The 72089-nt window shown below is 44.1% G+C and overlaps 1 protein-coding gene across 4 annotated transcripts; it reads left to right on the top strand.

The window, feature by feature from the left end:
* The first annotated feature begins 13030 nt into the window (after positions 1 to 13030).
* On the top strand, positions 13031 to 66665 carry GUCY2F (guanylate cyclase 2F, retinal). Of its 4 annotated transcripts, XM_037378141.1 has the most exons (20): positions 13031 to 13497; positions 14435 to 15237; positions 16974 to 17275; positions 18804 to 19158; positions 23717 to 23801; positions 27881 to 27977; positions 28775 to 28909; positions 30386 to 30466; positions 31494 to 31670; positions 32589 to 32745; positions 34101 to 34250; positions 36409 to 36557; positions 37793 to 37956; positions 38249 to 38441; positions 38582 to 38756; positions 43671 to 43769; positions 46091 to 46185; positions 47237 to 47322; positions 56852 to 56943; positions 62224 to 62336. In XM_037378141.1, exons 2-19 carry the CDS (start codon positions 14499 to 14501, stop codon positions 56934 to 56936), a joined length of 3324 nt encoding a protein of 1107 aa, XP_037234038.1. In that variant the 5' UTR covers positions 13031 to 13497; positions 14435 to 14498; the 3' UTR covers positions 56937 to 56943; positions 62224 to 62336. The 4 variants fall into 4 exon arrangements, with proteins under 4 accessions (XP_037234038.1, XP_037234036.1, XP_037234037.1 ...); XM_037378139.1 differs by lacking the exon at positions 56852 to 56943 and having other exon boundaries at positions 14438 to 15237; positions 62224 to 66665; XM_037378140.1 differs by lacking the exon at positions 56852 to 56943 and having other exon boundaries at positions 36409 to 36545; positions 62224 to 66665.
* Positions 66666 to 72089: the final 5424 nt, after the last annotated feature.

Genomic DNA, 72089 nt, shown 5'->3' with positions numbered 1-72089 from the left:
TGAGAACGCCAGTGAATAAGGATGTACATATAAACAGAGAGTAGGAGACACAAATGCATTTCCATTATCATTTTGATTTGACTCCATCCACCTATAATTCAATGGCTCCTGTTGCCATAGCAATGGAGTGCCTCACCATTTTAATGTTTTTTTCTTCACAACACCCCTGTGAGTGGAGGAGGTATTGTCTACACGTTACAGATGGAGACACAAGGCACAAGTGTTTTGACCCCCATTTCTTTGGTCACTGATTTGAAGTGGTGAGCTCATTTTGACACCCCGGCTCATGGCAAGGAGGGAGCCAGACACCAGCACCCCATCCCTAACATGTCCTAGTGTTCCCTGCTTGGGAGGAGGGGGAATTGCATATGTAAGGTGTTTTACCAGTTAAAGGGAGTCTAAGTACAGTGCTGAGAGACAACAAAGCTTGGCCAGAGGATGCTAGGAGGTCTCTGGAAGATCACAAATCTGAATACTGATCCAAAGCAATCCCTCTTGCCACATTCCCAATTGCTCAGAGACAGTGTTACCCACATGCCTGTGTACGCTTGGACCTGGAGGCACCGTCTCAGGGGGATTAACTTCTGGTGACATCCTCCTGTTAGCTCCCATCCACTCAAGCTGGGGTGTGGTGGGAGCTTCCTTTATAACCCTCTCTTTCTGTGCTATCCCATCTCAGCCTCTTGCCGTAGAGCAGTAACAACGCCCATTACCTTGCACACACAGGGCTCTTGGCTTTGAAAGGAGAAGATAAGCACTGTACAAGCAGGAAATCAAACTGATTTCCTCAGTGTCCAACCCCGTGTCATCCCAAACACAGCAATTAGCTTTATCCACCTTCACACACGCCACCACCCCCCCAGCCCAAAGTCATTTTGATAAAATCTGAAGATGATCCCTCTGAAACATAGCCTGGGTTTTGTGGATGTAATTTGTGGAAGGAACCTCTCATTTATACCCCTGGTCCTGGGAATTTAGATTTTATGTTGGGGTATGAGGACTGTGGCTGGCCACTCTCCCTGGCAGGATGGCAGGCTGAACATCTCAAGGATAGGGACCCCCAGGCTTTGCTACATCCCATCTGCACTATGGCCACAGCGCAGGGAGTACCATCCAAGGCGGAGCCACCTCTCTCTGTTTTCCACCTTTGAGGTCTTGTCTGCCCCCTTCTTGCGTCTTCATGCTTGTTTTCTGCATTTGACCACACTGCTTCTAGGTGGTTTTCCTCTCTGACCAGTTTCTCTCCCATCACATCCTTCCCAGTCCCAGTCCACATGGGTGCTCTTTGGTCACTGCTGTGTTGCTGGTGCATGCAAAACAGAGCAATGGTAGCAGGCAGCCTTTGGTTGGGCAGATCAGTGCTCCCTGCCCTCCTACCAACCGGGACCAGTGACGGGATAAAATGCCTGTTCCCCCCTTCCTGCCCTAACTAATGAAGAGTGGCAAGCAGACAGCTCATCTCTGCAGTCTGCTCGGCAGTTTCCTGGGGATGCCAATTACAATGCTAACGACGTGGACATCTGTCCACTGGCAGTTTGGTGGAGACCACCAGTCTGGTCTGCAGAGGCTGTCATCTGCTGGTGCTGTTTATTTCACACTGAGCTGATGTGCCACTTGACCATAAGTTCACAGGCCACAGGGCACTTCCAGGCTCCCAAGAGGTGTAGGCATCTTAGCCATTGGCCTGGATCTTGCCTCTTAACAAGTCTGGAAGAGGGGAAGGAGCACATCTGGGTTCCGACCAGCCATCCATGCAGGGACACTTTTTTCAACTTGAGATGCCCTGGAGTATCTGAGATGTTTGCATGGTGCTGACGTCAGGTATGACACAACCTATGGGAGACCATTGCATTTTTTGAAAAGTCAATAGGAGACTGGTGAGACACTTTGGGGACCTTGGAGGGGGAATTAGGGAACCAGGTAGGGTTGATCTGTGTGACCACACTCGGGTATTTCGTGGAACAGGAGATGGCCTAGGGCATTGTGGCTCCAACAAAACATGCAACTCCTACCTGAGGCATGTCTGACACCACACGGATGTGTTGGACCCAGAGGATACCACATATGCCACTATATACCTGGGGGTGCAGCTGAATGGAGCTATTCAGCTGCTCCAATGCTTTAGGGGAAGCTGAGTTACTTTCCAGGCTCCCTGATGGCTCCAATAACACTATCCGCCATGGGAGATCAGGGACCCTTGCAGGCATGGAAACATATCCTGGTATCAGCTGGAGGGCTCAAACCCACACCAGTGCTGCTGCAGGGATGCACTTCCCACAAGGCACAGCTGGGAAGGGATTTCTTACAGCTGAAGGGCTGTGCTGGGAGGCAAGAAAGTTTCAAAGGGTGTCAGGAAAGGAGGGACAAACTCAACATCCAAGGCATTTTTGGAGGACCCAGCTTCTCAACTGATGTTCATTGCTGTTCCTCCAAAGAGACCGTTCCCTGGGCCAGCCCCAGTCCTACTGCTAGGGTATTGAGCCGCTCAGTTCCCCCAGTTTTAAAGCAGGAGCTTCCCCTTGCCATCTGAAGTGCCTTGGGCCCCTTGCTCTGGAGAGGACAGCCTTTCTTCCCCTCTCCCGGTGCAGCAGGATGGTGGATCAGCCACAGGCTCCACTGCTGTCCAACACAGAGCAATGTGTGAGGGACGCAGCACACCAGGCAGGCAACACCATCCTCCCCCCAGCCACTGGGTTTGAGCATCACTTTAATCATGGCTGAGGGCATTCCTGTTCCCTGGAGGAATGAGCTGGGTGTTTTTCAGGCATCACGCTTCATTAAGTGTTTTTATAGCACTACTTTGCAGCTGCAGGGTGCGGTAAGTGTGGGGCTGCAGCTCTGACTCTCTGATTAGCGCGAGGACTCTTACACACATGGCTTGATGAGACCTAGTGATCATCTGAACAGGAAAAAAACTCGGCATAACGTAAATTCAGGAGTGGTTATAAGTCTGGCATTTGGGGAGTCCTCTGAACTGCCTGTCATCCTCAGACAGTCACTACGAGGGAAACTTAATTAAAATGAGGCGTTGAGAGAGGTTTGCCACTCTTCTTTCCAGAGCAGCTCACTGCTTAATTGGAGAAACAAACTGTGCTCAGTGGCTTAGTGGAACAACCGAGGCTTTTTTGGTCCCTGAATAGGAAAAGAAAGGCTGAGGGCAGTGATATATATTTTGCCTGCACTGATTCCAGCTTGCTCTAAGGATAAAAATCCTGCTGATGACAGTTTAGTCCGGATGATGAACTGGCAAATCACACCTGCCCTTGGCAGGACGTGTGTGGCTGGGAGAACAGAAACCCCTTCCATTGTTGAGCTCTCGTGCTTGCAAGCACTTGTGCCCTGCAGAAATCTCTTTCCGGGAAAAAAACCACCCTCTGACAGACCAGATGCTGATACATCATGTCTGATTCCCAGGGAGCTGACTTTGGTGGGATTTGGGTGTGAGTGGGGGATTAGAGAGCAGCCCAGGGACCAAGCTACCCCAGCTGAGTTGCTTTCCAGCCTAACCAGTTGGAAAAATGTGCAGTCCACCAGCGAGGGAGTGCTTTCTCGTGGGCTGTGGGGGGCATAAGCAGAGCCTGAGTCAGCGACATCAGCTCAGAGGTGCTTAACAAAGAAAATAAAGACTGTGGAAGAAAGAATTGACATAAGCCAGCACGCCAGTAAAGTGCAGCCAGATGTCAGGTTGTTTTTGATCTTCTCCTTGAAGAACCAAGGAAGAGGGAAGGCAAATAAGCCACCCCCACCCCCCCACCCCCCCCCCCCCGCCCCGGTGTCACAGCCACTTTTGGCACCCGCTGTGCTGCTCAAGGCCGGCTGAGATGAAACGTCCAACATGTCACATCCCCCTGGCTGGGGGCTGCGAGCTGCAGAAGCCTGTAGGACAGTTCACTGCAAGGCATACTCGTGCTGGGTTTGCTCTAACTTCCCCTGTGTCAGGGCTTTGGCAAAGCAGCCAGCACCTGAGGATGGCAGCAGGGCCAGGAAATGTTGGGTGGGTGTTCTGCTCACAGTGGTGAGAAGGTGGTGAACAGAAGGAAGAAGAAATGAAGATGATGGATGGGAAGAAGAACCAGTTAATTGGTACAGGATGGTTTGCTCAAGGCTGACTCATATGTCTCCTTTTAAAGCCTTGCAGCCAGGCTTCTTATCTTTGCTGTGTGGGTGAAATGATTTGCCTCTGGTCTTACATAAAAGCCTGTGACAAAGCAGGAAACCCTGAAACTGGTTCTCCTACCTCCTGGAGTACCCTCCACCTCTTTGGACCTGCCTTAGTACACTGTGAAGAACATGCAAATTGCTCCTCTCTCATCGCACCTACATACCCATCTCTGTGGCTTCTCATGGCACAGGAGCTTTCAGAAACTACCAGAAAACCCTCGGGAGACAGCTGGAGCCTTTTCCAGCATGGATCCAACACATGGACCTCAGCTAATGTGTGGAATGTTGATTCTTACAGACTGAGGCACGGACTTTGCAAGGGTAGTGAAGCAAAGACATTTATTGTTAGTTAGTTACAGCTTTTATAAGTTTATACTTTGTACGTGCGCTGCTAAAAGCTTTATTATTGGCCAAAGTCTACTGTCCACGCACCCAGCCGCTGTTCACATAGGCTATTCTCAGCTGTTCATGCTGTCTCCTTATCTTCCAGAGGTGAGATCATATTCCTCCTTTGTTTCTGTTCCCTCCGACTTTCTTCTCACAGTCCTTCAAAGTTATTTACTTCTTTGCTGCAGGATAATAGCTGCACATCATTAAAGCAAGGTCACGGCTGCACATTATCAACGTCAAAACTACTGTCTCCATACTCTATAAAGCATATCCTTATGAACTTTACTGAGGTTCCTCCCAGCCAGGACAACTCCACTTTGGCCTTTCCACTCCAAGGATAATGCTTGGAGTTCGGGATAGGACTAGAACTAGAGTTTGATACTGCTGTGGATGAGCATCTTCACTCCATCAGCTGAATACCTGATGGTATATTCAAACTGCTCCTTGAGATTCTCCCTGCCAGTCAGCCAGATATGAATTCTTTTGGCAGATCCTTACATAAACAGTCTAGTGCTCAGGAAAAACAGCACAAATTGTTCAATATGAGGTAAAACATGGCTTGCACATGTGTCTACGGTCATAGGGAAGAAGCAGAAGTGACAGCTCTTTGCTGCACCTGCTGCATTATCTACTCGTTATCGCAGCCATTCACAGTGATGCTGATCCAGATTGCAGGCTTGGAAGCACTTTGTGCTCTTTAAAAGACAAGAAAAGGTAATCCAGGGTGCAGCGTCTTCTTGTATAAGACTACGTGGTCTGCTCTAGAGACAGCTGCAGAAGGTAAAGTGATAGAAGAAAGAAGGCAATGACTGTGCCCCATCTTCACAGTATGAAGCTGGCAGTGCTAGTAGTGAAAGGCAAGCTGCCCTCCCCGTTGCCTTTTCTCTACTAAATCCACCTGAGGAAAAAGTCCTAGAACCTGGGGAAGTGTTTTCACACAAGACTGCTCTCTTTGGCTCACCTTTGAGCATTGCAAGCCCCACAGAGACACTCTGAGATCGATTTGAAAGGTCAAATGAGAACTGGCCCAGCCAGGGTTGGAGTCTGGGCTCAGAACAGATGTGGAACTTGTTGGTGTCTGATGAGGAGCTGGAACTATGGAAAGAGAGGACCAGCCCATCAGAGCCAAGGACAGTTTAGGAAGGGGCTTTCCTGACCCACCCCTGATAAATCACCCTGCAGCCCTCTCTACAGATCTCTACAGACACTCATGGACCCAGCCTGGCCATAGACAAGCCAGGTGGTTCCTAGGGCAGCAGGTTCACTGCTTCCCCAGACATGGATATTGCTCTTGCCTGTGTCTCCCATGGTTCTGAGCACCCAAGATTCCCATTCTGGCTTGCAGAGCTCTCAGCAGCGACTACCTGTGCCTTGTGCCTGCTGCCCATCCACAGCAGTGCTGCAAGTACCAGAGCAACACGCAGTCAGCCTGAGAGGCTTATCATTATCAGCTTAGGAGATGTAGGTCTTTAGGGAATTTTAATCAGCAGAGACATTTTCACACCCAAAGAGACAGAGATATTGTCAATTCCCTTAAATGGGCACCAGTAGAGCTGAGCTACAGCTCTTGGGACTCTTCCTCTGTTCATCCCAGCTGAAATAAGCTGCCCCATGAACTGCAGTGATGCCGTGCTGATTCCCAGCTGCCAATGCTCCGGCTTTTCAGCCACAGTTGCTCTTTGAAAGTTAAATTTCTCTGAAGGATTTGCTTTTCCATGAAGAGCATGCTGTTTATTTCTTTCACTGCTCTGGAAGGGACCCTTCGTGATGGCCACCCTGAAAAAAAGCTGTACCAGGACACAGCAGGCTGCTGCTATATAAAAATGCCTGGCTGTATTCTGGGTCAGTGCTTATTTTCACCAGTAGTTTTGATCTGTTTTTTCTCTCCCTCTCTCTGAGGGCATGCAGCACTTGCCCTGCTGTAACGTACCATGCTGTGCAGCAACAGATAATGGGGACTTAGCGAGGTGTTAGCCTGGGTGTGCGTGTTTCAGATGAAGGGATTAATATCTGGGGGCTTGTTTGGGACTCCTGCAGACTCCAGGTTTGAAATACGGCAATGATTGCACTGGGTTTTATCCTTTGTCTTGTTTCTGTCAACATCTTCATTACATTGTAATTCCTTAAAAAAAAATAATACAAATCATATGGTTGGCATGAAGATAGATAAGAGCAATTGATTATTTTACACACACCCACCCCTTCTGTGGTTATTTAATTGCAGGTATTGCTGGTTATTTGATGGCTGGGTGGCAGTTAAGACTGACTGTTTCTATACCCCCAGGAGGCAAAGAAAAAGAGACATTGAGGGTGTTTTTCTCTGTTATCTCTGGTCTTAGCTTTACTGAAGAGTTAAAGCATGTGTTTAGCAGATGTTTCACTCTAGCTGAGTTAACTGAATTTGAGCGGCACTACAAAACAACCATCTGCAACAGTCCGTGTGCTTCGAATGTCCCTTGGAAACAGTCATCTCAAGGGTTGTCTTTATGAATGACAATTAAAGAGCACTAAAAAGTAGGTGTGCTCTGAAACTGGGGACAGTGATGCTCGTTAAGTTTTGTGCAGGCTCTGGAAATGCAGTGAAATCAAATTATTTCCTTCAGAGAGGGTCCTCAGAAAGGCTTTAAATGCTAACAGATGAGCCTTTCTGCCAGGCTGAAATAGGGAAATAGGGCCAGTTACTTTCCAGTGAATTGAGCAGGCACTTGCCCATTGCTGTGGGGACAGAGAGGATTAGTGGGAAGCTTGGGCAGACCATGGGCTTTCCATGGGAGAGGGCTTTGCAGGGAGTCAGCGGAGCCAGACTGCAGCCAGGCGGTGACTCCCCTGCTATGCTGCAATGCAAAGCAGCTGCCAGACATCGCCAGAGAAAAAAAAATATATAAACACTGACTATATATATACATATATAAATATGCATGTTTGTAACTGAAGCAGGAGAGATGAAGCCATCAAGTTGCTGGAGGCTGCTGCTTGCTAAGAACTTCCACCTACCCAGGAAAGTTCATCCCTAACTCATGCTTCATATTAATTAATTAGTTAATTAATTTATTTGTTTTCTGTAACTCCTCATTATGGGTGAAGTGGTGTTAGAAAATAGGGATATAAGAAATTATTTCTTATGCTGCTGATAAATTAATAAAGTGTGTTGCGGCAGGAGAGCTCTTCTGCAGTAGAAGCTGGGTGTCAGGGAGCTGAGATGCTCTCAGAGAAGTGATTTAGGGCTGCATGGACATGCAGCTCAGCTTGGGGTGGCTTCTTTCTCTGCTCCTGTATGGTCTTCTGTGTAACATCTGGCAGGTCGTGCAGAGACTTTGTCTTGAAAATGCTGGCCTAAGTCCTACATGGTACAGTAGTCTACAGTTACAACAGAGGCAACATACTTCTTGGGTCTTGTTTCATGCCACACTAAAAAGAACATAAAGCTTTGGGTCTAGTATATGCATTTCCTATGCAGCTTGGGCTAGACAGCTAAACTTTTTATGTCCTCAGTTTCTAAACCTTTAAATGATGCTAATGATGCTGTTCTACCACCAAATACTGTCTAGAAGTTTGGGTAGCCTAATAATGGGGCACAAAGGTATATACTGTGATAGGCAAGGTGAGAGCTAGAGGAAGACAGAACGCCAGCACTGTATGGACTGTGCTGTGGCTCAGTATCCAAGTTAAAGTCCCTCCAGTATACGTTTGAAGGCTCAGACATTTAGATAAGGTTGTAAAACTGGCTATTTTCTTCAAGCTGCCAAAGATGCCAGAGGCTAGGAGAGACCTACTGGGACAGAAGATGTTCTGGGATTATTTCCTCCATGGGGGTTGTAAAGCCTTGGTGTAAAGAAAATGCAACTCAGTGGCATGTTCAAGCTTTATTTTAGGGATAAACACCATTTATCAGATCTGGCAGGATCGGATGAATGCTCTAGCGAGGTTATGTGGTTGCGGGAAAGTTTGCAACATAGCACAGGGTAAGACATCATGCAAGACGTCAGCCAGCCATTCATGAGTCCACTGACGCATTTGGAAGCCTTGTTACCATTCACTGTGAACAGAGTTGGCCAGATCCCATCATTCTTTGTCTGCCAGAAGATTTACTGCGATATTTTATTTTATTTTTGGGGTTTTTTTTTTCGCCATCCTGCGATGAAGTGATTTATTTTTTAACTGTCCAAGGAGCTACAAGCTTCCTGAACTTTACAAGTGCTGGGTGGGTTTGCTATTCCCCTCAGGTTTTCTGTTAAGGCCATCAATGAAATCGTCATTGTCACTGAGCTGCTGTGGCTGGTTTCCAGGCTTTTCTATGCGGGCCAGGCTTGCAAAGCATGTATCAAACACTCATCCACTTTCGGCTTCCCTGCCTATGAGACAGACCTTCTTGATAGCTTTATTCCCCGATAAGACACCTGGAAATTTCTAAGGTCTCCAGACATAGATCCAGATATGTCTGAGAGTTTTTTGAATCTGACATATTTCAAGAAAAACATTTTAGGCACGTTGGGCAAATGCTTTTTCGGTTAACACCACGAGACACGCCATCTCCTTCAGCACCTGGCTTTAACTTGCTCATTAAAAGTCCAGCCTTTCTAAGCCTCATGTAAAGAGAATGATGAACAGTAGCAACTTCTTAGGTTGAATCATAGCTGGATTGTAAGAGGTCTGGAAATGTCCCCTGGAGGAGGGCCATTTCTCTATGTATTGCTATATAACGAGCTTACAGAGACAAGGCTGTCAAATTAAACAGTCAGGTTTTGATGCCTAAATAAATACATGTATAAAAACCTCATCCAGTGCTATGAAACTATTTCCTGCCAGCTCTAATATTGACTATCCAAACTACCTGCAATGTCATATATGACGCTAATGCCAGGGCCAGAGACTTCAGATCTCATAGGCTACAACATCAGCTTCCAAGAAAATCAAATAAATCTTGCCATTTTGGGAAAGAAGTGGACTTACTTGAACTTGACTCTACAGGACTCTTCAGGGCTGACATAGAGCTGCTCTGATGCAAACCAGATAAACTGGAGAAAAACAGATTTCACAGGCCAAACGGCAACTTGAAAACAGGGCAATAAGATGCAGCAGGAGACTCCCTCCCCCAAAAACAGCCCCACCAAAACCATGGAACATCACACCCTTCCTATGCTGCATGGCCAAGAAGCTGACGCCAGATTGGATTGACATCAAGCCAACTCAAAGTCATGGAAAGGACAAAATGAAGAGGAACTTGTAAAGAATTAAAGGATAGAGGTTCAATAATGTCAGGCAGTGAGGCTGGAACAATAATAGATCTTGTCAGTCTGACTTTACATAATTTTTGTGATTGAGTCAAGTCTGGCATGTAAATTCAAGTGGTGATGTTGTTTTCTTAAATGCCGATGAGTTGTCATCCTGCTGAAAAGTGATACTGAGAGAGAAAATTAGTGCTACATAGTCAGTGTGTCCATGTCATAAAGAAAATAAAAAATTATTAATTGGTATTTTGAAATAAAATAGTAGATGAGGAGCCTCCTTTGGTAGTGTTTTCTAATGGACCCTCTGGGATCTCATTTTTTTCTGGTGTGGTTCAATAACTATGTTATATTATCTGGAAGAAACAGTAAAATCATTATTCATAAAACTTGCGTATTGGTCTGGACGTCTCATTAAATGGATGTACTTGAAAAGTATCCACTAAACTAAAACCAGACGGGTTTGTACACAGCTGGGGACAAAGAATTCACACCACACTTCCAAGACAGATACTTGCATTAAAGAAAGCAGAGATGGGCCTGAAAACAGTGATGCTGCAACTGTGATCATCTAAGCTATAGAATTAAAGTGTAGAAAAATCAAATAGGTGATAGAAGATGCCATCACCTCTATATTCAGCATTAAGGAGTAAGGCTCACTAATGGGTACTCTTTTAAATTTAGCAAAAAGAAGGAAAACTAAAAATGAATGTCAAGAGCGTTGCAAGGATAAAATCCTGAAAGCATGCTCTATGGCAAAAGCCTTAAGGAGTTGTTTATTTTACTCAGAGGACGACTAGGATGTGAGCTAATTATGGTGTGCAAATGTCTACAGGGAGGTGATATTCATTGTGATTCCTGCTTTTTTGATCCTCAGGCAAAGGCAGAGTAAGAGCTGGTTGCAGGAAGCTGAAGACAGGCACACTAGATGTTAAGTGGGTATTTTTAGTGTTGAGGGTAATTAACAGTTGGAATAATAGACATGGGACCCTGGTAGATCCTCTAAGGCTGGAGCTTTTAATTAAGGCTCAGAGGACGAGAAGAAAGGCTAATGCCAGTGTTACCATGCTGCTCTCCCTCGTTTTTCTCTATAATCGGTGGAGATACGAGACTTTTCTGCAGAGAGAGTCAGAAGAGGAGCCAAGCCTTTTCGCTGGCTGCTGGCTGCGGAGGGTTTCCAGGGAAATCAGCTTTATTCAGCAGTGCCCTCTGGTATAATTCATTACAAAATGTATTTTATTTCCAGGATGCTTGAAGAGCTGAGAGCAGCAGCAGCTCCTGGGAGGCGGTTTGGCCAGGCTGACGTGGGAGGTCAGACCGAGAGATTAGAGCACCCTCTTCTGCTCTGAAAATTTAAAGCAAAGCGATACAGCTGTGGCTTAACCTTCCCATGGGAAATGTTCTGTACAGACGAGCACATCTCTCGCTCACTTCAGTGAGTGTGGCGGAGTGTTGGGAATTGATCTGATGGTGGGCAAATAACGCAGCATTACAAAGAAATCCTTGCTCTGTGATGTGGTTGTTGCAGTAATGATGAGTTTAAGACGTGAGAAAAAACAAACAGGTTCGGAGACATTCACAAGGTTTTGAATCTTAATGTTAATTCCAGCCAGATAAATGATCTGAAAAACACTTTTTTTTTTTTTCCTCAGCTGCTTGATTTACTTCCTTTGTTTATTTGTGAGGCAAATCAGGTAGTGCCAGCACCTGAGCTTGTTTTGCAAAAGTAAGTGTGTTATCCCCAGTTCTGGATACTGTAAACATGGGACAGCTGTGGCAGAGCTATTTGGGATAAGCAGATTTTCCTGTGGAGGGTGGATTCCTGCCACTGTTATTACCTGTTTGCAGGAGCGTCTTGTCTTTCACTGGCAGACAAGAAGCAGAAGAAGAGGGGGAATGTCATAAAGGTTTCAACCACTTCGGCTGTGGGAAAATATAACTTGTTGAGGGTCAGAGTAATTGACCTCCAAGTCAATTGGTTTTTAATCTTTCATTGTTGGGTGCCTGACCCACATTTTTTTCAACATAGGAGATTTGAGTGCTATGAACACTAGCTAGAGAACTAACACTAACTCCCCTAGAAGTAAGTCATTGGAGTTTTGCAGCTGCTCCTGGAGATTTTGAGACTCCTAACCCTGAGCGGAATTAACTCTGCAGCACCATTGCCAACACTGAAAAAACCAAGATAGCAGTGAGCATATGACATAAGGATAGATATGTAGGTATATTTGTATATGGATAAATCAAACTTTTAAGTTCAGTTAAAAAAAATCAGATTCCTACCTTCAAAAACTTTATTTAATTTCATTCTTTGATTAAAACCTGGTGTCCAGACCTAATGCACTAGTAGCATACACAGCAGTGTTCTTAGTTTAAGCTTGACCTTAGTGTGTCCTTTAGGCACTTTCCAAATGCAAAGCTATTTGGTAATTCTTGATAACTGTCTTGAGTTATACCCATCTTCAATGAAGCACGTGTCCAGAAACATTCCCAGGTCTGGGCCACACAAGGAGATGAATGAATAGGAGGGAATGAATGAAATGACTGGAGAGCTGCTCTCTCCACTGCATCTGAAGTGGATTGTGGCTTCCCTCAATCATTAGTCATTAAGAACTGCTCCTGAACACACACCAATGAGATATGTAAAATTTATATGATGTATTTGAAGTTAATACCACTAAAAGGTTGAATTACAAATGGCTCCCTCTAGACCACAAGCTAGACCACAAGACCCTCTAGACCACAAGGTCCTGTGACCTCAGCTAAATTATTGCAAGGGGCTTCCTAGCTAGGACAGGCATGAGACATTCGAGGTCTTTCCAGGATGACAGTTGTATTGCCAGGTTCACTGGGGAAGGAAGCTATCTGGGATTGCAGGGAGGGTTATTGGAGGGCTCAGCTGCAGGGAGATATCTAGAGGGCTCAGACAAATAACCAAGAAGACTTTGATGCAAGTGTAGAAAGCTCTGTGTGCATCATGATGGGTACAAGAAAGAAATGGGGAAAAGAAGAATGTAATGCATCAGCAGGATGGTAAAGCCCAAAATCAAATGTTCTGCTTACCTCAGACCTAAAATAGCTCTTGTCACTGCTGCTTACAGGGCAGAAGAGGAGCTATCCCTGCTGTGGTGCAGGGAGACTTAAGGAGCTGTTCTGCAGGGGCAGATCCTAGGAGCTAAATCCCACTAATCCAAGGGCAGAGCTTTAAGATGCCATCCCTACAATTACTAAATTAGATATGAGTATGTCTCTGCACTGAAGCAGTTCAGAGCAAGACAGCCTTGGAACTCTGCAAGGCCTTCATCGAGGAACTAAAGGCTTGGGGGAATGTACACCAAGTCATGAAACCCTGGAGAAGGATGGCCTTCACCAAAAGGGACATGGGAAGCTTTTGATACAGTGTGGAGGGTCTCAGAGCACTCGCCCAGTTGGAGAGGCCCATGCAAGCAAGAAGTTGAAGGAGGTGGGCACCCAGGCACGCTTACAGGGGAGGTTTACCATGCATTGCCTGTCCTTGAGGCGGGATCCATGTTCAAGGATAGCGACTGCCACCAGTGAGAAGCTGCTGTGCTGGTGGGTGGCTCCTTCTGGAGGTCTCTCTCCATCAGGCTAGAGGACCAGTGGGTACATTTACAGCACACACACTGCACTGCGGTGCTCTGCATTGCATGTCTCGGTGGCTGAGGATCCAGGATAAAAATACTTCTTCAGTAATGAACAGGTAAGCTGGTGTAATGGGGCTGCTATTTTTAGAGCACAAACTTGCTTGAATCAGCCAGTTTTATACGCCACAGGGTGACACTGCAGACGGCGGGCGGACTGTTGTGGGTTTGCGATTTCTGTGCCTGGCTGTGAAGGGCGAGGTTGTTATTCCCAAAAAAACCCCTATGGCTCCTAGCTTTTAACCAAGAATATTTTAAGCCAAGAGTGAACACAAAGCTTTTGCTCTGACAGTTATTTAATAGTTTTTTATCTAAATTCAAACCGTAATCCTCCTTCCTCCTCATTTTGTAATTACCTGTTTATCCACCTTGCATTTTGTCAGGTTCAAGAGACTCTGCTATGAGTTGTCCTTGAAAAACCTTTCCAGAAAGTTTTAAAATCATATGCACATACATACATATCTCTAAGTGTACGTATATATGGGTCTCTATATGTGTGTGTGCATGTGTATGTACATTTATGTTTGTATGGGTTCTGATTCATATTCAAAACTCACTGAGGATTTTGGATTGGCAAAAGTTACTTACCGGTTTAATACATTTCACCTTTCTGTTTTCTTATATGCGTGGTTTTCTGTGTGATTTGGGAATTATCCTTCTGAAGAAACTGAAAAATTGTGTATCGATAGTTTGCGTTTACTGCTGCAGGCAGACTCAAATCTTCATTGCTGGGTTTCAGAATACATTGCAAAGCATTTTAAAATGTCTATATAAGTGTGCATTTAAGGACTATGGTACATCTGACCTGGTTGGACGCTCGTCTGTGTGGTGCAGTGGCTTGTGTGGTGCCTGTCCACATGCCTGTGCAGGGTTTTGGCAGCTCATAAGACTCGCGCCCTGAGAACTCTTGTGTAATTTGGGCTGACTCAGCTATATCTACATGCGCTGGACAAATACATGTAATGGGAAGACAAATGTAATCTACTTTTCTTCCAGCAGCTGGTAATGCACTGCCTGGCTTCCTGAAGAACTCAGCACAGATCTACCCACCTGTAAAACAATGTCATTTCTCCTGCTGTGCCCTAACAGCTTCTTCTGGGTGCTGTCAAGGCACATTAGATTGTATCAGTTCAACAAGGGAAACGTATTCAAGACATTTTTCCAGGCTCTCTGGTGGCTGCTCTTGGGAATAAACCTACTTTGCTCTCCAGCACATTGTTCTGTTTTTAAAATTGGACTGCTTGGACCCTGGAACTGTGACCCCTTCTTTTCCAAAGCCTTTCCCCACGTGGCTGCCAGGTTAGCAGTGGGACGAATAAGCAAAGATCCTTCTCTAGATCTTGGTCACAGGCTGGATTATGTGGTTTTAGAAGAAGAATGTGAGACATCAAGAGCTCTGGTTAGATTCATTGGCTTTGGAAAGCTTTACTCAGCTTTCATAGGCCCTCTGAACCCTGGATTCTGTGAGGTGGCTACACTTTTGGGGGAAAACTGGAATAAAGCCATCTTCTCATGGATGTGTGTCAATTATAAACTGGATTCCACCATCCACCACCCTACATTTGCAAGAACCCTGCCCTCTCCAACCCAAGTTTTGTTTACAATAATGAAGTACTTTAACTGGGCTCGTGTTGGCATCATCGCTTCCAATGAGGATATTTGGATGGACACAGCCAACAAGTTAGCGAGTGCACTCAGGAGCCAGGGGCTTCCTGTACGCATTGTTACATCCATCCATAAAGGGGAAAAAGGCATTGAAGACACCTGGAATGAGATTAAAGGAGTTGGTGACATTAGAAGTAAGTGCTTTGAGTCTCATTACCTTATTTAATTTTGATTTTATTTTCTCCAGGGCAGGACTGCATTGTTATGCAATGGGCATAGCTTAGAGAACGGAATTTTGAAGTCATTTAAGTCAAACAGAATTTTGTCTCTGACCTTAATGGATCCAGGGCTTCACGTAAAAAAATGCTGGGCATTTTGTATGTAATGGAGATAAGGCAAAACAGCCTTTTACAATGGGAAAGACTGGGTCCCGCTTCTCCGAAACAATAATATTTAGTAGGCGGGTGTCTGTGCTTGACCCTGTCAAATCTAAAGAGGGGTTTATAGGAAGGTTTTATATTTATGGTTATCAAAAATCTCACGCTTTGATGCTGTGTCCTTGCTACCTGTGTTCATTGAAGGCATCAGAAGTGAAATCCAGTGTTACGCACCACATACTAAAACAGCAGAAGGGCCCTTGTCGATGTACAGGGCGTAGTAAAGAATGATCCTTTTTCTTTTGAGAAAATGCAGGAAAAAGTCATGTTTTCCTGGTTCAGAGCCTTGTTAGGAAGTCTGTGATGGAGCTCTGATCCTGAACATACACCTCTGCAGTCAACACTGTGGATCCAGACGAGGATGCATTTTAGCTAAGACTTTGACTTCTGTGTCAAAGAGTAACAAGGGTAGCAAGGGGCTGTCTAACTTGGAGTTTTATCAGTGCTCAAATCAATGCTCGAGACCAAAGCTGCCTTGGGCTGATTCATCTCATTACCATCACAGCTCTCTATGTGAGTTAAGAGTTGATGGGCTCCTTTCACAACCAATGGAGAGAACCAATCCCTCTTCAAACATGATTCACCTCACCAGCTTAAGCCCTCTGCTATAGTATGGGATGATCACTGCCTAGAAGTACCCTTTTCTTTCCTGTAATTCAGCAGCCTGAAAATGCTGTTGTTCACTTCAGCTTCTACTTTGCCAAGTATACTTCTAAGGAGACACCACAGCTACTCTAGAGATCCTGCTCCCTCCTGGTTTAGTAGCTGGCAGGTCTCCTTTGGAATTTTCTTTCCTATCATTGCCCTACTTTGCTTTTCTCACTGACTGAGTTTTGAAATACTGTCTTGGATGGAAGATCAGGAGTGCTTCCTTTCATGAAAGGTCAGTGAGCACCATCAAAAGCCTGTTAAACAGTTACACATGTATTTCAGATCTCCCACCACCAGACATGGGGACATCGGCTGCATGGCATTTTGCAGGCAAAGACACAGACTGTGGGATGGCCTAGCACAGACCAGATGTTGAAACACAACACGGTGCCCAACCTAAAATCTGCAGATATGATGACAGGGTGAATGGGTGGAGCTTGGGCACTGCTAATGACTGTGGTGTCTGTCAGCTCAGGGCACACAGACGGAAAGCTCATGTCAGTCAGTCAGTGACAGCAATGACCACAACTACCCATCATGTTAGCTCATGTCTTACTTTTGTCATAACTTCTCTCCGTTCCTCCTTCTGTATAGCTCCAGGAATGGGTAATGGGTAATGCTCACAGCCATCTTTGCTAGACGTTGCAGACCTTCAAAGGCTGAACAAAATTAGTGTAGCTTCCAGCTTCCTCAGCATATAGCATTGGTGGGGGACCATTAGGGTCTGACCTGAAACAGCAGTTCAGACAGCTCTTTAATTGCGGGTGCGGGGGTGGGGGGGATATTTTGTGTTGAAAATCCCAAACAGATTGCCAATGCTGCCTGCAACCCTTGTGTTTCAGTTATACTCCTGTGCATGCATTCTGTGCTCATTGGAGGGAAGGAACAAGCCATCTTACTCACAAAAGCTCTGGAAATGGGACTAGCAGATGGAAGATACGTCTTTGTTCCATATGACACTTTACTGTACAGTCTTCCTTACAGAAACAACTCATTCAGTGTCTTTGATAATGACAGCAAGCTCCAGGAAGCATACGATGCTGTGCTGACTATCACACTGGAGCCTGGAGAAAGCACTTTCTATGATGCATTCAGGGAAGCTAAAGAAAGTGACGAAATAAGCAGGGAATTGGAAGCCACCCAGGTAAATATTCTTTCTCTTAGATTTTTTCTGGGACCTGGCAACAGGAGCCATGGGACAAGCAATAGTTATAGAGAAAGCACAGAGGAGAGACAACCCAGACTGCATGCTTTTGTTTTGAGAAAGGTAAAGTGAAAGTTAGATGTGGCCTGCATATGTTTGGAAAGAATATTTCTCCTGGATGCTGGGCAATCTAACTCAGTTGGTTCAACTGCAAGGCCATGCTGGGAATTCAAGAGAATGGGGTTGTCACTGAGGCTCTCAGATTTGATTTGCTATGTGCTAACAGCAGCAGGCACAAGCTGAAGAGGTGTCTCCTAAGGCAGATAAATTCCATGGAGTTTGTAAAGCACCAAAATAAGATGTCCACATGCCTTAGAATTGGGGGGTGGGGGGTGGGGGTGCAACAGGCAAACAAAATACTGGATGCTTCTAGAGGGAAATGCTTAGGATCTTTGCTGCCTCATTCTACTTAGCATTTTATTCAAAGTTATTCTTTGTCAGCACAATTATCTAAATTTCACCAGTAGCCCATAAAAAAACCCCAAGTTGGTTGCTATCTTGTAGACATTACAAGAAGAATTGGGGAATCAGTCACACTGTGAAGCAGGATTCAGCTGAGTCAATCTTCCAATCTCACTATGGTCTTTCAAAAAAGTTTAAGTACTTTTAAGGCACGATTTATCAGATCTACACGGGTGTCTGCTTTAGGAGGAGATGAATCAAGCCTTGAAAGCTTTCATTTCTTTCCCTTCGCTATAATGAGAACGCAGGTTGCCTACATTAACGGTAGGGTTCTTCACTGAAGGTGTCTACATCTGATCAATGAATCTCATCACACATATCAAATTCTATGGCTCCCAATAGCACTCTTGTTTTTATCACAGGTATATGGCTATACTCTCACTTCACCTACCAACTGTGAATAGACATGTGATTGCAAAAGCCAGTGTGTGTGGTTTTAGGGGAGGCAAAAGTTACAGGTTCCTAAATCAAGTATGGTATGGAAGGGAGGAATGCAAGGAGAAAAAATTCTGGTACTCCAGAGAACAAGTTTGCTGTGGCTCTGCTTTGTGATTTTTACATCTTAGGAACAAACAATGTTCTGACAGAGGGGACTGATCCTTTGGGCATGACACTTTTTTCCCACCTGTGTTGGGAGGCAAGCCTTTGATTTTGATCGATTGTGGAAGATGTTTTAGCACAGTGCTTTGAGGCAAGTTGTGATAAAATGCCAGCTGCACATCAGGCTCAGAGTCTTGGCTCTTCCCATGATAAAGCAATATTTTCAAGTTCTATTTTGGGCAGCAACCATAAGAAAAGACATATATTCAAAGTCATGCATATATTGGGCCAATCCAGAGCTACCTTCAACCTAAGATTCTTCAAAACCATTACTCTGTGGGCCTTAATGCTCAGGTGTCTCAATATTGAGTTTACAGCTTAGCCAGTGGGACACTTTTTTGCCAAAAATCTCAAACCGGAGGTTGGAAATAGTCTATCTTGACCTGAATTTCTCCCGTGTTTTTAGGTTTCTCCACTCTTTGGAACAATCTATGACGCTATATACTTCATGGCGATGGCTATAGACAGTGCTCGGAGGAAAGGAGCTGGAGTCTCAGGAGCTAACATAGCTGGGCACACAAAAAACTTCAGTTTCCCTGGATTTAGTCACCGGGTAGAGACAGACAACCATGGGAAGGGGCTGAGCAACTACGTGATACTAGACACAGATGGTCATGGGAACCAGCTCTTCCCAACCCACTTGCTGGACATGTCTTCAGGCTCTGTGGAATCCCTAAACCGGGCTATCCACTTTCCCAGTGGAGTTCCACCCAAGCCAGACTCCAGCTGCTGGTTTGACCCAGATATTCCCTGCACTGCAGGTAAGGCAGAAAAACAGGGTCAAATGGTGTTGGGTCCATGCTGCATCTTTCTTTAATCTTTTCTCTTACCCCAGGTGATTGCTCCTTTAAGTTAGAGCTCCCCACAGAGAAAAGTCTAAACTCAAGAAATGAATATATAGATAACCAGTCATCATGCTGTTCATAATGGGAGTCCTATGCAGAGATCCCACTATTGATCCACAAGACTCTTTTATTGCTTCTTAGCTCAATAAGGTTGTTGCCACTGTTGTGTGCTGGGAAGGGTTTTCCAGGTCTGACAGTCAACATCTGCCTATTTTGACAGCAACCAAGTGATGTCAGAGGCTCCACCCAGCACTGTGTCCCCGTCCTTCTGGGGACAAGGCACTAAGAGGATTTGCATGGAGGACAGCCTAGAAGAGCTGCACAACAGCAGATGCTCTCACGATCTCTCCTAGTTAACCCCAGCTTCTTTACCCAGTTAGCTATGCAGCTTTAGGGATCATCACAGCTCACCTCAGCAAGAACAGATTGTAATCATTACGCAAAATAATGAGTTACTGTAAACAACACTGGTGGTAATCGAAGACTTAGGGGCAGAGGTATCCGTGCTGCTTCCTAGGTTTGTGAGTCTGGGCCCTAGTTTTACTTATTGTTTTTAATTTGAGGCAACTGTGGTGCAGTTTTGAAGTCCACAGGGAAGCCAAAATCTCAGGGTACGATACTTAGCTGCCACTTGACATATTTACTTATAATACTAAGCATTTACTCCTACTGCTCCAGGATATGACTTAAACAGACAAAATTAACCACATCTACAGAATATTTCATTCAGCAGCTGAGAAAAACATTCCCCTTGGCTCAGCCATAGCTGGTTTAAATCAGTGTCACTCCATAAAAACTGGAGATATACTGATCTTACAGCAGCTGGCAAGCTACAGAAAAGACAAATATAATGCTACCATGTATCTAATTTTGCACTGCCACTAGGAACAGCATAGCAATTTAGCATCCCATTGCAGTCTATGGAAAAATCCCACTGATTTTGAGAGAGATCAGGTTTTATGTTCACACCTTTACAAAAGCATAAAGCTCTAGGCATTTGTCAGTGAAATAGTAATTTATTATTATTCCTAATGTTTCAGAGACTGAATTTTATGACTAGAATTAAATCCAGGTCTCAGTCTGGCTTTTGTATGGAGTCAGGGTTGGAGGGGGGGTTGGATGTGATGCTGCCGGGCTGCTGTGGTTCCTGACCCCATATCCACCGGGAGCAGGGTGAGCAGGTGCTCCCAGTACATGTACGTGCGCACACACACGCCCTGCAGACAGAGCCAGTCACCGACGGTGTAACACATACAGGCACCAGCACCCACAACCAGCATTGCCAAGACATGGACAACACAAATGGCCAGATCCCATTCTTATGCATCACTAATCGTGCCACAGACTTGCTGCCAGATCTCACCACCCCAACTCCTACACACATACAAATTCATCCTCTGGTAGATGGTCCAAACCTGTAATTCCCCAAGAAAAAAAAAAAAAAAGAAAGAAAAAAAAAAAAAAGCAAACCCCAAAAAACTTAAACAAAACAAAAAAGCCAGCTATCAAACCCGGTGGTTTGTGCAAGCGGACGTCTCCACATCTGTGGCCTTTCATGTGTAGCTGGCTCCAGGACTTATCTTACTTGTTGCTTAGGTTGAAGACTACAAATGTCACACACAGGCAGAGAGCACACTCCCAGGTAAAAAATTAGGAACAGGGAAGAAGAAGGTAGTACAGACTGTGATGACCAGGTGCAGGGTTTGGCTGGAAAAATGCACAACATTCTTACATGTGACCAGCATCCCCATCCTCTCTAGTACCCCACACTTAAACATCCTCATCCCTCCCTTTCCCCGTTTTTGTCCTTTCCTCTAAACATTCCATAAGAACTTTCACATACTCTCACAGTCCTCTTAAAACATCCCCTAACGAGTTTAACACAATCCCACAAATTCCCTCAAGTATCCTGTAAGTTTGCTCTTTCCCATGAGCCCATGATAACCTTGCTTTCACTTCTGATTAGTTGTAAAGTTCTGGTTGAGCTTCCTCAAGGCTTTGCATGGTCACTGCAATGGCCCATCCATCATTGCCATGAACTCTCTGGTCTTTGGTATTGCCTTTGCTATCTCCTGTTCCTTAGGGTTTGTTTATCTGGGTGTTTATTTTTTACTTCTCTTGTCCTTTTACTGTCTCTTGTTTACCCTTGTGGATGTTGTGTTCCAACCAGCTCTCACCCTCAGCTTATCAGATGCTGCTTCTGTGAATGAAATTGGATGGACTTCGAATGTTTTCCAGCTGTGAAAGAGTCCTTATGTTATGATGTGTAACTGTGCCCCTACTTCAGCAAAGGACATGATCAGGGAGAGATCCTTGGCTATTCCTTGGCTTTCTACACTGCCTTTCAAGTACCGTGTTGCCTTAGAGTCCTTTAAAGTGTGGCCAAGCACTTGTGGGTTGTAATACACAATGGTAATAAGCAAAATAATTTCTCTGACTCTTTCTCAAAGGAGATTTGTTTAGAGAGCAGTGTCTCTGGGGGTTACCTGGGGAAGCTTAGGAGACACAACCAGCAAAAAAACCCTGACTGAATACAGAAGAGAGCATTAACAAACTCCACATTATTCCTACCACATTGTGGTCTGCGTTGCAGATCCTTTCTGAAAATGTTAGCAGGCCATGCAGAGGTGTGACATGGGACACTCATACCCCTACACTTCATCACTTGTTTGTCCAGAAGGCATTTGACCCTTTGTCCAGCCAGAAAACCAAATCATGCTACTGTGACTGGGCTATTCAGAGCTCATTCACTCTTTAGTAACAAGTCTCCTAGAAGATGACCACAACCCCAGAGCACTAGGTCTCCTGCAAGTCTGCCTCTAAGCTGATCCAGTCCCTCCTTTTCCATGGATTTAGCGTTATGCAAGACCTTTATTGGATGTGTTCTGGCTTCACACTCACACCTGTCCTTCTGGAGGGGAGCACATCTTTGGCAGCTCCCTTTCCTCCTGGGGATGAACGTTAGGTGGCTGTTACCTGCTCTTGTGGGGACCACAACACTCTGACTTTGTGCATGAAGAGCAAACTGTGCCCTTCAGGCCAGCTTGGTGTGGTCTTGTTTGTCCCTGTGTTAAAGTTGACCACCTCCTGGAGAAAGCTGGCTGTGTCTCCTTTACCCATTGATGAAGTGAAACCTTGGTCTGCATCTACATTGTCTGTGAGGTGGAGAAATGGGTGTAAAGTATCTATTCTACTGTGGCCAGATTTCTTTTCAAGTGGAGGTACACAGGGATAATACAAGACTGGAGCATGAAAGTAGAGTGACTTCTAATATAGCAACACAGTTTCATAGAATCACAGAATGGTTGGGGTTGGATGGGATCTTCAAAGATAACCAGGTACAGACACACCACCATGGTTAGGGACATCTTTAATTAGTATCATAGAATCATAGACCAGTTCGAGTTGGAAGGAACCCTTCAAGATCATCTGGTCCAACCACCCCCCAGCCCAGGCTGCTCCCAGCCCCGTCCAGCCTGGCCTTGAGCCCTGCCAGGGATGGGGCACCCGCAGCTGCTCTGGGCAGCCTGGGCCGGTGTATGTGTGAGGACAATCAGGGACTGGGGCTCTGGGCTGAAGCAGAAAGGAAGTCCAAACCTGGCAGGAAAATTTCAGCTAAAATGCTCTTCCTTCTCCAGGAAAGGACATCGATTTACAAAAATGCCTGCATCTTTCACTGGGAAGCTCTAGGTTTCAGTGCTTGCAAAAACCCTGTGATTTAGGTGGAAGTGTAACGTAGAGTTACAAACCTTTTATCAACCCAGATCTCTCTGTGCTTGTTTGTGATTAAGGATTGCTGAATACAGACAGAATAAAATAGAAAAAAAAAAAAAAACAGAAGACAGAAGAGACACAGACAGCAGACAGTTCCCACCGGAATTTAGCTCATCCCTTCATGTTGGCTTTCCTTAGCTCTTGAGCAATGTATCCGTCTCCAGTACTTTGTGTTGGTGGGTTCGTTGAGGAAAACAACTGCTGCCTTCTCCTTCTCTTCTGCTCTTTTCAGCATTAGAAATCTGTAGCAGGGGATGAAGAACCCCAGATAGGCTGGTGACTCACACTGGCCGTCAGTTTGGTACCACATGATAAAGCTTTTTCAGCATTTCAGTTCCTGGAAAGCAGAGGGTCAAATGTTAAAAAGTTATGAACTTTTCAGAAACTGCCTCTAAAACTTAATATTTCCCCATGAATCCAGTCTTTATTTGCTTGAAGAAAAACTGGTTTTCCACTGATTCAGGGCTCTGGGTCTGGTATAGAAAAAAAGTACGCAGATAAAGTAGTTGCAGTCTCATGTAAATAAAGTCAGTAAGTATTGTGTATTCACAGATTAACGTGGCATAAAAATTGCCTTCTAGCATTCTCCTGGCTGAATATTTAACTTTGTAGTCTAATGATCTGATATTGATATTTTTAATGTTATTTCCTAAATCAAAGGGTTTTCTAGTTCACTAATTCTTTCCCCCTCTTTGCACAGGGATTGAGCCTACAGTCATGATTTTGGGGGTGATGCTGTTATTTGCTCTGGTGCTTGGTGCTGTGAGCCTGGGTTCCCTGATCAGGTGAGAATTGCATCACGTATTTGGTTCAGTGCTACTTTTAGCTTTGGTGGGAGACTTGCACTTCAGCCAGCAGTTTAGACAATGAGTGAACACATAGAAGGTTTGATTGTGGTTTTTGCTCTCCAGCCACATATCTCTTCACTTCTGTGGTGGGTTGACCCTGGCTGGCTGCCAGATGCTCACCACAGCCACTCTGTCACTGCCCTTAGCTGGGCAGGGGAGAGGAAATATAATGAGAGGAGGGTCGAGGTAAGGGCAGGGAAGTCATTCAGCCATTACCATCACAGTCAAAACAGACTCCACTTGGGGAAATCAGATTAATTTATTACCAATTAAATCAGAGTAGAATAATGAGAAATAAACCCAAATATTAAAAACACCTTCCCCCCACCCCTCCCTTCTTCCCAGGCTCTCTGATTTCTCTCCCTCCTCCCAGCAGTGGTACAGGGGGATGTGGAATGGGGGCTGTGGTCAGTCCCTCACACGCTGTCCTGCCGCTCCTTCCTCCTCATGGGGAAGGTTCTCACATTAGTCCCCTGCTCCAGTGTGGGTCCCTCCCACAGGGGACAGTCCTCCATGAGCTTCTCCAGCATGGGTCCCTCTGGCATGGGATCCTCCCCAGGCTGCAGATAGAAGTTTGCTCCACCATGGACCTCCATGGGCTGAGGGGCATAGCCTGCCTCACCACGCGCTTCACCGCGGGCTGCCAGGGAATTTCTGCTCAGTGCTTGGAGCTCCTCCTGCCTCCTCCTGCCCCGGCCAGGGGGTCTGCAAAGCTGTTGCTCTCACATGTTCTCACTCCTCTCTCCAGCTGCAGTTGCTGTCACACAGCAGATTTTCCCCCGTCTTAAATACACTATTCCAGAGGTGCTGCCACCATTGCTGATGGGCTCAGCCTTAGACAGCGGTGGGCCCGTCTTGGAGCTGGCTGGTGTTGGCTCCATCAGACACAGGGGAAGCTTTCAGCAGCTTCTCACAGAAGCCACCCCTGTAGCCTCCTCACTACCAAAACTTTGCCATGCAAACCAAATACAACTTTTTAAAGTGATAGTGGCTTGAGCACTGCGGACATTGGTTCTGCAGTCCCAGGAGCAGTCATTTTGCCCTTTATCCAGTCCTGGTTTGGAAGAATGTTGCAGTCTGTTACTGGAAGGATTAGCTGGATGATGGCTCTGAATCATTAGGAAAGTGACTATCACTTTGGAAGTTCAAAGTATGCCATAAAACCCAAAGATGGGAATCTGCTTTGAGAACATTGGGGTGGAGACCAAGTGGGCTGCCATGTTAAATGTCTTTTTCTTTCTCCAGATCATTCTTGTCTGAATTTCTGTCCCTAATATATTCCTACTTTCTATGAAGCACTAGGCTGAACCTCTTTCTCCATGTACTAAAGAGAAAGAGAGAGATAATATCTCTAGAGAAGGTTCAGAGCCATTAATTAGGGTACCTCTTTATTACCAAGCTAATTTATTCCCTGTTTTGAACTCAAGTCCAGCTCCCTGGTCATTCACACTGCATATATATTGGTCTGGGCATACGATCTTTGGAGCAAATTAAGTAGTTTGCTGGAGAAGGGAGGGTTTCCAACAATTGCATAGGTTATGCTTGTGTCCCGACTCTATACTCAAGGTGTCATGGACTTGTTGGTCCAGGGCCTGTGGGTTGCTCTTTGGCAAGGACACTAAGGCCATAACCTAAGGTAATCTTTTGCTCCAAACTGCCCCCTGAAATAATCTTTCTCTCCTTATTGATGTCTATATAGCGTGTGACTGAAATCAGAAGGCATATTTACTCAGCAGCAATGAATTCGGCAGAGCAAAGTTTCCTGGATTACACCATCCAGCTTTGCCTCTCAGATCATCCCAAAACATGTTTTCTCTCCACTCCTGAATCATCCCTCCAAACACAGATTATATAAGGCCACCCAGCGAGCAACACCCTAAACAGCCCCCCTGTTTATAACACACAGCTGCTTCTAATATCTTACAACTGCAGGCACTGAGGAGGTTGCCTCCATCCACCCGCACTTTAAAACCCTGATCTATTACTTGGCCACCAGCCTCTACAATTAAGTAAATAAAAGACAGTCTTTCTGCCTACTCTACTTGTAAGCTGTTCCACAAGTACCAGACTGTGCTTGGGAAGACTCAGTCATGAGTGAAGATGTATGGCCATCTGCAAGGGAAGAAAAAAAAATAAAAAAGGTCTAGAATGACTCAGACTGATTTATGTTAGGGAAGGGCATGTCTGGAACTAAATTTAAACCACAGCATGGTTTGAGTTCAAATGTGGGAACTCCAGGCTTAGCTCTGCATGAGCTTAAATGAGTCACTCCACACTTTGTGCTTTGCTTTTGGCAGAGGTGTGCTTTCCTCCATGCTTGTGTGAAAGGATGAGATTGACCAAGCAAGTTCTTCAGGTGGAAGGGTGAAAGGTACATATGTGATGAGGTTTTTGCATGAAGATGAGTTGGGTGGCTTGGGACAAAGTGGTAGAGAAAGACTACCAGGTGATACCTGAGCTTGTGTGGCCAAGGCTCATTCTGAACTCCAGAAAGCTGTCTGTGTTCTTCTAAAATTCCCAGTGATACATGCAATGGAAAAGTGAATTGTGGTGATGTACAGGGATTTTGTGAAATGAATTCCTTCTAGAGTACAGCTAGCAAAAGGCGTCCTGTTGCCCACCTCATCAGGAAAAGTCTTAGGTCTGTGCAGATCAGACATCTGCTGTGGTGTAAACAAAGTTCCTTAAACAAAAAGTGTCATTGAGGGCAATGGGGGAGCTTTCCTCTCCCTTCTCTGTTTCTGCTTGAGAGTTTTTGACTGTCTAATAGATAACAGTGTGCTTTGTGCTCTGTGCTAGACATTGATGTCCATTGAAATAGGGGGTCCAGAATGATGGGGTGTGACTTCGGCCTCTTCTCTGAGTCCCTAAAACAGCCATGTGTTGGGTATTACTGTCAGATGAATCTCAGCTAAAAACTAACAATGAAACTCTGGAGTGTTTGATATCGATTTGCACAAAGTGGACGTAAGCCTGTTTGAACTGTGCCATGAACATGAACATAGTCCTTGATGGTACAACATTTCTTGTTGAGTTTTCTGCCTTGCAAATTCAAAAGAAGCTGTGCAAGTAGTAGGATGCAGTCAAGCAACAGATAGTGTCTTTGCTGTTCTCACGAGTATACTGAATTTTCTTTCTTGCTGGTGGCTATTCTGCAAATCTGGTAGCCTACCAACGAGTGCAGAGAGTCATCCCCTGGAAAACAGGCAGCAGCATCCTATGGAGAGGCCAGAAGCGCATTTGTTCTGTGTTACACACTGTATGATAGACAACCCATCTGGCTCATGTCCTGGAAGAAGCAGATCTGAATCGGCATGGTCTTCTTGATCTAATTATTCCTGACCAAGAGAAACAGCCCTGGTTCATCAATACTGCTTCCAAGACCTCCATGTCGCATTGCACTACACCACGCATGCCAAACTGCTCATCCCCTGCAGCTTTTCCCTCTGTATGAGCTGACAGTCATTGCAAGGGGGTATCTTGCTGTATGCTTCATACTGCACTATGCTACAACAGAGAGATTCAGCCAGCCTATTTTGATGGTAATTTGTGTCCAGGCGTCTTTTATAAATTATCCGTGATTCAGTTTCAGTCCCTAAGAAAGGCTGGTGTTCTCACCAGCCAGATTGGCTGGTCTAATAAAACCTATTATTCCCTCCTAATGGAGAATGATTTGGGATATGGAAAATAAAACCAAGCAAAACAAAGTGTGCATTATATACAGAACCAATTCATATTTGTAACCAGATTGACTCAAGATATCTGTTTGTGATGGAGACCCTTTGAGATTACAGCTTTCGTAATCTGTGAATTGGATAACCCTTGACTCAGGGGATTTCACTCTAAGCCAGGGCATCATGACTTGTCTACTGCTTTCACCCATGTCCATCCCCACTGCCACACCACATGCTGCACTTTCCTAATACTGCAGGGAAGCCAGATGTGGGGCGCTCAGAGGTGATGTAAACTGGTCACCCACCTAAAAATGATTAACGGTAACTCTCCAACTCTTGCAGGCGTAGTATCTTGAACAGCCAGCTATTCAGGGGACCTAACAAGATAATACTGACCTTGGATGACGTCATCTTCATCAACCCAGAGATATATAATAAGGCAAGTCCTTCGACTCATGAAAGTAATCTGGTGGGACACTCAAAAACAGGTTTGCTCTGTGATATTGTCATACCCATGAAGCTCTAGGAAGCTCCTTCACTTCTGCATGTCTCATTTTCCCCTGCATATCAGAAAATTTCCCATAGGCTGAGTGTTTTTGAATCTTAGATTAGATGCACATGCAGTGTGAAAGCCGTTACAATTATGTAAATAGTACCCTTGGCTGTGTTTATTCTAACAGCCGAGGCTTATTCTTTGTTCTTGAGGTTGGATGGCTTAGCATAGTTCACGTCCATATAGCTAAACCATCTTAACCTCTAAAATTGTCTGCATCCAGACCACCTACTGGGAACCATTCCTGGCCTGTGCTGGCTCCTTTCCAGAGCTGGGGATCTCCTGGGGGACTGTTATTTGGCATAGACCAGCCCCATGCCCAGGACCATGCCAATAATATGGATTGCTGTGGAGCAATCTCTTTGCATAGGTCACTCACATAGATACGGGTTTCTTGCTTGTTCCAGAGGAGACACTTCCTTGTGCAATGCAAAGAGAAACACCTGCCTCCTCTGGTGTCTCTCATCCATGACATTTCCATCACAAGTGCTGCTGTAGTGTTTCAAGGTACCAAACAGGATCAACCTTGGTCTTTTAGAGGTATTCAGAGAGGTGAGATAGGAAGTTTGGGAGGTTTGGGAGGTTGCTAGCATGGGTGAAATCAATGGCCCAAGGCAGAGCTGGAGTGGAGGTTTACATCCAAAGGTGGTAACTGTCTTGCACCTGCTTTCCTTGCCTTCCAGAGGCTGACCTTGGACAGTCTGGTTGATGCAAACAGCATAGGAGCCGACAGCAAAAGCCTGAAATCTGTAACCCGCTCCTCTTCCTTGAAAAGCACAGCTGCCACCCACGAAACCTCCAGCGTGGCTTTGTATGAGGTAGGTAGGGACCTCGTGCAGTGTTCTCCCACCACTTGCTGTTCACTGAGCTGATTAAGTGAGGAAAGTCTTGAGCTGCAGCACTGTAGAACCCGGGATGGGAGAACTGCTGATAGACCCTAAGGGTGAAAATAAGTTACTCCCAAGCATGGACTTGCCAGTGTCTAAGGCAGCTCTACCCCGACCCTCGCTCTGACCCTTGGAGTCATGTGAGTGGTGGTATTCAACATCCATACGTAACGTTGCCAGGTGTGTCTCCAACTGGGACTCTAGCAGTAACTAACAGGATATTAGAGACATTACCATGTAAAGGCATCATGAAGAACGTTTCTTACAAGACAGCCTTTAGGTGGTGACATCTCTAATAAGGCCACTTCTTACAGGACAGGATCCAAATACACAGATTAAAGGCTATCAAATTCCCCTTAGTGCTGACAGGATAGTATGGAGCTTAAGCAGAAGCAATGGCCAAGAAAACTCATGACATTCATCAGTTCTTTCCTAAAAACACAGCTTTTTGAAAAAATGGCATGGCAGTTTTTCCTGAAAAGGAGCAAAATCAACTGGATCATTAATGCCAGAAAAAAGTTCTGGGCAGAGTACTTTCTTTTTAAATCACTTTATTGTTGTTTATCAGACACTAATACACTTTTCAGGCATGAAGTTCTGATCCAAGTGAAGCTCCTGCCTCAGTCCATTTTTTGAGGGTTTGCTGTGGATATTCTTATTCAGGTGCAGTATAGAAAGCATCTACTGCCAAGAACATTGCTGTCATGGTTTAACCCTGGCTGGCAACCCAGCCCCATGCAGCTGCTGGCTCACTCCCCCTCACCCAGAGGGATGGGGAGGAGGATCGGAAAGGAATGTAAAACTCCAGGGCTGAGATAAGAACAATTTAATTGGTAAAGCAAAAGCCGCGCACGCAAGCAAAGCAAAGCAAGGGACTCATTCACCGCTTCCCCTGGGCAGGCAGGTGTCCGGCCATCCCCAGGGCAGCCGGGCTCCGTCACACATAACGGGGACCCGGGAAGACAAACACCATCATGCCAGATGTCCCCCAGTTCCTTCTTCTTCCCCTGGTTTATATACGCAGCATGACATCCTATGGTATGGAATACTTCTTTGGCTGGTTTGGGTCATCTGTCCTGGCTGTGTCCCCTCCCAGTTCCTTGTGCCCCTCCAGCCCTTCTGCTGGCAGGGCCGGAGACACTGAAAAGTCCTTGACTTAGTATAAACATCACCCCCACAACAACTAAAAACTTCAGTGCTTTTTCAACTTTGTTCTCACATCAGAGCCCAAACACAGCACTGTACCAGCTACTAAGAAGAAAATTAACTTTATCCCAGCCAAAACCAGGACAACTGCAAACCCTCAAACACTTTCAAAGTCAAGGACGTGGAATTCAGACCTAGGTCCCAACGTTATCTGCTGCTCAGACACTTGCTCTATCATTCACCCACCTGTATTGTGGACAGGGAGACTGGGTGTGGCTGAAAAAATTTGAGGCGGGAGCAGTTCACAATCTGCGGCAAAGCTCCACCAACGTCTTGAGGAAGGTAAGAACAGGGGATGACAGGGCATGTGGAGGGAAGGTTGCTCGGGGGCACTTCTGCGATGGCAGGGTATTTTTATTCTCCTTGTCTCCTGTTTAACTGTTGAATCATATGCCATGGCTGTCGGTGAGTCTTGTCTAGTGAAATCTGGTGGAATGGACCATGCACAATTGCACCTGACATACCCACCAATAACCCACGTGGCAGAGTCAGCAGCTTGCAAAACCCCACCCTGGACCTGCCACTTCAAAGCTGGTGCCATGCTGAATGTACAGTAAGTCCTCTAAGTGACCTTTTGTGCAAAGGCAGAGCAGTTTGGAGGAAATAATCCCTGCCAGTGTCGGGCAGGAGAATGCACTGGCAGCTATTTTCATGGATAATTTGATGACAGTGTGGCACAGTCGTGGTTGTGCATTTCTCTGGGATTTGCTTTGTGCCTCCTGCTAAGATGCCTATTAGAAGTTTGCTTTTAGTCTTCAATTTTATTATTATTATTGTATTACTAAATGACAAGCTGACACATTTATTTTCCAAATTCAAGGCCATTAGTTGTTGGCAGCTACTCCTAACATAGAAGTAGCATTTTTATGCGCATAAATATAACAAATTTACCAGGGCATGTCTCCAAAAGCACCATTGATGGATGACTTTGGATCTTCCAGTCTTGGAACTGCTTTCCAGATCAGATCAGAGCTGGAGTAAGACTCCACATGCTGAATTCAATTTACCCCAGTGAAGCCATTTTGTCCCAATGAAAGATCCAATCTAGCTCGTCTAAAGAAAAACAAATTTCTGTTCTGTTTGCTTTTGCTATCTTGCTTTCTTTGTCTTAATGGATAGATTAAGAAAAGCAAAGCTTAGAAAGATTGCAGGGCAGCTGAAGGTAAGCAGCAAAGAGGTTGTTTTCTTCCCCATCCTTGTGTGAAAGACTGGGACTACAAGAATGGTGAGGACACCTAATGATATAGAGAAGCTGCTGAGCAGATGTCTACCTGACTTGGTCTTGCTGTGATTCACTGTCTTGTTTCAGATGAAAGATCTGCGTCATGAAAATGTGAATCTGTTCCTGGGCTTTTTCTCTGACTGTGGCATCTTTGCCATAGTGACAGAGCACTGCTCCAGAGGAAGCCTGGAAGACTTGCTGAGAAACGAAGACATGAAACTGGATTGGATGTTTAAGTCCTCTCTCGTGATGGATCTAATTAAAGTAAATCCATTGCTCCTGCTGAGGCGTGACATGCATGTGACTTTTATATTGACATAGCTATTTAATTCAGGACTTTGGGATTTTTATAGTAATGCAGGGAAAACCAATGTGACTGTAGTTATACTGGTATAGAGGGTCTTTAATGGAGACCTCTTATTCTTATTTTGTTACCATCCGAGAGAAGCACTATTTGGGGTAATAGGACTACATCCATGCAGCAGGATGAGAAGTTAAAACCACACATCAAGCTAGAACTGATCACCTAGAACAATGAATCTGGTGACAAATTTGTACATTCCAGAGGCCCTTTCTTGTCATAAATCAGAAATGCATTCAGCATAGAACCAAACGGTAGCCATCCCTTGCCACAGGTTGGCTATGCATGTGTTCACTTCAAACGAGCGTTCACACACTTCCAATCACATCCCATGTGTTTTCACCCAAACAGTGAACTACCAGTCTGGCACAGATGACCTACAGAAGGTAGACTGCCAGAACTATTCTTACAGCCCATGATCATCCACCTTCTGACCGTCCTTGAGGGAGCTGGGTAAGGGCATTCAGCTCTTACTGGCTTCCCTTGACCTAACCATTGGGTACCACTTGTGCCCATCTTCTTAACCTTGTCTAAAAGTACAACTTCAGAGTACAATGAATCCTAGGGATACAGAGGGAGGCATTTGACTTTTCCTAAAGTTGCCAGTCCTTTCCAGCATTATTTTGGGATGCAGCTAACCTAATTCTTGTTCCTAATCCGTTACTGGATTTCCCCCATAGTGTCTTGGGTTGATAGGACTGCATTTAACATAGAGTGAATGATGTATCTAATGCCATCTAAGGTGACAATTTGACTTGGTGTCTCTGCTGGTGGATAGTATAATTCTTAAGGAACAGCCTCAATCTTTTATGTATTCATAGGGAATTAGGTATTTGCATCATCGAGATTTTGCCCATGGACGTCTCAAGTCTCGTAACTGTGTTGTGGATGGCCGATTTGTGCTGAAGATCACTGACTACGGTTATAATGAGCTCTTAGAAGCACAGAAATGCCCATATATTCAGCCATCCCCAGAAGGTAGGTGCCATAAGGTTTTGTTATTTTTCTTAAAAAAATGTTTGTCCATTGATTTAGCAGATGCTTGTCCTAATGCAAGTGCAGGCCAGTGGTCACACAAGGATTTATGTGCTCAATCTTACCGCATCTGGTTACCTGTATACAATGCACTGTTACAGTAAAGGATAAGCAAAGTTTTTCAGACTTCCTGAAAGTGTGGTGAATAGCAGTGCCGTGGTAAGGAAAAAAGATTTTATTGTAAGCAGTGACAGAACTGAAGCTTGTCATAGCTGAAGAAGGATTTAAGTGCCCCTGAAATCTGATCAGTCCTGAGTTTCTGTGACCGGTGGAATTGGTTTAACATCCTTAGCCCCAACCCTACATTTGAAGTTTTAGGTTAATCCAAATGCAAAGAGCCATCTGAAACTCAAGATGATACAGGTCTCTTTGAAATATATCATCTACATGCCAATCACCAAAGGCTGCCATGTGGCATCCCCACCACTTAGGGACAGCATCTCGTAGGACCAGGTTTGGAGACTGACAAGATTTCTTTCACCTTGCTATTGCCTTGGGTTTCCTCTGGTATCCCAGTTTGTTCTTAAAACCTGGTTTCAATTAGTATGTAGTGTTTTGATCCCTCGGTCACAGGATCTGGTTCCTACACATTTCCAGTGTGTCAGGGCAGTTGCCAGAAGACCTTCTTCTCCTCCCTTACAAAAGTTATATATATATATATATTGCAGCAGCTTACATGTTCCTTGTTCCCATTACTCAGATTGCACTGTTCCCAGGGTAACAATATCCTAGTTTGAGGGAGATTCATTTCTAGATGAGGCTAGGTATGTTTTACAACTGTGTCTTTCATCACTTGAACTATCAGATTATGAAGACTGATCATGTTTCAGACTGTCACAACCTGCTTTTACACAAACTACTTTCATTTAAGGAGAGCTACAGAAAATACTTCATTAGCTGTTGTTTGTAAAAGAGCAACAACTGTAACAAGAAATCCAGGCTTCAGCACCAACATTTTGCCTGAGTGATACTTTTAAACAAAAAAAGGTGTTAAATTTTTTGCAATGGTGAGAAAACATCTTATGCTGAAGTTCAGGGTTGGTGTAGAGGATATAAATTGTTTGTAAAGCAACAATTTTTTAAAAGGTAGAGTTAAATTTTGAAAATGCAAATTTTTTTGTCAAGATGGAAGTTTAATATTTCTAATACGTCACAAGAAGCAAAATACTTGATCCAGTGAATAATGAAGTATGTTCCAACATTTCTTTAAATGACTGAAATGAAGTGTTTATTTAAGCACCTAATTTGCAATAGTCCGAGCTCAAATGTAAGAAAAGTGATGCTCTTGAATTTTTTAGAATTGCTCTGGACAGCTCCTGAGTTACTAAGGGACCCAGACATGCACAGAAAAGGCACGTTCAAAGGGGACATTTACAGCTTTGCAATCATCCTACAAGAAGTGGTTGTTCGGGGTCCACCATACTGCATGTCAGAGCTCTCAGCTGAAGGTAGGCAACTATTTCAGTACATTTTTAAGGATTTATGCACAGTGCGCACAGAATGTCTGGCCAAGCCCCTTGTGTAAAACATTGGTATGGAAATAATGTCCCAATCTCATGACTTTTCACAGTGATATGTCTGTTTTCAACAAAACATCCATAATAAACATCAAAATGTGTAGTTCCGATCTCAGCCTCAGTACGTGACTCATCACTGCTGTCAGTGGGGCTGGGGTACTGAGTCCCCCCACCCCCAAGATACTTCAGAGCTGGCCTGCGGTCAGACCACTGCAGAACCTCCAGTTCCCTGTCCAAATTTTCACTTTTCATCAAGTGTGGGGTGAGATCTGATAGCAGAATTTTCCATAGCTTGGAAACGCCTTCGCTTCTCACTCATCAACCCTTTTTTGTATGTCATGGGGGCTGAGTTTTTGAGCTGCACTCCTCACTAGCATCCTGTTTTGTCCATCTGCCCATCTATTTTTTCTTAATTACTTCCCTATTTAAAGAGGTTCTCTCTTCAGCAGAGGACAAAGTGATACTTATATATATAACATACATACATATATATTATATATGACATATATAAGCTGGCTTTTATCAGAAATAGCAAATAGATAAACTCCTTAGGAACTGCTCATGGTGCAGCTCTCAGTTGTCCAAACTGTGTCATGCATGCATAGGAAGAGCGAACACACCATGGTCAGGGTCAAGCACTTAAACAGGGAGGGAGCGGGATCAATCAAAAAAGAGTTGATTTCAGTGAAAGCAGATTCCCAACACATTTTGGGCTGGACAGTCACCAAGTGGGGTATGGCTATCCAGTATCTGCCAGTTCAGTGCCCCCAGAATTGGGGCCTTGACCTTGCTGCACCCCAAGCTGCTGCAACAATGCAATGACAATGAAGATTATGATGTAACCTGCTCTGTAATTCAGAGCTGGACCTATGATGTAGCCTATGATGTAATTCGCAGGTGTTGCCCCCACCTAGTCCCCCTAGGGAACCTCCAGCAAATGTTGAACTTAGTGCACTCCATTTTCCTGACCTGATAAAATGATGAATTTCTAGTCATCGCATCCTAATCCTCAAGGAGCTTTCACTCATGGCGTGAACTTTAAAATCGTCTGGGGAAGGCATTTCCCCTTGGCTGCCCCTAGAAATATTTGGGCCAGGTACTTTGTTTAGTTCATTTGGTGAAGACTGGTGGGATGAGCCAGAGATTTAAAGTAAACTGTCAACACCTAAAAGCTTTGGGTAGTCACAGTAACAGCTGTGGAAATGCAGGGCTCCTGCCAGGAAGAGGGTGGTTTTCTCTCCATTTGACAGCTCTGCACTGCACAAAATGAAACTTTCAAATGCAATCCCTTTGGGCTTTTTTTTTTTTTTTTTTTTTTAAGCAGGAAGATATAGTTCTGCCTTACAAAAACCTGTGTTTCCTCCAGGATATTCTAAGAAATACCTAAACTGAAGTCAAGGTTGGGTTGAGACGCCGAGCTTCCCTGCCTGTGCTTCAGCTGTCAATGAAACCTGTGGCTCCGCTCCTTTGCCTAGTGCTGTTTTATCCAAAACCCACAAATTAAAGAATTATCAGGGTCTGAAAGCCCAAGCCCGGTTCCTTATTAATCTTGTTTCACCTCTGGATAGGGAGTCACTTTCCAGACATTGTTTTGAACCCAAACTCTGCCCCTTAAAATATTTTCCACTGTCTCCATTCCCATCAACCTCCCACCTACTGGTTCCCAGTCAACAATGAAGCATCAGAAGCTGGTATCCTTCTTGTCTGGGCTCGGCCATAACCCTCTGCTCTCTTGGAGGACCACAGATCCTAATGGAAAGACGCAGAGGCAATTTCATTAAATGCAAGCCTGCAGGCTCACACATCCATCTACCACACAACCTTCCCCCATCCAACCACTTTATTGCTCATAACCTGGTTCTCTAGGGACAAGACAGCAGATGAATCTCTTCTCTTTCAAATCCTCCAAGAGACTCCTGGCCAAAAAAAGCAGAACCCCCCAGCTTTATTTGACACAAACACTGGGTGGTGAGCAATAATGGTGGTAGCTGAAGGAGCGAGCAAGAGACAGGTGAAAAGGTCTATGTCCTTTACCCTCATCAAGACCCTCCATATCACAATGTGCTTCCCGTTCTTCTCTTTGTCACAGAAATCATAAAGAAAGTGAAGAAGCCCCCTCCCCTGTGCCGCCCAAACATAGCTCCTGAGTTGGCACCCCTGAAGTGTATCCAGATAATGAAGGAATGCTGGGGTGAAGCCCCCGAACGTCGTCCAACCTTTGAGGAGGTATTTCATAAGGTTGGTGAATAGAGCAGCAGGTGCAATCCTGTGTTTGCACTTGGCAGGAAAGTGTGGGGTTTTTTTTTTTTCTTTAAGTGAGCCCTTAAAAAATGATTGAACATATCCCAGAGTTCTAGTCTTGCCCTTGCTATTGGGTTATTTTATGGCTTGTGGTGACTGGCTGACACCTTGTCCTGAACTTGGGCTGCCATGGCATCACCACGTGAGGTGTGAAGCAGCCTGGACATGGGCTTGGTGTCTTCACATTTGCAGTGTACCTGCACGGATGGTCTCACGGAGATCTGTAAATTATGATAGCACCTTCAGATCAATACGTTTTTTAATCTTCTGAAGTATTTAAAAGGTGATTAAAAGGAAAATTCACCAAAGGCTGTTAAACACAAAGATACGTTTGGCACAGGAGATCTCTGAACTGCAGATTGATGGAGGCTGGGAGCATATCCCTGGGAATATGGCCATACCTAAGTCCTGTTTGAACAGCTTTCCCAGACAGCTGTTACCGGGCAGTCTCATGGACAGGTACTGGCAAAATAAACTCCTTGTCTGATCCAGTAGTACTGTTCCTAAGTTCTTATAAGGTCAAACTAGGTAAACTAATATCCGTAATTTTTACCTTCTGCTTCTATGAAACTGTGAATAAATTTACATCCATGTGACTCCACTGTTGAGTCTAAGGCAGCTTCTGAAGTCACAGATTATCCAAATGATCCAGAGGCACAGCTTCAGGTCAAGAGGAGAACGGTCGACTCAGTGTGGTGCTGGGGATGGTGATACACATATATGCCAGTGTGCAAAGATGGATTTAACACCAGTAACATATCAGCAGGTTGTTAAGTGTGGCTAATGCCCTGAAACTTGCATTTCTGAATGCAAAGGGCTGCAAATTACTCTAAAGGATGGTCATGGGATAAACAAGAGTGCAAATCTGCAGCACTGTAGGCCTCCATAACAACTCCCATACATGTTGTCATCTCATTGAAGGTGGTATTTCACTTAACCCTCACTGAAAGTTCATAGAGGAGCAACATGCTTCTGGGCAGCTTCCATGGTTATTGCTGCAAATTCACCCTCCAGTTTGCCTTTTTCCTTTATTGTTGAACTCTTGCCACTGACAAAGCCAGTCTTTAGCATTATCCCTTTAAAAGAAGTGTTTGATTTTTGTCCTTTCCAAACTTAGAGTGCTGCAATGGTGTAAGGAGATGGTTAAATAACTCTCCAGTTTGATTTTACAGTTCAAAACCATCAACAAAGGGAAAAAGACCAATATAATTGACTCAATGCTCAGGATGCTTGAGCAGTATTCAAGCAACCTGGAAGATTTAATCAGAGAGAGGACCGAAGAGCTAGAGATTGAAAAACAGAAGACAGAAAAACTACTGTCCCAAATGCTCCCCCCGTAAGTACTAGTACTTTAGGTGGTAAAAATAAACCCCGTAGCTAGAGGGGACAAAACTCTTCCCCAGAAGGGAGCAAGATTGCAGATCTGACCTCCAACTTTGGCAAGCACCTTCCAATCGAAGTAAGAAACTTTAATCAATGCTTGTTACAGCTATATAGAACCTTCTATTTAGTGGAAGATTTTTCAAGCACAAGATTGTCCTTTTTGAGGACAAGAGTGTCTGAGCTCTTGGGCATGTACTGCAAAAAGGGGTTGTGCCCTGTCGTCTTTGTTTGCATTGTTATTTCAGATCAGTGGCGGAAGCCCTCAAGACTGGTGGCACAGTGGAGCCGGAGTATTTTGACCAGGTGACCATCTACTTCAGTGACATCGTGGGCTTCACAACTATTTCAGCCCTCAGTGAACCCATTGAAGTAGTTGATCTCCTAAATGACCTTTACACACTGTTTGATGCTGTTCTTGGAAACCATGACGTTTACAAGGTGAGGGGTACCTGCGCATGAGGATCAAAGTGTCTGTGGTTCAGACATTCTTGTAGTTTCATTCTATGTCTCTTTTCCATCTTTTTCAATTTGTTTGTTCATTTTTTAACGTACATTTTTAATGTAATGCTATTTGCTAGGTGGAGACAATTGGTGATGCCTACATGGTTGCCTCAGGGCTTCCAAAACGCAATGGAAACAAGCATGCAGCTGAGATAGCCAACATGTCCCTGGACATCCTCAGCTCTGTGGGAACATTCAAAATGAGACACATGCCAGACATCCCCCTCAGGATACGAATCGGCCTGCACACAGGTAGGCAGTGACTCTCTCCTGTGCCTGAACATCAAAGAACTCCTTTGCAATGGTATTTCCAGCTTTGAATGTTTTCTCCCTGCCCACCCCAAAACAAGTGGTCTTAGAAGATGCCTTTAAGTCTTCCATAGCAAAGCACGAACACTAAGGAGGAAAACGACTCTGTATAATCTGGGGGGAAAAATTGTGTATTCTGTCACAGTCAGGGACTACATCAGACAAGTTAGTCCCAAGGGTTTTGTTGTAAGGGTGGCTCTTTGATGTGCCATAGGCTCTTCACTGGTGTGACACAGACATCCAGCAATGCCTTTGTAACCGTCCTGAAAGGAAAAAGGACAGAAAAACAGGCATATAGAGTGTAAGAATGAAAAGGTTGGGGAGAGTTACATGGATAGGACATAACTGGAAGAACATGTGATACAGCTATTAAGAAAAAGTTCTGTTATGAAGACAGTATCTCTAATGTAGAAGTCATAACGTATTCAATTAACAGAAAAGTGGCTTGCTGAAAAAGAAATGAGGAAGTTGGGGTTTTTTTATACAAAGTGTACATGAACTCCAAAACAAAACAAAAAACCCCAGTAGGACTGCAGTCATAAAAGCGAAAGTATGACTGGATTTTAAATTGAGGGAAAGACATCTGCTGTTATCATAGAATCAATATTTTTAGAAGAGATATGAGCCTCCATAATTTTATGCCGTAGTCATTCATTAATGATTTTTTCCCAGCTGATCATCATCAGACTTCTTGTGCCTTCCACTAAAGTGCCAGGTACTGCCCATTGCAGGAAGCCAAACAATGAATGAGACTGTTCAGACGTCTGACCCAGTATTACAGGGTGTTTTATCCTTCTGCCTATCTGATAATGCCCACATTTTTGCAGCTCTGGCATGCAAGTGTTTTACAAAGTCAATATCCTGGTCCCTGTTGTACACATTGTGAAACAACAGCAGAGAAAAGGAAGTATCTCACCCAGAATACCCTAAGAACAGGGTTGTGACAGGCAGAGCTAAAATCAGTATGTCGTATCTGCTAGACCACACAAGTTCTTTTTGGGGTTTATCTCTGAAAACTCATCTCCCTACTATTTTCTTTGCAGTTTGGTGGTCTTAGCTGCCCCTCACAGAATCTGAAGTGTTAAAGAATGATTGCAGGAGCACTGTGGGTTTTATAGTCCAGCAAAAATTAGATGAGACTATGGCCCCAGCTTGTCCTGCCCTGAGCAGAAGTCCCTGGAGCACCAGTAGTATTGTCAACTGGGGAAAAGAGGAATCTGGTGTGCAACAGCTGCTGCTGCCTGTTGACAGCAGTTCTGCAACGTGTCTTCCATGCACCCAGCCAAAAATCTATCCCTAGGTGAAGTGTACATGGGTCAGTTACGTATTTTCTTGTTTTTATGAACGCCGGGTATCTGGAAAGTGGTGTTTCTATGAGCTGTTGTGTAGGGTGTGAGAGGAAGAAGGGGATGAATTGGTGCTTTCTTCCTGAAGAAGCGGAAGCCAGATCTTGTTTTGCACAGATCTGGCAACATCATACTGTCACGGGAGCAGCAAGAAATGCATGCTCCAAAGCAAACCAGCTCTCTGAGCCACTGAGCTGACAGCAGAGTTTGATTAACCCTAGACCCCATTTCTCCTGAGGGAAGAAGCATGAAGAGGGAATCACCAGCATCATGAAAACATTGAGGAAGGAGAGGAGGGCTTGGCTAACACTTTCACTGTCCTGAAAAGGATGGAGAATGGGTGTGACCACCGGTTTTGCAGGCCAACCACTCTCTGGAAACCAGTGCCAAGAAGACCTCATGATCCCCTCTCTGAAAAAGCAGTGTGTGGCATTTGGGTATGCACTGCCCATGCCTCTCCAATCCCACCAATGGAGAACCGCACCTCTGGAACTTCTGCTAGCCCATGCCCGTGGTCCACTTGTGGCAATGCATGGGTAAGACAAAGAGGACAAGAAGACCAGTGTTTAGTCTGCAGTTTCTGCCCTGCTTTAAATGCACCCTGGAGTCTTGGCTTGCTCTCCTGACTTTACTGCATGTCCAGAAAAACTCAGCTGGCTCAGCTGTTTCCACGCCATCTGTGTCTGGGCTGGAGCTGGGCAGTCAGGGAGAGCAGTGGTGAGAAGACAAGCTTTTTCACAGAGGCAGAAGAGTCAGGCTCTCTGGCAGGCAGCCCCGCACTTTGGTCAAGTTTATTAACCTCTGTGGCACCACTGATGGTTGTTGCAGACTCTTAGCCAGCATCACTCATTAACTGACCCTGCAAGGCCTGGCAAAGAGTCACTTCAAAACAAATCAGCGAACCTGTGTAATTAAACGAGGCCATAACGTTCTCATCACAGGGTATCTGGTTTCCTCTGAAACTTGTTACTGTGGGAGATTTCTTGCTGGAAGTTTTTGTTAGCCCTTGGCTGAAGCTGTCTAGACAAAGGGGAACACACACAGGCAGTTAAGAGAGCGAGTGAATTAACCGTTGGATGCCTTCAACACGGAGAAATCCTTCAGGCATGCTTACACTGTAGGGTTTGTTTTGAGCTAGCAGCTTTCTGCAACAGGAGGAAAGGCTTAAAAGTAGGACTCTAGAAAGGTAGTACTTCACCCCAAAATTGTTGCCTATCCTAGGCTTTGAGCTTTGCAGAAGTGATTGGATGGTTGACTTACTCACTGACTGAGTAGGAAACCTGAATTCAGGTACCCACGTGGAGGTGTTTCCAGGAGTGCTGGGGAACCCGCACTGATTTTGTGCTTGGTGGAAAGCTGGTGGACATATAAGTAGGCCCTGGAGAGCTGTTCAGTGCAGGAGTAGAAAGGCTCTCATGGCTCAGTTGACTGCGTTGACTTGCCCTCCACCAACTACAGCAGGAGCTCAGCCTTCTCTGTTTGTGCCTCTTCAAACGAAATCAAATCCTCCTCACTGAGGGCTGCTTTTTGACAAGAACCACTTTTTTTGTGTCTTTGCAACACCTATTACAGAAGGAGCTTTGATCCTTACTGAGGTTTCTGAGTGCTGCTGTCACATCATCACCACAAGATGAAGAGAGGTGATGCCGTGTCAATGTTTTCTCAGGGAAAGCTCTTATTGAATCATGAATTAAAAAGTCTCCAACAAGACCCTTTTAAATACACATGCCACGTCATTGTGCACACATTAAGGACCAGTTAGGTGAGCATTAGGTCCTTGACCCAGTAGTATCAACAGTGCCTTTGTAGTTGTCCTATAGAAGTGCCTATGGACTAGACCCTGAAAAACCTTCCTCTAGTGGTTATAGCTCCTTCCCTGAAGAGCTTGAACAAAATTAGTGAATATTGATAAGGATAGGAATTAAATCAGAAGAGATTCTGGGGAGAAGTGTCTTATCCAAGGTTGCACAGCACACTGGCAGTAAAAAAACACCGTTAAATCAGGTTCTCCTGATCTCCAGCAGTCCCTGAATGTTGTGTTTGAGCCAGAGATAGTGCTTAAGTCCTTGTAACATTTTTGGTGCAAACCATTTTTCCTTTGTCTTTTTTTTTCAATCTTAAAGCAAATGGTGCTTTATCAGGCAGGAGTTAAAATCTGCCTTACCTCTCAATTTGCATCCTCTGTCAGTTATATTACAATCCTGTTGCTTTGACTCTGCAGCAACAATTTTTGAGAGGTCACAGCAAGAGGTGTCCTTGAAAAGTTCCCCATAGCTTTCAGCTATGGAGTTTCATTGTCATTAAGATGTATCTGAAAACTATATGCAGAATCAGTTTCTGTAACTAAGAAAGCTAAAAATCACAGTAAAAATAGTGTCCTAAAACAAGTAATTGATCACTTCTAAATTGGATGATGATGATCATCATCATCATTATTTTAACCTACAACATTTTAACTTACACCTTTTTATATTGTGAGAAACCTTATCTATAGTATCATTTCAGATGTTGATGATGCGCTACTTCAAATCACTTGTATCTTTGCACTGGAGAAGATTTCCTAGATTTCATTTTTGCTAAATCTTAACCCAGAAGGATCATGAAATTGAAAAGGCAGGCAGAGCCTGCAAATACATATGACATAAATGTATCCAATGGAAAATACAGAGAGGTCTCTTTTCTCTGCAGGAAGCCCCACACCTCCTTACATTGCTGAGAGCATTCTCTTTTTTTCTTTGCTTTATCTTTTTTTTTTTTTGCATTTATTTTGCAAGCCTGATATTTTAAATTGTGGGTGATGAAATTTAGCATCTCAGACTTCAGAACATAGTCCAAACATTAGCTAATCCAAATGTCCCAGATGACAGTTGTCTGTGCTGTTTGGCCATTACGCATTTTATCTCTCTGTGTGTGCATGTTCATATGAATCTTGCACACATACCTCTCTCTGAGAACTTGGCATGGGTTCCTTGGGAGCTACTTTGGAAGGGAGTGGATCTCATCTAAAGAATGAGAAAGAGGAAAAATAAACAGTTTTTGGCTAGACAGGCGAGCTAATGATGTCTTCTTTTCCGAGGAGGGGTCACAGGGTGGTCCAGCTTATTGCCAGCATCTCTAGACTTCCAAAGCTGATTTTCAACCCTGTTTCACTGGGCATATCACAGGATCTGAACTTGAGTTTCATTGGATAGAAAAGGAGGTCTTTTTAAAATGAATTGCAATAGTCCTTGAGCTCCCATGAACTCTGAACAAATTTCTGCCAGATGATGGTGAACAGAAGTCTTATGACACAAGACCCTTCTCAGGCACAAAACACCAATGTGCAATGCAAAGCAATGCTTGATTTTTGATCACTTGTAGCAAACACTAAGGACAATGAGATCTTTAAAAAACCTTCTCCTGTATTCTCAAGTGGTTCTTGAATATCGGAGGAGAGGATGAGATTTGTCTGCTGGTGAGCCCCTTGATTTGTGCAGTACCATCAGGGTTATACAGATGACATGTCTTTCAGGGCCTTGCGTGGCAGGAGTGGTTGGGCTTACCATGCCACGGTACTGCCTCTTTGGAGACACAGTGAACACGGCGTCACGAATGGAGTCCACAGGCCTGCGTGAGTATTTGGGACAGTCCCTGGAGTGGGTGGTTGAATAAAATTCTCAGGGGGGATGAAGAAATGCATATCTTTACTTATAAGCATTGCAACTGAATCAACTGTGAAGAAAGGGGCAAATAAAATGACAAAATTCAAAGCAGCCAGAAGGGGAGGGCATTGACTTTGCCATCGTAAGATAGCCTTTAAGGCCTTGCCTTCCACCTATGGTGCTCTGATTTGGATTCCATCAGCCAAAATCAACATTAATCTTGCCCTAGATTTCTTCTGCGTAGGTTGGATCTTGCTTTCAGTCAGTGCTGAGAACCCTTTATTCAGAGCTGTTCTTGCACAGCAAAATAATGCACTACCTGCCATGGCCAGTACAAAGCAAGGGTAGAAGCACATGCAGGAATTTCTTGCATCATGCTGGAGGCAGAGAAAAGCAGACCACATGCAATGTTGTCCTGTAACTTGAAGGGCATTATTTGTGATGGTTTCATTTATCAGCAATAACAATTCCATAAACAAGTGCCGGCAGGTCCTAACACAATCATTAGGTTTCCCTTCCTCTTCAGGTTTTCTTGATGTTTTTTCTTGATGGGTTGATGTTAATGCTATTTTTCCCTCAAGGTATTGCCTTTGTTTTCCTGAGGCTTCCAGCTGTAAAAGCACAGTCTACATGCACAGAGCCAATAGCTGCAGCAGATAAGACAGTACCACCTCTCAGCTGGTTCTTACTGTCCCATGGCTGGAGACTTCTAGACTTGTAAAAAGAGCTGGTGGGGAACATTTACCCACTTTTCAGTCTTATGTATACACATATCTGCTGTTTGTTGCTGTCCTTGGCTAGGACAAGGATATATATGTAAACTATAGCGCATGATGCAGCGGACAGTGTTTTGCAGTGGATGTGTTTTGCATTTGCTTTTGATGTTCATGCTGTCAGTACAAGTTGGTTTCCAAAGGCAACATCTCATACATTTTAATCATTGATCTCTGACATCCCTTTTGATATTTTCAACGGCTCTAAGAAATTACCTATTATAGTTAGTTTACAAGCTACATGAAGTCTGTGATATTTAATATGAAACTCCTGAGGTCTTGCCAGGCTAGAAATGTGTTGCAGTATACATGCTGCATTGGAACTTTCTCAGTCTTTCAAACAGCCCTAGCTCCAGTGGTTTTGATTAGACTAATTAGGAGTAACAATTAATCTAATCTTTAATTAAGGAAAATTGCCTTTCTTGTGATAATGGCTGTCTTATTTTAAAAGGCTTGCATTGCATTTGGAAAGCAGTGGAAAGAAGGGAATACTTTGACAGCAGATTTCTAATAGCAAGACAGATATTTGAAGAATCTCAGGGTTTAGAGCCTTGAAAGTGTCTCCTGAGATCATAGACAGCAGGAGCACTGCAGATACAAGAGCATTATTATACATCAATAGAAATTTATATAGATCCACAGTAATAAGAAGATTGTAAGTCAATGTCTCAGGAAGTGCAGCTCAAAGCTATGTGGTCTTCCTCTGCATAGTTGAACTGTTCTTCCTTCTGATTATTCTGGAAAAAAATATTAATTGTTTTATTCCCCACCCTTCCAGAGGGAAGGGAATGTGATTGGCACATTTGAAATAAAAGCTCAACAAGAAGAACAACAAAGACAACTATTTTGGGGAAAAATATTTTAGAAACATTCTCTGGCTTGTTCAAACCAGCAGAACCACAACAAAATTCAGTGAGTTCCAGTAATGGCTGTAAAACAAACTGGGGAAGATGGGAATTTAATAAAGATCTCCATCTTTGCCCTTTTTGTTCATAGACTGTTAGTAGCGTCTCTGGATGGAGTCAATTTCTGATAAAACCCAGATGGATCTAGATGCACAGCCACATTTTTATGTCCCCTTAAAAATTCCATCTCTTTGGTCTTCATCCCAGCTTCCAAATGACGTTGGATATCTGGAGCAGGACAGTTGGTTATTTTCCTTTTCTTTCTTGTTCCCTAGTTACACTGTGGCAAGAGAGAAATATGGCATTTTTTTATTCCAGCTGACAATATTGCTGAAAAAAATGCCATCCTTACTAAGAGCTGGACATCTACACTTAGCATGTTTGGTATCCTTCTCCGGGAAGTCCCCAGTGCAGGTCTCCTCTCACCCTCACTACAGCCCTACCTGGAAAGATCCATACATCAGCATCAAACTACATAGAGGAGCACCACACAGCTACACCAGCTACATGCCCGCATGCTTTGGAGCATTTTTCCTTGCTAGTATGAAGCAGTGTGGAATTTGCAGCGGGTGTGCAATACAGTGATCCATCTGTTTTGCTTTCCATTCCCAGCTTACAGAATTCATGTCAGCCAAAGTACAGTGGATACGCTTCGGAGTCTAAATGAAGGCTATGAAATCATACCTAGGGGAAAAACAGAACTGAAGGTAAGAAGGTCAGGGCTGTGTGAAATGCTTCACAGGGGAATCTTCTTACTTAAGGAATTTTTCTATTAAGTTCTTGTTTGGCCTTCATCCACCACTCTTCTGCTGGATCCTTCCCAAATTGTCCCCATCAGTTGTTTCAGTACATGAGGTAATTATTGAAGGACTGTGGGACTGAGCAATCAGCTGTTTGTGCTGGATCTAAGTATTCATTTAGGACTCTATTTAGTCCACCCTTGATGGAAACTGCTACTTTTCACAGTGTCCAAACAAGACAACACTATATAATTCAGAACATCACTTCTTCCCTTACATATTCAATAGATATAAGTATGAGCTTTGCTTGCCTTGAACACTTACAATAAGGTCTGAATATGGCCTCAGGTCCCTCAATAATCTTTCACAAGTGGAATCATGTCACCTAAGTGCATGTGTCTGCAGGTGGAGATCTGAGGTAGTTATTCCAGGTTTAGCTAATGGAAAGAAACCTTTGCAGAATTAGTAGAGATAAATTGGCACTTTAGGAAACCATTAACCTGACTTACTTTCAGGGTCCAGTTTAATGTGAAGATGAATGTTGCCCTGGAAGTGTCTGCTTTTCTTCACTTCTCCAGTCAAGGGTGACCGATTCTGATGTAGATGCCTACAGCTTAACAGATGCATCTCACCTTAAAAGCTAAATCATTAGTGATGGGAGAGGAAGTTATTATTCTCACACTCAGCCCAGCAAGAGTTGTAAAATCTCTCAATTAGTGATGCTAGTGCTGCCAAACAAGATGATTAGAGATCCTGTAGTTTCCCATTTCTGTTAAGCTGTGTAGTTTCAATGACCCAGATCAATGAGGGTCATTTGCAGATGACAGTTTGGAAAAGGCATCCTCTTTTAGCATAGTGAAATTGAAACGATCCCGGAACCATGAGCCCAAGATTTCCAGCCACTCTCTGTCTCTGCATATAAGTGAAGCCCTCAGAAACCCAGTGAGGAAGTTACGGGTTGAGCAGCGGGTGGTCAGAAAGCTGCTCTTTATCTAGTTTTTTTTTGTTTTTATTTTAGGGTAAAGGAGTAGAAGACACATATTGGCTAGTTGGGAAAAAAGGCTTTCTGAAGCCGTTACCTAAACCTCCTGAAATAAAGCCAGGGTAAGTGTGACTTCATCACTGTTCAATAGATTCATTAAAAGGTCCTTGTTGGAGTTCACAGGCTGAGTATCTGTCTTCCCATGCTACCTGTCTGCAAAGTCTGCATCATTTCCCTTAGGTGACTGACATTTTCAGGTGTAGTACTGGGTCTCAGAAGTGATTCGGTTTCTTCAACTCCTGTCCTCAATCACGGTTCCCAAGAAGTGGCATGGAAACTTGCTGCTTCTCTGCCATAGTCCCTTGGAGGCTGAGCACTAGGGCGTTCCTTCCTGAATCTCCTTCCTACTCTGTGTGCGTATGGGAGACACACAGGTGGGGACAATTCCAGGTCTCTGGTGTCATCAGTGTTACGGTGACACTCAGACTTTTCTCTCCTTCCATCAAATTCCTGCAGAAAACAGCAGCCTCATTCACCGTACAAACATGTTTCTTCCCTGTAGCACTGTTCATTCGAACAGAACAGTAAGGAGACTTTGTATTGTAAAATATGGCACCATTAGGTAATTTAAGACTTCATGATGTTACCTCCATCCAAGCAATGGTGAGCAGAGACTGAGCACTTGACATTCATTAAGACTTTTTGTAGCTTTGCAATGCCTGCCTTTGCAAATGGAGTATTCCCCGCTCAGCTGTCACATGCTGTGTATGCCTGGAAAGGATGTTGTGGTCAGGACATTAAAAACCAGGAGTAGGATTTGTTTGACAAGAATGGTGTAGTCACCCACATTAGTCAACCTTGACTCCCTTTATAGCCAGCAAAGAGAAATACCTGCTCAGGGGTCTGATTCACCTGGCCTGCTTGGACATCTGTGTTACCAGATGAATTGCCTTTGCAAGATGCCTGTTTTGTTGACTATAAAGAGGTCCTGCAGATGTCTGACAGCAAACAGGGCCTGTTTTCACTTTGACTCTGACTTCCCCTGAGCAATCACCTTCTAAGTTTTGCCTCGTTTCCTCTTAGTAAAATGAAGATGTTTTATCTCCTTTTGCAGATGATGGTTACCTACTTGGGCAGTTCCACACAGGGCAAGCCACATGCTCAGCGCTTTCCCAAAGCTTTCTTGTAGCAGCATGTATTACAGTAGTAATAGCAAGTAGTATATACTACAGTATTTTGGGCCATAACTTTTAAGTTATTTGGGTGTCAATCAGTGTGGAAGATAGAAGGTTGCTGGAAGATAATTTTGAGAGGCAGTATTTCTTAGGCTTAGAGGTATTTATTGTTTAATAGTTGATGGAAATGAGCTATTGAGTAATGTGTGTTGATAGCAATGATGCAATGTGAAACTTGGAGGAGTGTTGCCAGATCAGCAAGGCTGGTTGACTTACAATGCAACCAAAGACACACCAAGACTTCTACCTTGAAAGCAGGTTCTTCTCATCTTGGTTTTGCCATCTAAAAGTCACGTGCGATGCCACTGTTGACTGTTGAGGTTCTTTCCATAACCTTCAAAGATCCTGTCCTCTGTGTACCAAAGTCAGATTTGTGCAGGCGCAAGCTGTTTCTAAACATGGGGATTGTAAATGACAGAAAATACATCAGGTCCAGGGGGACAATAAGAGGAGGTAAAAAATTTCCCCACTTACCCAGGATCAGGGGATCCTGAACATCATTGTGTAACCTCAGAAGAATCCACCAGTAGCACTTCAGGGAGGGAGGAGATCTTCTGCCCTTGTCCCAGGGCTGTGATCTTCACTGTTCCCTTGCAGTATTTCTGTCCCCGTGGATCATCATACAGCAGTTGAATGAATGTGAAAGTAATCAGAGGAAGAAGCAAAGTTACACAAAACTGAAACTGTCCTAGTGAAGGGTCAAATGTAAGCTATACCCTGTAGAAGTCAAATGTCAAATGGTAGAAAGAAGTAACTGATGGTTTCAAGCAAAGCAAATATTTGGAGAACTGGCTCATGCATAGGCTGTGCTGTTATCAGAGGGGTATCAAACATTTTGTCCTGTTTTTCCAGCCTTATCTTGATGGTTCAGTTTAGTGCTGGTTTATGAGAGGCTGAAAGATTTTTCTCTCTTGCTGGCCAGTGTGATGGTTTCAAGTCACTGCCTTATATACTGCCATAGGAATTTTCTCATCTGTAGACTTCTAAGCTGAAGAAGGAGGTACTGAATTCCTCTACTAATCATCTTTTTGCTCTCTCCTGAAGGAACTAATCTTCTATTTAGGTCTGTCCTCTCCATGAGGTCCTGGAGCATTTGCTTTTATCTCATGCTTTATTTTGTGACTTGGGTGGGCTAAACATCTAGAGGTGGGTAGTTGTGGTAGTCTTGCTGAGTGTTGATATTTACTAAGAGAAGGTTAATAAATCGTGCTTGGTCTCATATCCACACTATGGAAATACAAACCTGTGGGCCATGGGTTTAAGGGTCAGATCCTAGGGGTGGGAGTTCTGTGTGAAGGAAGGGCTCAAAGTAACCCTAAGAAAAAAATATTTCACCCTTATATAAACCTCTGGATCTGTGTCTGACCCCATGAGTTATCTCCTGGAACTCATATAGACCTAGACAACTTGATAAGTTTAGTTTCACTCATAGTCTGTTAATGCTTCTTACTGCCATAACAAGGCATAGCCCTTGAGGTATGGAGTATTTCAGGCCTTGAGTGCACTGGTTTATGGAAAAGACAGCAGATAACATTAAAAATATGCTAACTTCCTATTATTTCAAGAGATATAAACCCCATCAGCCAATTAAAGCAGCAAGCACAATCCTTGGCAGCAGGATTTCTTGACACATGAAAGCAATTTTCCAGCTCTGGTAGGCAGTCATGTGCAGATTTGTGATCAAGTAGCTCATAGAGCTGTTCATAGATGTCTAGGGAGAAATCAAGCTTCATTATCCCGCTGTGCTTGCAGTAGCCTTGGCACCCTACACCTGGAGAATGGTCCTTGACCTTACAAAGGTGAATTTATATGCAGGTTAGAACCAAACTTCAGCAAACTTAAAAACATCAAAGAATTTTTAGTTCTGTGATTGGGTTAATACTAATGGTCCAGTAAAATACTGTGATAACAACTCCTGGTAATGCTGAAATTGCTGAGAGAACACATTTGATTGTCTAGCAATAAACATCAAGATGCCACCAAATGACTAAGAAAGGAATAATTATTGCACCTACATAATTTGAGTAAATGGATATTCATCAACCTCTCTGTTTAATCACAATTATAGACTTACTGGAAGCATTAGTCGGAACATTGCCATTGATTTCCACTGTCTGCACCAGGTTTACATACCTTTACAGTTGTGTAAGGATGTTCAGATAAATGCATTTTACTCTTAAAACCCAAATGCTGTGGGTGACATGGCTCACACAGGATAAAAAAAAAAATTAGAAGAAAGGCAGTTCAATTAAAAGACCTAATATGCTTCTTAGCGCCCCAACTTCATTCAAACCGTATATAAGAACAAATGAACTAAAATACTATTATTAAAATTACCTTTGGTCAAGCTGTTCATGGCCTGTGTATCTAATTTCAGAAGCAAAAATCTTACTGGAAATCACAGAATCACAGAATGGTTGGGGTTGGAAGGGACCCCTGGAGCCCATCCAGCCCAACCCCCTGCTACAGCAGGCTCTCCTAGAGCAGGTCGCACAGAGTCACATCCAGGCAGGTTTGAATGTCTCTGGAGAAGGAGACCCCACAGCCTCTCTGGGCAGCCTGTGCCAGGGCTCCGTCACCCTCAGAGTAAAGTTTTTCCTCACATTCAGATGGAGGTTCCCATGTTGCAGTCTGTGCCCGTTGCCCCTTGTCCTGTCGCTGGGCACCGCTGGAAAGAGCCTGGCCCCGTCCTCCCTGACACTTGTCCTTAAGATATTTGTAGGCATTGATGAGGTCCCCTCTCAGCCTTCTCCTCTCCAGGCTGAACAGCCCCAGCTTCCTCAGCCTTTCCTCACCAGGGGGATGCTCCAGTCCCCTCATCATCTTCATAGCCCTCTCCAGTAGATCCCTGTCTCTCCTGAACTGGGGAGCCCAGCACCAGACACAGCACTCCAGGCGTGGCCCCACCAGGGCAGAGCAGAGGGGGAGGATCTCCTCCCTCGGCCTGCTGGCCACACTCCTCCTGATGATGCCCCCCAGGAACCCATCAGCCTGCTTGGCCACCTGGGCACACCGCTGGCCCGTGGGCAACTTGCTGCCCACCAGAACACCCAGGTCCTTCACAGAGCTGCCCCCCAGCAAGTCACCCCCAGCCTGAGCTGGTGCCTCGGGTTGTTCCTCTCCAGGTGCAGGACCTTAAACTTGCCCTTGATGAACTTCATTAGGTTCCTAATGTAATCAAGTAAGAAACCCCTTCCCATGCTCTTTTTATGGAATATGATGGAGGTTCAGTTGTGGGCCCAGGACACATGGAAAGTGCAAGTTTAACATCCAGATTGCAGTGCTGGCTCCTGCACAAGAGAATTTTCCTTTTTGAAGGATAACCTCCTTCTTTCAAATGAAAATTTCGGTTTCATCTGCTTTACATGGGAGCTTGAGTTTAACTTTGCATCACATAGAACAAGGCAGGCAATTCAATAGGCTCCTTAGTCCTTTCCTTGCTCCAGATTTCTACACCTTCCCTGGCAGATGTCTGCCTTGTAATAAATATTATTTTTCCTTCTTCCTTGTAGCTTGTTAGACTCTGTATTGCAGCATCTTAGGATCTTGTAGGCTCCATTGTGCAATAGCCACAGAAGGCAAATTAAAAAGCTTTCCACAAAAGCCTGATACTGCCACAGGAAATAATAGCATATTGGGGTGGACATAGAGAAGGTATAACAAAATGGTGAGAGAGCAAAAACAAGCATGCTGAGCTGTCGAGCAGCAGCCTACCTGTAGGATAAATATTTTTTTTTGAGATTTCATAATCAGGTTCAAAGGAAGGCTGTGAGGCAGGGTACACCAGGAGGTTAGTTCTGGGGCTGAAGAGCAGCCATGGAAAAAGCACAGAGTTGCTAGTTTATGAACGTGGGATATTGGAATTTGGTGTCCTGTGATGCTCTGGGACAGGCAGCACCTTGTCAGCACTGGTAGAGCGCTCCTCTTGTCCGTAACAGCAGAAAAGATATGAGGTTACACAGACCTAGCAAATACAAACCTGACCTGCACTAAATCACAGATGTATTTGGCAAAGCACTGAAAAAAATATCTAGCACAAGGAAATATTTGATAGATAATGAAATTCGGAAAAAAATCCCAGAGCTGGGATCTTGTTTGTTTGCAGTTCCAAGGAGATAAGTGACATATTCGGTCTTCTGACTTCCCAACTTTTACTATCCCAGAAATCCTTTGCTCTGGCAGTGAATACAGTACTTTCAAGCAGCAGGAGCCCTCTATCCCATGAAGCAGTTGTATCTAGAAACTTTCCCTTTCTAACACTATTTTAAATTAGCTATGGAAAGTTAACTGGAGGGGGGTGGGGTGGGGGGCAGGGATAATAATACAATTGAGAAAGGTACAGATTGTGGGTCATCTCAAGGATTTTGAACCAAGAACCCAGGGCCTGGGTTAGGAACATACAAGAGTTTTGAATTTTTATCATCAAACCAGATCCTTTCTTTTGTATGAAATCATGCAGTAGGTCTTAAGTCCAGAAGGACTGATAGATCATCTAGCCCACCACCATCCACAACGATAAGTTCAACCTGACATGAAAAATCACTAAAAATTGAAGATGCAGCCAGGGATAGGAGAGAGGTTTTGGGCTTTCCCATCCTCACATATATGAGGATCAACCCTGGAGAAAACACAGAGATCCTTGTTTGAAGATGAAATGGGTGAGAAGCAGTGAAAGATGCTCAAAAAATCCATCTTTTCACAAGCCAGGAAAAAGACACCCATGAGGACAACATAGCTTTTTCTTCTACCCAATAAAAGGCTCACAATTGCTTTGTCTGTGTTGAGGCACCCTGGCAGGATGGGAGACAATCAGTGGAGTGTCTCTGCTGTTGCTGTTACTGCTGATGTGTCTTTCTGGGGGGATAAGTGAAAGCATTTCCATTTAGGCTCCTGTTTTTCACCCAATGCACTTTTAAATCAGAAATAAAAGAGCTTGTGGAGCAAACATCAGTGAAAAACTTTTCCTTACATAGCTGGAATTATACAACAGCATCACTACACTTCACAAAGTTCATATGACCTATAACAACTTATTTGGGGAAATCAAAGCATCCTCTGACTCAGGCTTGATCATCCAATGTCAGGACAGATGTTTTTTGCCTCACAACGTTTTCTTTTCAAACTATTTTTGAACCCTTAACACAACAGCAAAATGAAGCTAAAGGAATATTCTGGTCATGGCTATGGCATAATGCAGGTGAGAAAGAAGATTTTTTCCTCTGAAGTTTGATTGAGGGGAGAAAGAATGCAAGCCAGTGACTCATCTCCCTTTGAACAAGGCTGTCTAACTTGGAATGTGGTTGTTCCAGTTGATATATTTAAACAAGTTCTTTTTGAGCCAACTGAGGTTTCTGGAAGAATTACTGGAATACTAGATTAGAGAGTTGCTGCTGATAGCAAGAAATCCTAAATGATGTGTTTGGAAAGGAAGCAAAGTCAGGTAGGGGCATTGTTTGGCTGGAAGATGTGATTCAATGCATTACCCTTTCTCCACTGGATGTTTCTATGGATTTAGGGAAACGTAGTTCTGAAACTGTGGTCAGGATCTGGCTGGCTTTGTGGATCATATTCTGGCTTTCAGGTATGGCCTCAGGCATGGCTGAGGTGTGCCCAGATGTGCCTGGATGTACCCAGTATTTTCTTCTGTCTCACCCAGACAGGCTGGGAGGTGAACTGGAAGGCGAAGGTCCCTTTGAAGGATGTTTTTGCAGAGGGACAGAGAGAGCAGCAATCAGCACCTCTGCAGCAGGAGAGGCTATCTAGGGTGGGTCCTGGCTGTGGGAGCTCATCTGAGGGTGTTTCTCCCTGGATCTGCCCACACTTTCCTTGAAAAGAGAAGCAGAGGAAAGCCCAATGATGAGTGATCTGAGCTGTCTGAACAGGAGACAGCTTGAGTTTAGGGATATTTTTATGGTGGTGCACCACTGCGTGGGTTGGCCAAGTGAGATCGGTACACAAGAGTGTACCGATCAGGGTACACTGCTCTCCGTCATGCCGTCTAAACAGGCTTTCTCATTGCACATCAGCCCAAAAGCTCTTTTATGAACAACAGTGCTGAGGACAAGACGGAAGAGTACCGAAGAGAAAACATCTGAGCTGCCTTCCTCTGCTCCCCGGCCAACTGCTTCTACAAAGTTACCAGCCATTTAAAGTAAGAACAACCAGAGTATGACAAAATGTGGGTTAAAATAAAATGAACTACCCCAGAAACAAGTAACCCCAGAGATGATTTTGAATGGTATAAAGGCAAAGGTGTGTGGGAAGCAGTCAATGATGGGGCTTCAGGGCTGGCTGGAGCAGGACCTCAGAGCTGAGATGTAGTGGGCTGCTCAGTATACATCAGGACACATCAGGTGCCTTGTGATGGGGTTTGCATTGCTACAGCATAAAGGTTTATGCAAAGCAGAGATAAGAGAAAGGACAGAGAAGACTATTTTTGCATCCATATGACCCAGGTCTCAAGGCGGTTTGAGTTGCAATTGTTCTCATGGAAGGGTACGGAGTGACCATGTCATAAAGATGCTCTGCCTATGGCTCTGAGCCTTTTCCCTTGTGACTGGGAACTAGAAGTTGTGCTGGCTGCCCAAGGTTCAAGCCAGGGGCTTGTGTTTTCAATGCTCAGCAGAAAATCATTGTAACACACCATATTCAGAAAAGAGAAGGCAAATTCCTTAACTGTCCAGGGAGCTGGGGTGCAGGACCTTACAGTTTTTCTCCTGCTGGCTTTGGAAGCAAGGTGGAGGTAAGAGAGGACCTTGGAAAAACAACGGCTGACTTCAAACAGAAGGGGGTTGTAAGAGATTGGGATGGGTGGTGCAGAATCAGCTCTTTCCATTTGCTCAGACGTTAGTGAGTTCAGGAGATGTGTCAGTGTTGTTTACACTGGATCTTTCTTCTCGTTATGTGCTGTGGATGAAGGTCCAGTCATTACCAAATGGCTATTTGATACTTGTGTGAGCAGTGCTTGGAGGCAGAGTTCAGGCAATGTCACACTGTGCCTGATCCCCAGATACTCTGGTCAGGTCTTCATCTTCTGTGGGTCACAACCTGCTGCACTGTTGTGCAGAAACAGGCAGCAACCTCCTCCACTCCCCTGTGGATAACACAGTCCTGCTGGGTGGACTCAAAGAACAAGACCCTCACACTTACCCATGTGTAGCTGAATTTTGCTACTGCTTGCATGAAGGGGCTGGAGGCAAAGTATTCCTCTTCCCACTCCAGCTGGTAAGATTTAATCTTATTAAAAGTTATTTACCTCTAACATAGACACTTCCATCTGAGCTGGTCATCTTACACATCTCTTAGAGTCAATGCAGAGAAACAGGCATTTCTAGGTGCTGCTTTTCTGCCGCGCAGAGGACATCTGCTTTGGGGTAAACCCTCACTGTGGTCTGGCATTGCCTGCTTCCCTCCACAGGCTCAGAAGAGAGCCCAAGATATTTGGCTCAGATGGAGGCACCTCTGTCGCATATAGCTAAATTTCAGGAGCTGCATCCCATCTGAGCTGTAGATTCCCAGAAGAAGCCATTCCTCATTCAGCGCATCAGGATTATATTCTCCTGGCTTCTCTGTCCTTGGGACCCAGCCCCAAAGGCTCCAGCACTCACGGGAGGGTTTATAAACAGGGCTCAAGGTTTCTATAGAAAGGAAAGATGGTGCCAAGGCTGAGGATTTAGGTAAGGCACGGAAGGATGGCTTGGTTAGATGTTTCCGTTTGTAGGACAGAATTGGCAAAAGAGCTGAAACTTGACTCCGATCTCCCTCGGTGAAGGCTGTTAAATTTGTGCTAAGCTTCCAGGGAAAATTGGCTGTCTCCGGGGACAGCTAAATAGGGCTTCCATTTGGAAATGTGCCCATAGCTTTGAGAGCTGAGTTTCTGAAAGCCACACCCCTGGACCACCAAAAGGCACTGACGCAGGAGCTGAACTAACCAAAGGCAAGATCTTCACAACAGTGTAGTTCTGCTCTTCCCTTTGATGAATGAAAGGGAGGATCAGTGGAACAAGGACATAATTCTCCCAGGGTTCAACTTGTCTGATAGATTCTGGATATAGCCATCACAGATATACATTTTGTGCTCTTCAGTCAACAAAGTCATTCATCTTGTCCTGGGAGAAGTGTCTAAGATGTGCCATGAGCCCTCTGGATGTGCCGGGCTACAGATATTACAAAAGATGCCTGTCTCAGAGCAGGCACTTAACTCTGGGACGCCCAAAATTAACTAACCTCACTCTTCGCAATAAGTCAAGCTGAAGCAACACAAGAGGGGAATAAATTAAATCAGAACCATGCATAAAATTTGCTTTCCTTTTTCACACCAGAAAACGCCTTTCACTCGGTCTCCGTTATGGTCTGTTCTTTATTGCAGATGAAACTGAACTGGTTCTTTGTCTAATGGCCTACATGTTCACTGCAGGTGTAGAGCTCATGGGTTACCCCCGGAAGAAATTGCAGAGTTCAAAAGGAGGAAAGCTGAAAAACTCCTTGGCAAAAGGGCCTAGATCTGAGGTAGTAGCTGTAGGACAGTCCCAGCGTAGCTCTGCTCTTTAGTGTCTGCTTATGTGTTATTTGTCCGCACTTTGCTGGTTTTAGTGCCATGCTTTTTTTTATTTATTTCTTTTTGTCAAAAAATTTGGATTATTCTTTTAAAGGGTCTCATTCAGAAGGTGCTTGGAACAACAGAAAAGCTATCTAAAGATAGTAGTAGCCTTGTTGGGAAATTTCATAGCAAATTTGTGAGCTATTATCACACTAACTCCTGAAAGACATACAGTACTACTGTGTTTACCCGCAGGGTATTATCGACCTACTGGATGTCGATGTGCACTGTGCTAGGAAGAGCCCAGTCCGTGGTAAACACAGAGATGAAGCTGGAGATCAAGCCTGGAAGAATCCAAATTGCCTATTGTTGCTTTCCTGTAGTGTGTATCTCCTGCCCAGTGTAATTCCATACCTCATGACGTGAAACAGGATGCAGCTTTGTTATTCATCCCCATGGTACCTACTGGTACGAGAAATAAACGTGGATTTAGGATGATTCGGTTGGAATTCAGAAGTTCCATGGAGTATAACAGCATGACCTGAGGTGCCTGATCAAACAAGTACCAGAGCAAGGCTGGCATATAAGCACGCACACCCACACACGCACACAGAGGGTCTGGTATCCTGTGAAAATGCTGTATGGTTGGGTTTCTTAATAATGTCTCTGAAAGCAGCAATAATGTTTTTGCCCAGTGCCTCTGAACTAACTTTTACTTAATTTCCACTTTCTTAGAAAAAGGCGGAGGTGGGTGAAAGCCCACAGTGCCTAGATATAGTCTGGTTATTAAGTCCTAAGATACACTGTATCAAGCTCATAGATTACCCTAAAGACTAAAGCTCCATCCAAATTTCTCAGAATGATAAAACCCAGCAGAGAACTTCTGGCTGAGTTCCTCTTTCACAGCCCCAACTTTTAAAGATTCAGTGGGTGTTACTAGGCTGTTTTATCTCCCTTAAGAGATTTTTAAATTTTTGTATGAGGCTCTCCCTATTCTAGGAGCAGGGCAAAAATTCCTCACTTAAAAAACAACAACAAAAAAGATTTAAATATGGGACACACTGTGCAGAGACCTGCATAAGCACTACCATATATGAACACTCACTGCTAAATATAAGCTCCAAGGCACAGAAGACTGCCCTGCTGATCTACACCTATGACCACAAGCTAATCCTCCAAGGCCAGAGACAAAGAGGATCTCTCAGTTGGATTAGCCCTGCTTGAGAAAAACTGCATGTACACCAATACAAAAATATTTAGTACATATATCACCCACAGACATGGACTTCTGCACTGAAGCAAGGCTGATTAGCAGTACATTATGGAGAACAGAAGGTCCTCGTAAGCCCACTTGGCTCATTTCATGGGAAACAGTAGAAAAATCAATAAGGCGTTTATACCTGGGGCTTTTCAACAGTCCCAGTTCAATCCTTCTTGTGTGCATGAAGCTTTCAATGGAGGCAATTATGTCCTCAACAGCCACTTATTCCCACGTGCCTGCTTGGTGGTTTAGTGATGTTTCCAGCTAATCTATCTTAGACATTTATGATGAAAGGGAAAATGCCATCAATAACCTTGTTTTTCCTTGATAGCAATAAAGGAATGCAATATAAGGATCTCAGATGTAGTGATCTATAGTCCATCCACCCAGTTTACAGTCCCATTAGTCTGGGACTGTAAACTTAATGGTATCACAGGGTCCTTGTTGTGATAAGGTAGGAATCTCCATCTTGGAGTATTTATATCTTTTGGAGTATTCACCTAGCCTAGAGTCTAAAGGAAGGCCAGGACTTTGCTCTCATGCTCAGGAAGTGAATCTTTTAAACTTCAAAGAGTGACTGTGGACTCTGTTGTCCTCGGTGGACACCTGTTTTCCAAGAGAAGTGATGGTTCTCCCTATATCTTGATAAAAATACGCAGCAAAGCATGAGCAACACCAAAGTGCGCCTCCAGTTACCCGAAGATAAAGCCCTTGGCTATACCAGTAGTGATCTTACTTTGTCCTGCAGTAGGATCTCTGCTCTTAATATGGACCTACTAACCCACTCATGCAAGTGGAGTTCAGCCTGGAGCATTGTGGTTGTCAGAGACTCTTGTGCAAGGCTGACAGATGAAACAGCAGCTGAAGACCATGTAGAATAAACCATAGCATCTCAGATGCTGCTAGGCAGTATCCTCAGACAGCTGAATCCCACCCCAAGCATCTTACAATGCTTCTGATATGGAGAAAGTGATTTCTCTCTTTCCTTCGAGGCCCAGCAGAGAACTGTCCCACAAAGAGGTCAATGTGATCCCTAGATTGACCTCACTTTGGAGATGAGACTTAGACCCCATGTAAGTCATCCAGAGTTCCTTGTGGGGTTCAAAGGGGGGAGATTTTACCCCAGTGCGATTGCTGTATTTGTGGAGGGATCCATGCTGTATAAATTTTAGTGTCACCTGTATTGCTTTTTGCTGACCTTTAGACATATAAGCATACAGGTATTGAGTCCTGCATGGACAAAGGGCCACTCCAGGATCACCTGAAAGCACTAAGTCTCAATTTTTAAAGTTATTTTCTCTCTTTCTCCCCACCCCCACCCCCCTCCTCAAAACTGTCTCTCCCTGTATTCTGACCTCTTGTCCTATGAACTGAGCTTAGTGACAGGAGATCCCTCGAAGTTCTTTCTTCTTCAGGAAATACCGTAAGCATCCAAATCGTTGCATCTTGCTGGCCAAACCATAGATCAGCAAGGTGGGGCTGACCAGCAGTTAAGATGTGAAAGCTCATTCAGGAAAGGGTTTTTGATAAAGGTTCTCTCTGTCCTCAAAGGTGAAACCGGTGCCTACACAGAAGCCCATACAATTACAGCTTACTCCTTCAGCCCCACTGTAGGGATAATCTCAGATGATTTTGTCTGCGTGATCTCTCCAAAGATTAAAATCAGAACTGCAGAAACCAAACACTCACTTCTATTGATTTTTTTCTCCCCAACGTGTCTCTCTTTTCTTCTCCCTTTCTTACACTCTGTATCAGCTACTTCTTCTCTCTTGATATGCAGTATCTCAAAGATAAACAATAACCAAACAAAACCAAAAACACAGTGGAAGGCATATCTCCTTTGTCCAACACCAGAAAGGCCTAAAAAAAGAAAAATTCTTTTCCTTGTTTCCTCGGTCGTTGCAATACATTTTGGATCATCTTTGACAAGGGCATTAGCTCTTTCTCATAAAGTTCAACGAATTAATTTTCATGGTTGATCTTCCACTGAATCCTCAGTTGCATTGGGTTGATACATTTGGGTGATTCCTTAAGATTCAGAAATTTGCCTTTAGACCCCTTTCCTGTTTTTTGCCCCTGGTTGTCCTTGGCTGCCCTTGGTCTCCCACTGAGTGTAGAATGAAGGGAACATGACGTGTGCTGAGTTTGGAATTCCTGGCTCTTTGCTTGTTGCATCCAGATTTAATTGCCAGTCCTCAGGCACAGGTAACCAGACCAGCAAACACTGTCTGCAGAACCTTAGGTCAAATAATAAAATGTATGTCCCTTGAATGATAACAAAGAAACATTAGATATGTGGTACAGGCTGTCAGAGTGGTCAACCCTGCATACCTGGTTCTGGTGCCAGTGCTATTAGTTGACTTTTCTATAGTCTTATATATACTTTAAAGTATATTTATATAATTTATAGATATCTAATAGATACTTTAAAAACAGCTCATCCTGCGCTGTCATCAAGGGCAATTTTATTAGGTTGCTTAACAATTCTATATTAGTAATTGGTCACCAGTGTGAATAGTCCTTGGGCCTAATAATATTCGTTCCCCTCCTTTCAGGGCCTCATATCTTACACTCTTGGGATAGAATCATAGAATCATGGAATGGTTTGGGCTGGAAGGGACCTTTAAAGGCCGTCTAGTCCAATCCCCCTGTAATGAGCAGGGGCACCTTCATGTAGATCAGGTTGCTCTGAACCTCTTCCAACCTGACCTTAAATGTTTTTTCCAGGGATGGGGAATCCACCACCTCTCTGGGCAACCTGTGCCAGTGTTTCACCACTCTCATCATCAGATAATTTCTTCCTTATATGTAGTGTGAATCTCCCCTCTTTCATTTTTAAACCATTCTCCCTTGTCCTACGGCTACAGAATTGCTGCCTCATTTAGTCAGTTTTATATATTTCTATTCTAAAGTATTGGGTGTTCATTGTACACGACAATGCTGTGAACAGTTGAAAACCATATATATATATATATATACACACAACAATTTCTCAACCATTTATTTTTAATATCTACATGATCACAATTATATTATTCGTATGGGTTAACATTTGGTTCTTTTCGGTTTACAACAGCTGAAATGATATTTTCTGCTATTATGCACAGTAAATTTGCTTTCATATGATGCTTTATGTTGGGCAGGACAGCTGCAGAGTTGAGACGTACCTAAAACCTTGTGATTCACTCAAGTTCTGGCCTTCTACAAGTCCTTGATGTTTGTTTTGTCTCTGAACTTCCCGTTATGTTATAATAAATCTATGCCTACCAACAGATGGTAGAAGCTGGACATCACAGACACTTGGATCATCATTATCAGATGATCCTTTTCAGCTTCATCACATCAGTTTACTGGCCTGGATCTAGATGCAGGTTCTCAGTTAGCCCAACTTTTAAGTCTTGGCACTCAGCAAAGCTTATTCTGTCAGGAACAGTGCCAGGCTAAGGCAGCAAAACCACACCTGGATCTGAGACTGATGTCAGGACTTTCTGGTTCTCTGACCGTCATGTCTTGGGCTTGCTGAGATCATGGGGCTGTCAGAGCAACTGGACCTTCAGATGGCTCCTTGGTGGCAGTGAATGACCTCAAACCCAGAGAAGCACAGATGATTATCAGGGAATCTCTTTTATTACCAGCTAGGTGCTTTATGAGGCTTGTGATGCACAGTTAGGAATGTTTTTTCAGGAGCAGCTGAAGCCCTCTAGTTGTTCTTACAACTAGATGTAACTTATATTTGTGAAGTGAATATCCTTGAGTGTGTGACCTATCAACCCATGCAACAGCTCCACCGGTTGTATGGTCTACTGGGACCACCGCATCCCTTCAGTTCTCTACCAACATCCCTCCTTGCCTGATGCTTCTTGATGGCTTTGAGAATGTCTAACGTTTCTGCTTTGTCTGACAAAACGGTGCAAAAAAAAAAAAAAAAAAAAAGGCTATTCCTTAGAGAGTGGGGTTGTTAACTGCTCCTCTCTTTTCTCTTCTACAGCCACAAATGGTCAGATGCACTGACCAGGAAACTCAAATCTGTCCTGAGTGACACAAAGAGGACACTGACAAAAGCAACCTTTAAAGAGCTGGGGAGCATGAAGGAGGCCAGAATAAGTATTGAAGAGGATGAAATCTGAGAAGATCACAACCAAGAACTAGTAAGATCAGGATGGACACCCTGAAGCCACCCAGCAGAGGAGCTCACCCTCCATTTAATCCCCTTCCAGCCAAAAGCAGTATAATTGATGAAGCCTTTTAGCTCTTGCAGAGGGTGAACCTAAGAAGGCAGATGAATCCTGACCATCATCTCTTGTGAAACTGGGCACCAGCTCCGAGCTGTATGTGTACGTTTTTGGCAGGGGTCCACTGGGGAGAAAAGTGATGCTGATGGTAGCACGAGCTTTTCATCAGCATCTGTCACAAAGATAAGCCCAAAAAATATTTTACCTAGGTCTGCATGGCAGCACAAACATGTCCAGCTGCATTTGAGCTTGGATTTGAACAATAATGCCAAGTGCTAAACCGATTTAACTATTTTGCATTAAATTTAGGGGGTGGGGTGGGGTGTTGCTGTTGTTGTAGAGAACTCTGGTTTCATAAAAATCAGTACAATTCAGAAGAATATGTTTCTGACAACAACAAAAAATATTTTTTACTCCCCCACAAGGGGAAATTTTGAAGCAAAATGTTTTGTTCCTGTATGTCAATTTAAGCTGAAACATTTTCTTTTAATTTGACATTTCGGCTGCAAATGCCATTTTAATATTATTTTCAAACTGAAATGGCAGTTTTGAAATGAAACAGTTTGGTATGAATCAATATTTGTTTCCAAATGCCAAAATGTGATTTTGCTTAAAATGTCAAAATATGTCATCTTTGCAATTCCAGATCTAAACTGGAAGAACATTTTGTTTAGCTTTATACATTCACACATATAGCATATCTGAAACATTTTACGCTTTCATCCTAAAGCAGGATGAAAACCTAAATGCCAAGATACTGTAAAATTGAGATGCAGAGAATGACATTCTTCAGTTCCTTTAGCTGAGTAATACTAATAAGATACAAATTTTATTTCCTGCAAAAGTGGGACTAAGGGAATGAAAAGTACATCACTTAAGCAGTGCAAAGCCTAAAATACATCACTGTTTTTCCTTTCTAATCTCCAAGTGGTCTCAGAGGCACTTGTCTTCAAAGTAAGCCTCCCAGTGGATAAAAATACCTTTCTGCAAAGGGCCAGCATTTGGCCTGTAGGCACTTCTCACAGAGCACACTTCATCAAGGTCAGGTAATTTTGTTGTTGGCCACTTCTTCTCCCAGGTTTTTTTACTCATGTTCAACATCTAACAGACTTCTGGGAATTGTTGTTCTCTTTTCTGCAAGGCTGAAGAGAACAGCAGAGATGGTAATTTAATCAATATTGCCATCAGAAGGTGCTCATTTGAAACAGGGAGACCTTTCTCAAGCTCAGTTTGAATTCTTCTCATCAGAGCCACCAGAGCAGATTTTCATCATTCAGATGATAAATAAGAGTCAACAACCACTCACCAAACCTTCCCTGGTTATTGCAAATATATTTATGAAATGAGGCAAGCCCAACTCCACAAAGCTAAGGAAGATACTATTTTCACAACTAATTCACCGTAGCAAGTATAAAACACTTGTACTGTCAAAGTAAGAGCTGTTTGGAGTATGAACATCTGAAAAGTGAAAATAGAAATGAACTTCATTATTCTTCTTGTATAATGAGATTTTACTTTGTGGCACCTGGTTTTGTGAAAGAAACCTTTGCCTATTTAATGATGAGAGTTGATACTCCAGGTGAGAGAAGCTGGGCTTTGAAAGACATCTGTCACTTGAGCTGTCAGACAGGGTTTAGGAAAGCTTTCACCTTCCACACTGTGCTCACGCTCTGATTGCAAATTCATTTAGAAATAAAGTCCTGTGGAAGAGACATGGGCCAGGCAATTCTGACACAATATGCATCCATATACAGTTCCAGGAAGAGACGTTATCTGGATTGGTCTACGCAAATGTGAGTTTAAAATCAAACAATTTCTACATAATTCATATCTTTTCCATTATTTTCCCATGTTAAAAACATTGATCAGTGCTGCTTTGTTAGGTAGTGGTGCAGGTTCAATCAACATGACCTTAAGACTTGGCTAAAGAGAATTGCAAGTGTGGCAGACAGAAAGCACGTCCTGTCTGATGGGGACAGGTGATCTCTCCCTCTCCTCTTGGTGTGGTATTTCCATGAAAATAAGACTTGCATCAATGGGTTTTGCTTGGAAAAGCCTATGTGTAGTCAAGGCTGGCCTCCAAATGAAGAGAAATACCCACAAAGTGCAAAAGGAGGATCATCTGGCTAAATATAGCCCTGTAAGTTGCAGTCTGAGACAGTCACCCAGACAGGTCCCCTAACAGTCAGAGAAGGGAAACTGGCATTTCCCAGGAGTGTTTCTTAGGCTCCTACAGGTGAATACCTCTGTGTGTGCTGGGTGACTTGGCTCCCACTGCACTTAGTGGAAACCAGGTCAAAAAGTTCAAGGAGCTTCATGACTCAGCTGAGCCTAAAATAGGTGCCTACATCTGGCTAGCACAGTCACCCCTAAACTTCACTGACTATTGGCAAGGTCTCCATTCAAACCATGGGAGTCTGATGCATGCAGAGATACCCAGATAGAGACACCTGCTGAAACACAGGTGCTCAATGGCATTTAGGATGCCCTAGAGTACCTACAGCATACAAACAGGGCTGACAAATAAGACACAGGACCAGATCCTTTTGCAACGACAGCTGGAGGCCAGACAGCAGACCCTAAGATCTAAATAATACTAGACAGGTATGTTTAATGAGATACACCTTTAAAGTTGGGTGCCTTAACCCAAAAGTGAATCCTATCCTGGATATCTGCATTCAGATGGATGAACCATGCCCTAAAAGTGCTTGCCATTGACTCTAACAGTAGCTCCGATGGCCAGCTCAGGTGAAGAAACCTACATCGTGGATGAATAAACTCAAGTTGGATGAACCTCACTCCCACATAGATATCATCACTGGTTCAGAGGAGGTGCTGGACTCCCTGACCTTTTCCCTGGGTCTGGAAACTCTGCCACTTGGTCTTTCTAGATGGGCTAACCCTCTCTGAAACACTTGTTCTTCCCAGCACACAGACAAAATGGAGGTAAAGGAAGATATATATGAGCAGAAAGTATAAAATCTGTGAAGCAACTTTCGCTACAAGAAACTGCCCATAGATCCATTTAGCTGGTAATGAGACAGTGAGCAAGAGGCATGGTAACCTTCTATTTCTGCTATATATCATATTAAACATTAGTAAATGCAGGAGAAGAAAACTGCAAAACAACACACCTCTTCAGACTACCACTACGCACATATTCGCCTTTTCAAAATCTACACATATCTACAGACACATATATATTTCAGTTTTGGGGTACTCAGTTTTTTTGTTTCACACTTACTCACTAAGAAATAATCTTTTGAATGTGTATTTTTGTTAGTCCAAGAAAAGATAATTTTAAGAAAATATTGGGTAGCCAAAACCTGAATTTTCCATCTGAAGATGTTTTAAACAAGAGGATTTCAATCTGCCCTTCTGCACACAGTTTTTGGATTCTTTCTTCAGTTTGTAGTCTTCTAAAATAAACAACATTCTTTGAATTTATTTAAAAAAAAATAAAATAGTAGATCTGTGGGAAAGGGTAGCAGAGAACCAAAGTTCTAATCACTGGCGACTTTAGTAATCCCAGGATAATTCTTAATTCTCTTTGAAGCCAGTGGTATTTTTTAGCTCTTAATTTCAACAGGAAAAAGTCAAGGACTCATCCCTGAGTGTGATAACCTCTACTGTTAGAAAGCCAGAAAATATATTTATATTTTCCTGGCATTGTTCTGTTTAGACAGGTTTAGGTTTACTCATGAGATTTCTTCCCATACTAACTGTGACTGTATCAGGCTCTTTTCTTGTTATTTTGCTCCTAAAACTAGTGTCTGCATGTTGTAATGAGGAAGATGGGGGCTGGAAGCAGCAAATGTAAATTTTTGTAGCTCTGCAGCAGACTTCTCAGGTGATTGTGGACAAGTCACTTGGTGGACTTCTCAGATAGTGAGGCACACACTCCAAAAACCACTATCAACAAGAACGTACCACGTGATTGCTGGAGGTTTTACTGCTGATGTTATAAGGTGAATTTTAATGTAATTGTTCAAACCTATTGAGACCTGTAGAAAATGTATTTATAGGATCATAGAGTCATAGTATCATTTAGGTTGGAAAAGACCTTTAACATCATCAAGACCAACTGTTAACCTATCACTGCCAAGTCCACCACTAAAACATGTCCCTAAGCACCGCATCTACACATCTTTCAAATTTCTCCAGGAATGGTGACTCCAAAACATCCCTGGGCAACCTGTTCCAATGCTTGACAACACTTTCAGTGAACAATTTTTTTTCCTAATATCCAAACAAAAACTCCCCTGGTGCAACTTGAGGCTGTTTCCTCTTGTCCTGTTGCTTGTTACTTGGGAGAAGAGACCGACCCCCGCTCACTACAGCTTCCTGCCAGGCAGTTGTAGAGAGCAAGAAGGTTCCCCCTGAGGCTCCTCGCCAGGCTAAACAACCCCAGTTCCCTCAGCTGCTCCTCATCAGACTATTTATGCACAATATACACTGTCTGAATATAGTTCATATTTCATACAGTATTTTTAAGAGTGGATTAAAACCAAATGCCAATAAAGATCGTTGGAGACCTATCCCTCCACCTGAAAGTCTTGTTCTTCGTTGTATATTTACCTTCAGCTTACTTCTCAGCTTACTTTTCAGCATTCTGTGCAGATAGGGCACCTATGGAGACTCCTGTTCCCACAGTCACTCCATTATTCAGTATTTTACAGGCAGGTCTCAAAATATGCAAGCCAGCAGCAGGATGGCCAGACAAAGGAGATATCAGGAGTTACAGAAGAACCCAAGGAAGATGGTTGCTCCACAGCATGGATGAGTGTCCAAGCAGCTGCACGGATCTATGTTTGGGAAAAGTCTCCCATGACATGGGGACACTAAAGCAGGGAGGGGGTGGTACTACTTGCCACAGCACATTTTTCATTGGAAAATATCAAGATGCATCTCTGGGCCTTGGGACTGCAGTTGGGTGAAGGCAGGAGCTCAGCTGTGGGTAGGTCTTCTGCAGCATTACCCCTCTTTGAACTCATGAAACTATGTTGTCTCTGTCCTGACATCCTCATGCAAAAACATCAGCACGTCCGCCTCCCCTGAAGCACTGGTTATTTCCCTTGGCATTGTAGAGATGTGTCCTTCAGTGGTGAGGTCAGGGACTGCTCCACGGTCAGTGCAGCAGGAGCACTCCCTTCTCAACCTTCCATCCTCACACCAGCAATAGATTTCCCCCTTTGTCAAATGCATGGGAGCCATCAGGGCAACCTGCTCCCTTCTATCCATGCAATCGAGAACATGGTCTCACAAGGTCCTATGCACAGGCAGACCCTTAGCCCCCTTTACCCACCCACTCACACACAGTAACAGTGGTTGTCAGCTGGCTGCAAGTCCATGGGCATTGCTGGTGAAGGTGGGCTAAGGATTCCCTACCATTGTAACCACACATCCTTGCTTTCCCTTGCAGTTGTACCAGAAAACCCTAGTGTGACACTCACCACTGACCTCATTTGCTTTAAAAAATAATTGTTTGAATAAAAGAATAGGAGGGAGAAGGCAGAGGAGCTACAGCTCTTCACACTCAAACTGAAGCTGTGTGAAACGAGAGACTTAGACAAAGCTCTGGCAGGCAAAACTCAGCCTAACGAAGAGCTGTAGGATTGCGAGGTCAGCTTGTGGGGACAATGCTGCAGGATACAGAGAGCTTGATGTAAGGGGAGGCTGGGTTAGCGCAGAGTCAGACCAGACATCCCAAAATGCACTGGGAGCCGTTGCATTCAGGATGATTTCCAGACCCTGGGTCACTGCAATCCTCTCCTCCAGCCTCCTGCAGCTGGTGGGTCAGCAGCAGCACGCAGTGCTCCTGGGCCAGCAACTGCTGAGACAGGCAAGCAGCTGAAGCTTTTCGGTATTCATCCCACACCAGGGTACTCCCCCAATCTTCTTGTGATGAGAACAGGAGAGGGTTCCCTGAGCTGATGAAACCAGCTCTGTGTGCTGTGCAGTGTAAGAAGCACCTAACACTTTTCCTCTGATGCTCGTTACTTTACAGCTGTTGATATTAAATTTCATTCATCATCCTTTTCCTCATTCACTAGATTTCCTCACAATCTCACCCAAGCCTGACTTCATGATATCTGCAGATGTCAGTACCCCTTCATTCTCCTTCCTTCCCTGACCAACATCTCTAAACACCTCTAAATTCTGCTAAACAGCACAGGACACAGTGGGGAACTGCAAGGACCACCCACAAAAGTTGTTGCACAATGATTCCTGATCATGCAATTCTTTTTTTTTGCTTCCTGCCTCCACATCAGTCTTGATTCATGACATTTGCCCTTCACTTTGTCAATAACTGGTGCAATACGATCTCCTTTTCTTCACAGGATCTGATTAGGATCTCCTGAAAGTCCAGAAAAAAAATATCAGACAGTTCTCTTTTATTGACTTCTTTCACTGACACAATAAAATTATTTTATTCAAAGGAATTAAATCCCCCATTTGCCTTTATCTCTTCTCAACTTGCGACTGTCCAGGAACCAAACTAGATAGTACAGACTGCAGGCACTGCTAAAAAAACTGTAGAACAGACTCTGCAAATAAATATACTCATTTTCTCCAAGCTAGATGTCTGAAATGCTTTTCATTAACATATGCAGAGAAGCTCAGGAAAAATCAATATAGGGCCAAGGACCAATGCTGAAATAAGTGATGTCTACATAGGCCTGATGTCCAAATGAAAACCAGAATATGATGCATGAAATTCCAGTTGGTCTCAAACAGAAGGCTTTTATTAGCATTGAAGCTTTTTTTGCTGTTGCTGTTGGAATTTGCCAAGTTGAAAATGTTCTGCAGTTTTCAAATAGAAAATGGTTTGGGTCTCTAACAGTTTGTTTGCCAGACCCCTCAGCTGCCCGTCTGCTGGGCTACCTCAGTCACCGATTCCAGCCTCTCGCTGCAAAGCAACCCTGGAGGCAGATGTCTCAGATCCAACCTCCACATCCAATTTCCTTCTTTATTTATTTTTTCATTCAAAAGCTGGAACTGAAATAACATTTCAAAATAGCAAAATCCTGCAGGAAACCAACTGACCTTTCTTCACACTAGTCATAAAACTGTGGGCAGGAAGAGAAGGCAGCAAACAGACTCTGCACGGCTGAAGCGCCAGTCTTGATGTCTTTGCTGACCAGGAGCAATGCACTGTCTGAACGTCGCGTAGCATGTAATAATACCTGATGGCAGATGTATTGCAATTAATTTCCTTAATAACCGTGGCTTATTGCATATTTCTTCTGCTGTACTACCAGAGGGCTTTCACCATGCATTGAGAGCCTGGTGCTGTAGAAGCTGCTCATAGTCCTCTACATGTGATTATTACATTATTACTTTAAAGAACAAACCTGAAAATTGTTAATCTGAACACTTCTGATTTTAAAGGAAGTTCAGGCTTGGCTCTGAACATGCATTTTGTGACTCTCAGGGCTGTTTGCAATAAGAAAGCATCACAGGAGCAGAGCATTCCTTGCCAATCCTTGTTTTGAGCCGTCTGTGAAATCTTGGCACCGTGTCCTGAGAACACTGTGTGGAAATAAAGCTTTTGTTTAACCTACTTGTGTGGGCTCCCTGCAGAGGTGATTGTCTGCCCGGCCAGACTCTAGCTCCCCAAACACCATCATCACACAGAAAGCACCGGAGGGAATAAGCACAGGTTGTTATCCAGGTAAGGTGCCGAAGTTTATTCATGGAGAGATGTCATGGAGGTTGCTCTGGCTGACTACACCTGTCAGGACTGCAACATGGTCAGGACAAGAGGGATATATGACCTGATACTCATGGTGGGTCCAAGCTGCAGGTCCAGTCTGCAGGGTGACCCAGTGAATGCTATTTCTCACATTATGAAGAGGAAGGATCAGCCTGAAAGCGTTAAACCTTCTCCTCTACCTCTGCTGCTGTAGCTTTGTCCTGGTGGCTGAGCACCAGGCAGGGTGCAGACTGTCCAACGGTGGTGTGTGTGTGGAGGGGGACAGGGGACATAAGAATAATAATGTCCTGACCTGGTGAGGTTAGAAGACAAAAAGTTCTTCATTTAGGTGGGATGAACCTGCCTTGGTTGTATGTTCAGGCACTGTAGTCCACATGTGCCCAGCCAGAAGAAGGGTGGGTGGAAAGGAACTGAGTGAAGAATCTCCTCAGATGGGAGTCCTCCAGCTGTGGTTCGACAGTAGGTTTCACATCCTGAGAGGTCTCCAGCAAATCATTCCCCACATGTGGAACAACAGGAGGCTCTGAGCACTGAGAGCAACCAGCCTTGCATGGTGCTTCTTAGAAAAGGAAAAGCACAAAAGGAATGCTCCTCAGAAAGCAAGGGACATACCTGCATGATTAGATGACATGTGATGACACCCTTCCCTGGCACTGGAGTTAGCTAATCATCTACCTTCCCCTCCCAAACACCCAAACATAGTGGGAATATCCCTGGCCCCAAGATTGTTTGGGGTGGTACTTGTTGGCCTAGGGACCACTGGTGGTAGCAATTGAATCAGCAGTTGAATCCACCACCCAGGAACTGGTCACGGGTTCAGATGGAGTTACCGTGAGACAGAAAGGCAGATGAGTACTGCCACCATCACTGGAAAATGTGCTATAAATGGTGGGTTTGGACTCTATGCACATCGCCTCCATGTTGCATAAGGCTACACGAGTCCAGGGACACGGTGTGCTCATCCCTGTGCGTAGCTTCAAAACACAGTCCAAGGCAAATAGGAAATCAGGATAATGCTCTGTTTGAAGGGCTTGCAGATCTCAAGGGCTCCAAGGGATGAAGGCTGTTTTCCTAAAGGAGAAAGACTGTGGTTTCACTAGGAAATGCTGAGTGGTGCATGAAGGCGCTGAGACGAGACGCTTCTCTGATTCACTTCCCTCTAGGTATAGACAAACCCCACCAATACGAATACAGCCTGAGAAGACACTTCTGCTGCCCTTTCCTACTGTAATAGGTCATCCAAAGAGAAAAGGCTGAGAACGCCGTGTTCTGGCAACACCTCTTAGATTTGTACAAGTCCTGAGAGCTGCAACATTGAACACGCTTATCCTCACTACCTCATGCCCAGATGCTGGACACGTTTGCAGGAGGTGTGGAGGACTGCAGGGCAAACCCCTCCGCTTTTTGCAACTACAAGGGGAAACGAGTGGAAATATGATGTTGAACCCCACTGAGGGACTGAAGGAATATTTCTCCTCCAAGCTTTCAGCCCAAGGCCACCTTTGTCTCTGTGCTCTCCTGCTGACCCAGTCCGGCATTGTGTAGGGAAAAGCACATCCATACTGCAGCAGTTATTTTTATGCTGTCCTGCATTTGCTGTAAGAACTGGTCCTGGAAAAACATTTTGCTCTTGATTTTGTACAGCTCACCCAGTTTCAGCAGAGTTTATTTATAGAGAGGAAAAGGACACGTGAAGAGCTCACTGGTCTCTCCAACATGGAGCAAAGATTTAACTATACTCCTATTATTTTCATGTTGGATTCTTTTAACTGGGCTAAATTTTAACACAAACACAGTAAGGTGGAAAATCTTCAGCATTAAAAAGACCAGCTACAGCCAATGGGAATAGTTAACTACTACTCACATCTGCAACACTCAGATTCAAGGTGCAATTCAGATGAAAGC

Source organism: Falco rusticolus, chromosome 2 (genome assembly GCF_015220075.1).
Source record: "Falco rusticolus isolate bFalRus1 chromosome 2, bFalRus1.pri, whole genome shotgun sequence".
NCBI classification, from domain to species: Eukaryota; Metazoa; Chordata; class Aves; order Falconiformes; family Falconidae; genus Falco; species Falco rusticolus.
The sequence above is the reverse complement of the archived record's forward strand: the minus strand, read 5'-3'. Positions and strand labels throughout refer to the sequence as shown.

Bases quoted from the DNA above. Each gene is read 5' to 3' on its own strand.
- GUCY2F (XM_037378139.1), top strand. From the start codon at position 14,499: ATGTCATTTCTCCTGCTGTGCCCTAACAGCTTCTTCTGGGTGCTGTCA. The intron at 19,159-23,716 runs GTAAGGCAGAAA...CTCTTTGCACAG, and splicing joins AGATATTCCCTGCACTGCAG to GGATTGAGCCTACAGTCATG. The intron at 36,558-37,792 runs GTTGGTGAATAG...TTGATTTTACAG, and splicing joins TTGAGGAGGTATTTCATAAG to TTCAAAACCATCAACAAAGG.